The 72,089-nt window shown below is 41.5% G+C and overlaps 1 protein-coding gene across 4 annotated transcripts; it reads left to right on the top strand.

Moving 5' to 3' along the window:
* The first annotated feature begins 12,763 nt into the window (after positions 1 to 12,763).
* NUDT12 (nudix hydrolase 12) lies at positions 12,764 to 65,248 on the top strand. Of its 4 annotated transcripts, none has more exons than XM_053567090.1 (7): positions 12,764 to 12,825; positions 20,308 to 20,522; positions 24,123 to 24,706; positions 27,553 to 27,720; positions 29,173 to 29,286; positions 31,912 to 32,111; positions 53,575 to 53,649. In XM_053567090.1, exons 2-7 carry the CDS (start codon positions 20,317 to 20,319, stop codon positions 53,587 to 53,589), a joined length of 1,287 nt encoding a protein of 428 aa, XP_053423065.1. In that variant the 5' UTR covers positions 12,764 to 12,825; positions 20,308 to 20,316; the 3' UTR covers positions 53,590 to 53,649. The 4 variants fall into 4 exon arrangements, with proteins under 4 accessions (XP_053423065.1, XP_053423064.1, XP_053423063.1 ...); XM_053567089.1 differs by lacking the exon at positions 53,575 to 53,649 and adding an exon at positions 35,650 to 38,678; XM_053567088.1 differs by lacking the exon at positions 53,575 to 53,649 and adding an exon at positions 33,420 to 38,664 and having other exon boundaries at positions 12,767 to 12,825.
* The last annotated feature ends 6,841 nt before the right edge of the window (positions 65,249 to 72,089 follow it).

Genomic DNA, 72,089 nt, shown 5'->3' with positions numbered 1-72,089 from the left:
TTATTGTTGTAATGATAGCTTACGAGGCGACTGAAACCTCTCTGGGTTACTGGAATCAGACAAGTTGGGAACAGTGAGGAGGCACTGCTAGGGCCCTCTGCAAAAACGACAGGTCAGGTGGCCTCCAGCCACAGCGAAACCATCTCCATCTTTTATTCTAAATTTCCAGATTTTCTTCTGAACTAACCCTATTATCGGGCTCAAAAACAGAACATATTCATCTCCAACAGTAAATTAACCGACATGTGAGCACATAACACGTGGCTTTAAATAGACCCCTAAATTACCTGTCCTCTACAGAGGGAGAATGGACTGCTTTACAGAGCAGGTAACAAACCGGAGGCTCTCAATCACAGCTGAAGGAATTTACGTGCACTGCAGACATTCACTCTCCGGGGAAGGTCATTGCTTCACAGCCTGGGAAATAATCCTGCCAGCAGACTTGCAAAGTGCCCGAGGCATCGCTCCTGAGAGGCATAACTTGTCTTCTTTCAAGGCTAGAGGTCAGAACCATGATCACAGCTCAGTCAAATTTAAAGGAAAAAGTATCTGGGGTCAAAAATAACCTGAAGAAAAAAATAGAATACTAAAAACTCAAAAACTATATTACGTTCCTCTGGGCTTTGACATGGTGATGGGAAAACCTGTTGTGGAATATTAAATTTAGATTTTGTTTTTCAACTGGAAGCTTCAAAATAACTCAACTAAAACTGAATACAGAATCTGAGGGATGTCATGCTGTGATCAGTTTAGAGAACATTTTTAAATGCTACGAATCCATTTAAATGCTCATCAACCTAGACTTTAAAAAAAAAAGAATCAAGTTTAAGTGACTTACACATGAAATGTGAACAGAGGCTCGACGATTAAATTACTGCATCAATTAAGTTGAGTACACGGAAAGAACGCTGCTCTTTCAAGCAATGTTAATTCTGCCTCTGATCAGACAGACTCCTTACCTCACCATCACAGCAGTGCTTCAGAAAACATAACACATCCAGCAAAAGGAGAGAAACGATTTGTAAATAAGAATAAACTGCTGTGTGTGAATTTTTCATAAAATGAATAAACTAAATTGGTGTTTGTGCGAAAAATACAGTCATTTCCATCCACTTGCAAGAGTGAAAAACTCTGAAAATTGTTTTTGAAAATCATAAGATAGGTGACATTACCATTAAACTCAAGAAAAATGGCTTGATGCCCATGAAAATCATAAATGAGTGCATTAAAGATTAAAGGCGTTCCTGGACGTACACATGGCAAAGGGCAAAGTGTTTTATTTTGGTCATCTCTGCCAACTGCTATTACGTGCTGTCATTTTCAGGAAGGGGCAATGTATTTGCAAAAGCAGAGTGAGCATAACAGGCCTGAAATCAGACAAGCTGAGGACTGCCGAAGGAGCCCTGTCCCACGCAGCCTACCGGGGCCCTTGAATCTCAGGATGTTATGGTATATTTTTCTGACAGATCTGACACTCAGTAGACTCTGCTGCCTCCTGGCATCTGGAACATTAACCTCCCTGTGTCTCACAGTTTGCTCTTACTCTTTTAAGGGACCGGGTTCTACCCTGGCAAGGAGGAAAGGTAGAGCCTCTGACAAGCAGATTGTGTCCTGTTGTTGTTCCTGGACCTTCAAAACTCAGTCCAAAGGTCATCTTTTCACTCTGTCCTGCATGGCTCAGAATAGACTATGCCATGTGAGGTAGCAGCTTAACTCTGAAGCTCAAATCACCACAAAGGTTTATTCCTCATCAGTGTCCATTGTGGGTCTGGACGCTCTCTGCTGCAGTTCCATTCCAGGGTGAGCATCAGTCCTGTCTGCCTGTGACTTTGTCACCTTACTTCTGCCTGCAGACTGCCGTAACAGAGGAATAAAGATCTGAGGGCTAGATGCCGTCTCTCAACTTCTTTAGCCCAGAAGACCACCACTTGTGCTCACACTGAACTCTCTAGAACTCATCACAAGGCCATGTCTCACTGTAAGGAGCCTGGGCCATCTCCTCTACCCAGGAGATGGAGGAAAAAAGAATAAGACAGGGGTAAGCGCTGTGTCTCCACTCCACCATTCCTGACCCTGCCCAGCAAGCCTGGGACAGGGGCCCCGACGTGCCCTCCGCGCTGTCTGTACCATAGCACATGTCCTTGTTCACTGTCATCTATTTCACTTTAGTAGATAAAGAGCTCCTTGAGGTGAACAACCAGATATTATTTTCCTGCCTAAATACCATAAACACAGAAGTAAATACAACCACGCAAAAAGTCAGATGGATTCCTGCTAGGTGTTATTTGAGAAGTTCCAATTACCGAGCTATAGATAGCAAAAATATATCCAACTGAGTATGGAAAAAACACTCGTTCAACAAATACTCAATGAACATTTCCTACATGACAAATAAGTTCCAGGTCCTGGGAAAACAACACTAAGTGAGATAAATGAGGACCTTCTCATGTCCTAGTTTACATTCTTAGAAGGAGACACAATAAATAAACATCAGAAAAAAGAAAAATCCAAAATAAGAAGGCCAGAAATAAGAAAATAGAAATGAAAACTACTATACACTGAGCAACCAGGGAAGACCTTTAGAAAAATGATGTTTGACTGACACGTGGATACAAGAACAAGGCCATAATCAGAAAACTGGGGAAGAGGATTTCAAAAAGAGGAAAGAGCTTGTCCACAGGGCCTGTGTCCAGCCAGACTTGGTGTATTTTAAGATTCCAGACTATGCGTACAATGTATGTAAATTAGAAACTTCCCATCTGCAGGAACATAGATACCAGATACCTTATATCATGGACCTCAGGTGAGTTGAAGATATCCACATTCTTTCTGAATTCATTCTTTCTAAATCATATGGAGTTAAAGCATGTTTTTCAGAATATCTTATCATTATCATCCAACAACTTTTTATTAAGTGTCTCATCTGTGAAAGAAAGGCAGCTATTACTTTAGAGTATCTGTTAAATGTCAGGCTCAGAGCACATTGACTCATGCTTATAATCCCAGCACTTCGGGAGTCCAAGGCAGGAGGATTACTTCAGCCCCGGAGTTTGAGAGCTGCCTAGGCAACATAGTGAGACACTGGCTCTACAAAAAATAAAATTTTTTAAAACGTAGTCAGGCATGGTGGCATATGCCTGTAATCCCAGCAACTAGGGAGGCTGAGGTGACAGTATCACTTGAGTCCAGGAGTTCAAGGCTGCAGTGAGCTGTGATCCTGCCATCACACTCCAGATGGGTGACAGAGCAAGACACCTTCTGTCAACATTGAAAGAAAAAGAAAGTAGGATCTCTTTATTGAAAGAAATCACAACCTGTTAGAGAAAGAGAAAAACATAAATGAAGTATTAGTTAATATAAAAATAAAAAGCAATTATGTGACAAGAAGAAGACCTATCTCCAGCCAGTAAAAGGCTAATTATCGAGTAAAATTATCTACATAAATTTTAATTTGGAACTTGCCCATAAAATCAAGTTTCTATCTGTTTGAGAAAAAAAAAAATCACTGGACATATTTTCACTAAGTTTGCAAGATACGGTTGGCATATTTCTGTCTTAGTAAATAGTCTATGTGTCATACACGGTACTCATTTGAGGGGAACCTGTAAAAGGCAGCGAGTGGCCTTCCAGAGTAGCCAAAACTAAAGTAGAATGTGAGATGCTTGTGCCCTTAGAGGGCGGGTGATGGTGAGAGACAAGCCGTTTTGTAAAAGGATGCTGTGGCCAGAGGAAAAAACAGTGCTTAAAACTTGAGCTCCAAATTATTCATCTCAAGGGCAATCAATCCAAATTTCATGCATCGATCTGCAATAACACTGTTCTCATTAAGACACCAGAACATGTGCTCCAGAATGACGGATAATAGGGATTTACTTATTTAATGATGGTTAGTAACTCTCCCAAGCTATGCAGAGGAGGCTAAATACTACATAATAAGGTTTACGAATTAAAAGGAGGAAAAACCATTCTTGTCTTAGTGTAGGTTTTCTCAAAATCAGTTCCTGAGATAAGGATTCACAAGAAATTAGTCATCTTGGAGGAAACAGTGGGAGGGACGTAAAGAAGAGGAGGACTGAAAGGGGAAAGGGGGACAGGGAGGGAATGAAGAGTTGGTTATTAATCAGGTGCCCGTGTAGACAAAGAGAACCTAATCCCACTTGAAAAAATGTGTTCCTAGGCGGGGCCTGTGGCTCAAAGGAGTAGGGCGGCAGCCCCATATACCCGAGGTGATGGGTTCAAACCCAGCCGCGGAAAAAAACTGCAAAAAAAAAAAAAAGAAAGAAAGAAAAAAGAAAAGAAATGTGTTCCTCTGAATCAGAGTAGGAAAAGCTGGTATATGTCAGCATTTTGGAGAGGACCACTCCCACGAGCTACTAATTACCTGGCTTTGCTGATCTGCTAAGCAGGAGGGCAAAGTGTAATCTGGTGACAAGAAAAAGCCCTCAGGCAGAGATATGTAGGTTGTAACAGTTGGAAGAAAGGTCAGGATACATTGAAGTGGTAAGAGCAAGAAAATACTGGTGAGAAAATGATAATTTTAGGGTCAGGAATGACGAAAAGACCCAATTAAGAGGTATCTGGGCTGGACTTGAATGGTGGTTAGGGTTTGGATAAAGGAAAGCATCTAAGTTGGGAAATGTAGTATAAACATAAGCAGTGAGGTGGGACAGCACAAGAGGTAGCCCTGGTCAGCATATCGGCCCAATTTGGCTGATGAGAGAGACTGTTTCTATAGGAAATTCTTGGGAAAATATGGCTAAAATATATGTTGGAGCCATATTCAGAAGGGGATCTAAAGCTAATGAGAAAGAGTTTTAACTTTTTCTGATAGGCATGGAGAAGCCTAAAGTTTCTAAATGGTAAAGAAATAAAATGAAAACAATAGTACTTTATTCCATTAATATCTATGTCAGCACTATTATTGACCTTGGAATGTAAACTCTGATTAGAAAGAATCTGTAGGCGGCGCCTGTGGCTCAGTGAGTAGGGCGCCGGCCCCATATACTGAGGGTGATGGGTTCAAACCCAGCCCCGGCCAAACTGCAACAAAAAAATAGCCAGACGTTGTGGCGGGCGCCTGTAGTCCCAGCTGCTCGGGAGGCTGAGGCAGGAGAATCACGTAAGCCCAAGAGCTGGAGGTTGCTGTGAGCTGTGTGACACCACAGCACTCTACCGAGGGCAGTAAGGTGAGACTCTGTCTCTACAAAAAAAAAAAAAAAAGAAAGAATCTGTATTTGGTCAGTTTATCTAAGAGAGGGTTACATTCCAAGAAACATTCAGTAACCCACTAGCAACAAATACCACGAGAACAAAGGCTGTGGTATCTAAATATTATTGCTCAGTCAAAGAAATCAAGGCATCTTGGAGAAATGGCTGACTCCGAGTCTTGGCAGAATATTTATGAGTCTAAAACACTTTGCTGTACCAGAAAGGGAATAAGCTGTCAAACACTACAGGGTTCTGGACAAAAAACCCCCAAGAGCTGACTTAAGGGGGGTCCTACAAGTCAAATAAGAAAAAAAAAATAAGCATCAAAGTAATAAATATCATAAAAATATTTTTTAAATAATACTACTTTTGATGACCTGGACTACTTTCAAGAATGCTAATATTCATCATAAAATGTAGGCCTGTCTCGGCGATACTGTGGGTTCAGTTCCAAACTACTGCAATAAAGTCAATATCACAATCAAGTGAGTCATATAATTTTTTTGGTTTCCCAGAGCATGTAAATCTTATGTTTACATTACATGTAGACTATTAAGTGTGCAAGAGCATTAGGTCCAAAAAAATGCATATCCTTTAATTAAAAAACACTTTGTTGCTAGAAAATGCTAAAATGACCCTCCTGCTCAGTAGATCAACACTTCTGAGCCTTCATCAAGTCATAATCTTTTTGCTGGTAAAGTGTTTTGGCTTGAAGTGAGTAGCTGTTAACCAGTTAGGTGGTTGCTGAAGTCTGGGATTGTTACCGGAATTTCGCTCTTCAGTAGGTCCTTGGTCTCGGGGATTCGAGGAATGAACCCACAGACCACAGATCAGTGGCAAGACAGGATTTTACTTAGAAATTAGAAAGGAATACAAAAAAAGGCATCAGAGCTTCTGGAAGGTGGAAAGAACTAACTGAGGAGTCTCTATTAGGTCTTGAGAATTTACCTCTGGCCAGGATGTGGCATATAGAAACATGTTTTCATTGTTAATGAGAGTTATCATCAAAGGAATGAATACAGTCCCTCCAGCTCAGGGCAGAAGGTCAAGGTGTTCCCTTCATGAACTTGCCTAAGCCTAGAAAAACTGGGGTCCCCTGTCCAGCCTTGAATGGGGGGAACCCTATATCAGGATGGCTATGGCAATCTCCTAAAATAAGACACAGTGATGTTTGCTGCATCAATTGACTCTTCCTTTTATGAAATTTTCTCTGTAACATGTAATGCTGTTTGATAGCCCTTTACCCAGAGCAGAACTTCTTTCAAAATTGGAGTTAATCTTATCTAGCCTCGTTATTGCTTTATTAACTAAGCTTATGTAATATCCTAAATAGCTCGTTGTCATTTCATAGATTCCATCTCAAGAAACCATTCTTTGCTTATCCATAAAAAGCTACTCCTCATCCACTCGAGTTTTACTATGCGATTACAGCAATTCAGTCATACCGTCAAGCTCCACCTCTAATTCTAGTTCTCTTGCTATTTCCAACACATCTGCAGTTATTTCCTCCACCAAAGTCTTGAACTGCTCAAAGTCATCCATGATGATTGGAATCAGCTTCTCCCAAACATTTGTACATTTCAATAGTTTAATTGCATCCCATGAATCACAAATGTTCCTAATGGGATCTAGAAGGATGAATCTCTTCCAAAAGGTTTTCAATTTACTTCACTCAGGTCCATCAGAGGAATCACTATCCATGGCAGCTATAGTCTTACCAAACGGATTTCTTAAATAATAAGATGTGTATGTTGGAACTGCTCCTTGACCCCATGGGCTGCAGAATGAATATTGTGTTAGCAGGCTTTAACAATTATTTATTTTCTTATATATCTCCACCAGAGCTCTTGGGCAACCAAGTGCCTTGTCAATGAGAGGTGATATTTGGAAAGGACTCTTTCAGTCTGAGCAGTAGGTCTCCCAGGGGGCTTAAAGATTCAGTAAGCCATGGTGTAAACAGGTGTTCTGTCATCCCAGCTTTGTTCCATGTAGAGAGCACAGGCAAAGTAGATTTAGCATAATTCTTTTTTTTCTTTTTTTGAGACATAGTTTCACTATGTCGCCCTCGGTAGAGTGCCATGGTGTCACATCTCACAGCAATCTCAAACCCTTGGGCTTAAGGGATTCTCGTGTCTCAGCCTCCCAAGTAGCTGGGACTACAGGGGCCTGCCACAACGCCCGGCTATTTTTTTGGTTGTAGTTATCATTGTTGTTTGGCAGGCCTGGGCTTGTTTTGAACACGCCATCGTCGGTGTATGTGGCTGGTGTCGTAACCACTGTGCTACAGGCACCAAGCCGATTTAGCATAATTCTTTAGAGCCCTGGAACATTTGGTAAATAAGCCTTGGCTTTAACTTAAAGTCACCGGCTATGTTAGCCCCTGACAAGAGAGTCAGATGACTTGAAGCTTCTAAGTCAGGGTTTGACTTCTCCTCTCTAGTTACAAAAGTCCTGGATGGCATCTTCTCCCAATAGAACACGTTTCATCTGTATTAAAAGTGGTTTAATGTAGCCTTTTCTCTCAATTAGCAAAACTAGGCCTTCCAGGTAACTCCAGGTAACTTGCTGCACTTTTCCATCAGCGCTTGCTGCTTCATGCTGCGTTTATGTGTTATGAAGACATCTTCTTTCCCTAAACTTCATGAACCAACCTCTGGTGGCTTCGAACTTTCCTTCTGCAGCTTTCTCACCTGTCTCAATCTTGATAAAATTGAAGAGGGTTAGTGCCTGATTCTGGATTAGACTTTGGCTCAAGGGAAGGTTTTGGTTGGCTTCATCTTCTGTCCAGACCACTCAAACTTTCTCCCTTATCAGTAACAAGGCTGTTTCGTGTTCTTATCATTTGTGTCTTCATTGGAGTAGCACCTTTAATTTCCCTCTAGAAATTTTCCTTTGTATTACATCTTGGTTAACTGGCACAGGAGGCCTGGCTTTTGGCCTAACTTGTCTTTTGATATCCTTCCTCACTGAACATAATAATTTCTAGCTTTTGATTTAAACAGAGTGATCCAAAACCCTTTCACTTGAATAGCCTTTGGCCTAATTCCAACATTGCAGCATCTCAGGGAATAGGGAGGTCTGGGGAAAGAGACAGGGGAGCAGCAGCTGGGGGAGCAGTCAGAGCACGAGCTACCCAGTATCTACCAGTTCTGATTTTTGATTTATGTAATATATGGGCTCAGTTTCTGAACTAAAATAAGAACTTAAGGCTCTCCCCTCAGAGACTGACTGGACCCCCTCTTGGCCGAGAGGATCCTGAAACTGAGGTGCTGGCCCTGAGAGAGGGGATCAGGCATTCCTCATCATGCCCCCTTCCCTTCTAGAGACGTCCTCTGATCATGCTAACAGGCCTAAGGCTGTGCAACACCCCCTTGCAGGTCCTCAGTAAGTATACACAACAAACCACGAAAGTCTGTCAAGTACTTTGTCTCTAATCAACAGAGACTTTATCTTAAGACTTTATCTTCGTCAGCTAAAGAATCTTTAAACAGGGCGGCGCCTGTGGCTCAGTCGGTAGGGCGCAGGCCTCACATACCAAGGGTGACAGGCTCAAACCTGGCCCCGGCCAAACTGCAACCAAAAAATAGCCGGGCGTTGTGGCGGGTGCCTGTAGTCCCAGCTACTCGGGAGGCTGAGGCAGGAGAATCACTTGAGCCCAGGAGTTGGAGGTTGCTGTGAGCTGTGTGAGGCCACGGCACCCTACCCAGGGCCATAAAGTGAGACTCTGTCTCTACAAAAAAAAAGAATCTTTAAACACACCTATAACCTGTAAGCCTCCTCTTCCAGACGTCCCACCTTTGGGGGGAAGACCACTGTATGGTTTTTGCATATTGATTTATGACCTCACCTGTAATCCCTGTCTCCCTAAAATATATAAAACTGAACTGTAACCCCACCACCTGAGTTCACTTTCTCAAGGCTTCTTGGGTGTGGTTCCGGGTCAGGGTCCTCAAGTTTGGCTCAGAATAAACCTCTTGACGTCATTCTACAGAGTGTGGCTTCTTTTCTGTCAGCAAGTTTGAGGGGCCCCAAAACAGTTGCAATAGTAACATTAGAGATCACTGATCAGAGACCACCATAATAGACATACTAATAATGAAAAACAGTGAAATGCTGTTAGAATTGCCAACGTGACACAGTGACGTGAAGAGAACACGTGATTGGAGAAATGACACTGATGGACTTGCTCAACCCAGGGTTGCCACAGACCTTCAGTTTATAAAAAAATGCAGAATCTCTGCATTCTGTGTGCCTAACAGCTTGAAGGATCTTAGAAGACTAGTTACTCTGAAACCTAGTGACACAGGAATCCCCGATTCAGGGCTGCACAGGGGCCACCACCCCCACTCTCTAGGCCCAAGTGAGCTCAGAAATTAGACCCTCATCTCTAGGCACAAACCGGCGGCCCTCTCCAGGCCACACCGTCCAGGCTCTTATCTTGTTGGAGCAAAGCCGCCTGAAATTTTGTGGGTGGTTCCACCTTGAGTAGGGAGCACACACCCTAGTCCCTTCCCCGAGACAAAAACTGCAAGGCCTGATAACCTTGTCCCAGGGAGGGAATGCATTCATTCATTCATTCATTCACTCATTCGTTAATACACTCGTTAAGTTTGTAAAGGTGTTTTTCCACCTACCAAGTCCTAGCAAAACGTAATATAGACCCTCCAGACAAAGGGCTCATGTGGCAGACTTCTGACTTGGGTCTTCCCCTTTGCCAGAAGCTCTGGTGCTTTTTACTTCTTTTGTATTTCTTTCTGTCTAATACAATCCTATCTTACCACTGATCTGTGGTGGGTTCATTCTTTGAATCCCTGAGATCAAGGACCTACTGAAGAAAAAAATTCTGGTAACATTAGGGAATAAAAAAGAAAATCACCAAATTATCCCACCTTTCCTTATAAACTATACAGATACTTAATGAGTAAGTTTCTTTATTATAAAATAATATTAGTTAGTATATGCGAATTATAATGTCACTATTAGGTGACTCCTAATGAAACAGTGGATGTAGACAATAGTCATCAATGCCTGCTAACACGACGAGCTGAACAGCTGATGAAAAACTTATGTTTGTCATAACCTGTATCAGTTTGACAACACCTGAATCCAGTGGTAATTATAATATGACAAAAGAGAGGCAAGCCTCTTAGACAATGGAGAGTAAACTGTAACACCCATACCATCTTTTTTTTATTATTATTATTCTCTTTTTTTTTACTTCTTTTTTTGGATCAACATAACTTTATTGTTGTTGGGGATTCATTGAGGGTACAAGATGTGTCACACACTGAGACTCTGTAGAGAGAGGGAAGGAAGGAGGGGAGTGGGGGAAAGGAAGAGCAGAGATACCCAGGCCATCTTTTTGGAAAGAAAAATCAAACTGTAATCTGAAAAATTCTATAAATTGAACTACCAGTATACAAGAAATACTGAGAGAAAAGACATCACAAAAATAAAGTCTGGAAAATTCAGAAGGTGGGAAATTCTACAGAGTAAATTATCATTATTCTTCAATAAATAAACTACCAGGAAAAAAAGAGAGATAAATCCATAGATTTTTGTGAAACAAATATAATGGGAAGACTTTGCTTAGGTAAATCAATTAGAAAACATAAAATTTATAAGGGCAATTGAGTAAATTTGATATTGAATTTCTCTTTTATGACACAAGTACAGTTATTGTCAAAATTTTCATTGTACTAGTGATATTGTGGATGTATTCTTTTCTAAAGCCCTAATATTTTAGATATGTATTTATATTTCAAAAAAAAATTATTCTTAAATATGTCAATGGAAAAGAAACCATACTCAGGAAAATAATGTAAAGTGGTTTATTCTCAGCCAAAGTTGAGGACTATGACCCAGAGCCACACCCAAGAAACCCTGAACATGTGTACTCTGAGGTGATGGGGTTACACTTTGGATTTATACACTTTAGAGACAGAGATTACAGATAAGGTCATAAATCAATACGAAGAAAACATACAGTGGCTTGGGCCCCAAAAGTGGGATATCTGAGCATGGGAGCTTACAGGTTATAAGTGGTTTAAAGATTTTTGTTGTTGTTGTTGTTGTTGCAGTTTTTGGCCAAGGCTGGGTTTGAACCACCTCCGGTATATGGGGCTGGCACCCTACTCCATTGAGCCACAGGTGCCGCCTGGTTTAAAGATTCTTTAGCTAACAAGAGTTAGGCTGCTCCATCTGTAAGACCTGGAGTCAGTGAAAAGGAAAGCTTAAGATAAAAGGGTCTGATAATTAAAGAGGACGTACCTGGCAGACTCAAGTGGATGGTTGTGTACACTGAGGACCTATGGGTGGAGGCTGCCCAGCCTTAGGCTGTTAGAGAGTCACAGAGCACGTCTCTAAGGAGTAGGGGCATGATGAAGCAGGTCTGATCCCCTTTCTCACGGCCAGCAACTCAGTTTTAGGGATCATCTTGGCCAAGAAGGGGTCCAGTCTTTTAGCTGCTGGGCAAAGGAGCCTTAAGATTTTATTTTGTTCACAAATACTCCTCAGTTAAATACAATGGCATTGGGAATTTAAGAAAATACTAAGGGCTGGGAGGAGAACTATATATTAATTTGTTGACTTTAGATTGTAAAGATTGGGTATTTCAGGTGAAATAACTAAACATTAGTATTTCTGACCTCCTGTCTGATCTCGGAATTATTAACGACTGAAGACAACCACTCAGAGAAAGCAGTGAACGCTGTTAGAAGCCACAGTCTTGAAAAGTACAATGTCAAGGGTGCTCCAACTTCACTATGAGAAGGAGCTTCCAAAGAGTGAAGCTCGGATAGGAAGCAATGATCAATGTTAGGAGACTCTTGTAGCTGTTGTTAATTGCCAAGGAGACGGTGGAGGAAGCAAAAAAATCCCTGGCCTGGGAGTTAGAAGACACTCACACCCACTTTTGTGATCTCGAACTCACATAACTTCCATAGGTTTTGGAGCGTGCAAGCACAGGAAACGCAGCAGTAAGTAAATAACACTTCGACAACAACTGTGTCTGCAGAGTCCTGAGCTCTTTCTACGCATTAGCCAATTGAATCTTCCCCACCCAAGGTGCTGTGGGCGCTTAACGCGTGCTTTTCCATGGACCGTTTTTTGAAGGAGGGAGGCACCACTATCTGGTACCATTTTTCACATTAATGTCATTACCCGCGGACCTGTTCTAGCCCAGCCAACATCCCAGGATTATTTAACACGAAAGAATGTGTTCAGCACTCAATTGCATGTCACTGCATTGGAGAGAAGGCTGGGGAACCCGGTGCCAACGAGTGGAAAATTTAAAATCATTCCCAGAGAGCTGCAGTTTTCGTGTCGCGTTCTACATCTCGGCCCCACAAAGACAACGCGAGGCCTTCCCCGGCGCACTCGCAGGTCCGGGATCAGCAACCGCGGGACGCAGCGGCCGGCGCCGCCCCCCCCCAGCCGGCCCTGCCCGCCCCGCCCGGCCGCGCCCCGCGGTCCGGCTCCGGCTCCGACTCCCAGGAGGCCGCGCGAGCGCGCCGTGCCGCCGGAAGTGGGGCGGCCGCTGCGGCGCCGGAAACTGCGCGAGCGGGCTGCCCCGTCCTTCCGCGGCGTGCTGGCTTCCTCCGCTCTGGGCTCCTCTGGGTTAGTAGAAGCAGCGGCGAGGTGCCCGCCTGCGGTGTCGCTTCTGGGGGCGGTGACCCGGGGCCCGGGCTCCTCGGCCTCCGCGCCGCCCTGCCCGTCCCTGCTGGGCGCGGGGGCGCTGCGCGTCGGGCTGGCCGGGAGCCCCGGGCACCGGCGGCCGTGCGGCTGCTGGAGGCCACTGCGGACGTGGTTTCACCTTGACAGAAGGAATCTCCCCGTGGTGGCGAGGAAGTAGAATATCTCCAGGCATTAACTGTGGGCGAGGCCGTGCAGGGGTGGCGCTTACTCGGCCGGTGGTCCTGTCGAGTGTCCGGGGACCGGGATTCCTTTGGTCATGACAGTCACTCCACTGACAGCCCTAGTTGAGGTGCTGCCTGTCCCACTCATTCACGTGACCGCGGGCAAGTCATGTGTCCCGCTTCACACGTCAGTAGTAGTGAATGTTGGCTTGGTTGAAATCTAAGTCCCTTTAAACCTCGGGGTCTTTCTTTTTTTTTTTTTTTAATTGTTGGGGATTCATTGAGGGTACAATAAGCCAGGTTACACTGATTGCAATTGTTAGGTAAAGTCCCTCTTGCAATCATGTCTTGCCCCCGTAAAGTGTGACACACACCAAGGCCCCACCCCCCTCCCTCTGTCCCTCTTTCTGCTTCCCCCCCATAACCTTAATTGTCATTAATTGTCCTCATATCAAAACTGACTACATAGGATTCATGCTTCTCCATTCTTGTGATGCTTTTCTAAGAATAATGTCTTCCACGTCCATCTAGGTTAATACGAAGGATGTAAAGTCTCCATTTTTTTAATGGCTGAATAGTATTCCATGGTATACATATACCACAGCTTGTTAATCCATTCCTGGGTTGGTGGGCATTTAGGCTGTTTCCACATTTTGGCGATTGTAAATTGAGCTGCAATAAACAGTCTAGTACAAGTGTCCTTATGATAAAAGGATTTTTTTCCTTCTGGGTAGATGCCCAGTAATGAGATTGCAGGATCAAATGGGAGGTCTAGCTTGAACCTCGGAGTCTTTTAAATGACCTCTCAGAATACTCCAGTGCTTCTTAGAAGGCAAGGGCAGCACTTTTTCCTCCCTTCAAGTCCTCGGTTTCTACAGGACCTGCCAATGATAAATGAGAAAGGCAAGCTGCAGAGCGCCATCTCAGACTTGTGCGCTTTCTCTGGAAAGTCACTCGTAGTGACTTTGCTCTGAGAAACCTAAACGGCAAACATTTTCCACTTTCTCCGCCAAATACTGTATGCATAAGCATTGGACTAGAGGTAGTGAATGACACTGTGATTGTGGAAGACAATTTTTGCAGTCATCTGAGGTGGCCTGTGGAAGGGTGAGGGAGTGACCCTGACCTCAGAACGTGGGACAGTGAAATGTTTTTCAAAGTAAACCTAACTGGAAAATCCGTATAGTAATGAGTTTATGGAAAATAAATTTAAAAGAAAGGTAATTTGAAAGGGAAATGAATACATGAGTCTGTACAGTGTTTCAAAGTAAAGTCTCAAAAGTTATAACTATTGTTAGTCATATTTTTGCAGTTTCCTTTTTTAATTTTTTTATTGTGGGTACACATTCTTTATAGGGCACATGTGATGTTTTAATATAGGCATATAATGTGAGTAAATCGAATTAGGAGAATTGGGTATCCATTACCTCAGGCATTTAAGTGTTTTTTGTGTTAGAAACATTCCAGTTCCACTCTTTCAGTTATTGTAAGGTATACCCCAACTTACTGCTGATTGTAGTCATTTTGTGGGCTTATCAAACATTGTTTATTATGTCCAACTATGTTTTTACATCCATTAACCATCCCCACTTTATCCTCCTCTCCCCACAACCCTTCCCAGTCTTTGGTTGCCATCATTCTCCTCTTTGCCTCCATGAGGTAAATTGTTCTTAATATTTAGCTCCTACATATAAATGAGAACATGTGAGATTTGTCTTTCTGTGCTTGGCTTATTTCACTTAACACGATATTCTCCAGTTCCATTCATGTTGTTGGAAATGGCGGGATTTCATGCTTTTTTCTGGCTATATAATACTCCATTGTATATATGTATCAAAATTTCTTTATCCCTCTATCCACTAATGGTTGACTTCTATCTTGGTCTATTGCAAATAATGCTGCAGTAAAAATTAAATATTCTGAATTCTCCTTGTTCGTGTATCTCCCCAGCATTGGAATTACCGTGTCATATGATGGCTCTAATTTTAGGTTTTTGAGGAACTGTCAGATTCTCCGTAGTGGTTGCCTTAACTTAGGTTCCCACTAATAGTGTACAAGGGACCCCGCTTTCTCCACGTCCTCACCCACATTTGTCAATGCCTGTCTTTTTGATAAGCGCCATTTTAACGAGGGTGTGATGATCTCTTATGTAGTTTTATTTGCATTTCTCTGATGACTAATGGCACTGAGCATTTTTTAATATACCAATTGGTCATTTACATTCTTTTTTTTTTTTTTTTAAGACAGAGTCTCATATGTTACCCTAGGTTGAGTGCCTGGCAACAGCTCATAGCAACCTCCAACTCTTGAGCTTAAGCAATTCTCTTCCCTCAGCCTCCCAAGTAGCTGGGACTACAGGCGCCCGCCATAGTGCCCTGCTATTTTTTGGTTGCAGTTGTCGTCGTTGTTTATTTGGCCCAGACTGGATTCAAACCTGCCAGCCTTGGTGCATATGACTGGCACCATAACCCCTGTGCTGTGGGCGCTGAGCCAGGTCGTTTGTATTCTTTTGAAAAATGTCTTTTGAGGCTCTGCACCTGTAGCACAGTGGTTATGGTGCCAGCCATATGCACCAAGGCTGGCGAGTTTGAACCTGGCTCGGGCCAACTAAACAACAATGACAACTGCAACAAAAAAATAGTGGGACACTGTGGCAAGCGCCTGTAGTCCCAGCTACTTGGGAGGCTGAGGCAAGAGAATTGCTTAAGCCCAAGAGTTGGAGGTTGCTGTGAGCTGTGACACCATGGTACTCTACTGAGGGTGACATTGTGATACTGTCTCAAAAAAAACATCTACTGAGATCCTTTGTCCATTCCCATTTTTTAATTGGATGATTTTATTTTCTCTATTAAGTTGTAGGAGAATAAGTATAATAATATACTATACTTACTAATCCCTTGTCAGGTGGATAGTTGCAAATATTTTCTCCCATTCTGTGGGTTGTCTTTTCACTTTGTTGTTTCCTGTGCTGGGCAGAAGCATTTTAGCTTGGTGTAATCTCATTTCTCTAATTTTGCTTTGGTTGCCTGTGCTTTGGAGGTAGTTATTACTTAGGAAGTCCTTGCCCAGAATAATGTCCTAAAGCATTTCCCTGATACTTCCTTTTAGTAGTGTCATAGTTTTGAGTCTTGGATGCAATTCTTTAATCCATTTCTATTTGGTTTTCTTATGGGGAGAAAGATAAAGGTCTATTTCATCTTCTGTATATGGATAGTCAGTTTTCCCAACACTATTTATGGAAGAGACTGTCCTTACCCTGCTGTATGTTCTTGGCACCTTTGTTGAAGGTAAGTTCACTGTAGATGAATGGATTTATTTCTGGATTCTCTGTCTGTTCCCCTGGCCATGCGTGTGTTTTATGGTACCACGCTGTTTTGCTCACTATAGCTCCATGGCATAATTTGAACTCAGGTGATGTGATTCCTTCAGTTGTGTACTTTTTGCTCAGAATGATGTTGGCTGTTCTGGGTTGTTTGTGGTTTCATATGAATTTTAGAATTATTTGTTCTGCTTCTGTGAAGAATGTCATTAGTATTTTGATGAGATTGTATTGAATCTATAGATTGCTTTGGTGAGTATGGACATTTTAGCAATCTTGATTCTTCCTACATGTGGCCAATCTTTCCTTTTTGTGTGTGTCCTCTTCAATTTCTCTCATCTGTATTTTACAGTTTCATTTTTGTTTGTTTTTGTTTTTTAGAGACAGAGTCTCACTCTGTCGCCCTCCATAGAGTGCCATGGCTTCACAGCTCACAGCAACCTCCAACTCCTGGGTTTAGGCAATTCTCTTGCCTCAGCCTCCTGAGTAGCTGGGACTAGAGGCACCCGCCACAATACTCAGCTATTTTTTGTTGCAGTTTGGCCGGGGCCAGGTTCGAACCCGCCACCTTCAGTATATGGGGCCGGCACCCTACTCACTGAGCCACAGGCACTGCTCTGTATTTTACAGTTTTCATTACAGAGATCTTTTACTTCTTAGGTTAAGTTTTATTCCTAGGTATTTAATTTTATTTGTAGCTATTGTAAATGGAATTATTTCCTTGGTTTCCTTTTCATACTGTATATTGTTCAGAGTAAACCTAACTGGAATATAGGCTTATAGAAATGCTACCAATTTCTGTATATTGGTTTTGTATCCTTCAGCTTTTCTGAATCTGTTTTTCAGTTCTAGTAATTAGGGCTTTTTTTTTTTCTTGAGACAGAACCTCACTTTGTCACTCCTGGTAGACTGCTGTGGTATCACTGCTCACAGCAACCTCAAACTCTTGGGCTCAAATGATTCTGTTGCCTCAGCCTCCCCATGGAACTACAGGCACCTGCCATGATGCCCGGCTATTTTTAGAGACAAGGTCTCACTCTGGCTCAGGCTGGTCTTGAACTCCTGAGCCGAGGCAATCCACCTGCCTCGGACTCCCAGACTGCTGGAATTACAGTTGTGAGTCACTGTGCCCGGCCGTAATTTGGGTTGTTCTGTTTTATTTTGTGGAGTCTTTTGGTTTCTCTAGATGTAAGATCATATCATCAGCAAACAAGGATAATTTGACTTCTTTTCAATTGGGATGTCCTTCATTTCTTTCTTTTGTCTGATTGTTATAGCTAGATTTCCAGTACTATGTTGATTAACAGTAGTGAAAGTGGGAATTCTTGTCCCATTCCAGTTCTTCAAGGAAAGGCTTTCAGTTATTCCCCTTTCAGTATGATACTTTGGGTCTTTCTCATATGACTTTTATCTTGTTGAGGCAATTCCAGTTTTGGAATTGTTTTCTTATGAAGAGATGTTGAATTTTATCAAGTTTTATTGAATGTGTTTTCAGCATCAATTGAAATAATCATATGATTTTTTTCCTTCATTCAGTTGATATGATCTAGGATATTGATTGATTTTATGTATATTGAAACATCCTTGCATTCTTGGGAATCAATCCTGCTTTATCATGATGAATAATCTTTTTAATATGTTGTTGGATTCAGTTAGCTTATATTTTGTTGGAGTTTTTGCATCTGTATCCATCAGAAATACTGATGTATGGGTTTTTTTTGTTGTTTTGTTGTTGCTCTGTTTTGGCATCAGGGTTAGTACAGGCCTCATAGAATGAGTTTGGAGTATTATTTTTAAGTAAGATTGCTTAAGTAAGATTTTACCAACCATCAAAAAAGAGCAATACCAATCTTACTTGCAATGAACCCATCAGTTTCTGGGCTTTTTTTTTGGTGGGGAGGGAGACCTTTTATTAGTCCTTTTGTGTTGTTATTTGTTACTGGTTTATTCACATTGTGGATTTCTTCCAGGTTCAGTCTTGAGTAGGTAGGTGGTACATGTCTAGGAGTAGATCCATTGAGGTTTTCCAGTTTGCTGGCATATAGTTGCTCACAGTGGTCACCGATGATTTTTTTTTTCTTTTTTTTTGGATTTCTGCAATGTTAATTGTAATTCCTCCATTTTCATCTCTGTTTCTATTTATTTGGGTCTTCTCTCCTTTCTTCTTAGTGTGGCTAAAGGAGTGTTTATTCTGTTTTTCATTCTTTAAAACCAATATTTTATTCTGTTATTCATTTGTGTTTTTCATTTCACCTCTATTTCTACTCTGATCTTCTACTAATTTTGGTTTGGCTGGCTCTTGTTTTCTTGTTCTTTGAGATGCTTCCGTAGGTTATTGGAAGCTTTTCTACTTCACTGATGCAGGCGCAGGTCTCAGGGTGGAGAGTGTCTCCATCCCCTGGCTGGTCTCAGTGCGCCCTCCCTGGGCACCAGCAGGATTGTCCCCTGCCCTGTTTTCCCCTCTGCCAGGTACCCCAAGTTTCAGTGCATTGTCCCGCAGTCATTTTATTCCCCCTCCCCGACCGCTCAGATTCTCTCTCCGCCCTGGGCGCTGGCACAGCACTTCCAGGAGATGGGGGGCTGGCAATGCCAGACTGTTTTCTGCCCTCTTCAGTGCCTCTTTCCTTGTGAGTTTAAATCCAGGCAGTGTGATCACTTGCTGGACTTTCTGGCTCCTCTGGAGGTGTTTGCGTGCAGGGATAGTTGTTGAGTCCCATCCTGTGGAGCAGTGATTGCTGGAACTTTCTATATATGCATCTTGCCCTGCCCCCTCCATTGTATTTCAAAAGTATTTAGAAATTTTAATGTGAAAGAAATGGGGAGCCAAAGTCTAGAGTAAGTAAAATAATAATAATAATAATAAATTATTGTTTAATTGAAGATCACTCCTATCATAGAAAAAAATTCATATCTTAAAAAGAATACTTTAGGAAATTCATAGATAATTGAAACATGAGCCATTTTCAGAAAATAAAGAGCTCAATTTCTGCCTCACCACATGTAATCCACAATTAGGCAACATTTATTAACAAGTATGAGGCAATTTTTTATCTCACCAAAACAACAGAGTGGCAAAGCAGATAAAAGTCAATGGTTTAAAAAGCTTATGTGATTCAAGGACAAGACCAACAGAACTCTGGTCAATTATAGATCCAAAAATACATGGTCACTTGACTTGTGACAAGCATAATAACTACAATGCCATGAGACAAAGATGGTAATTTCAAGAATAGTGCTGAGTCATATGAATTATCTTTTGGGATAAAAAAAGTATTTGACCCCGTACCTCACTCCCTGAACAAAAATCAACCACAAATGGGTTGCAGAATTAATTGTGCACGGTAGAACAATAAATTGTGTTTATGTGAAACTTAGAAAGCTTTTGAATACTAATCTAATCATTCATAATTTCCCTGAGAGCAGGAACCTGTACCTGGTCCCATAGAATCAGAGAACACTAACTAATATCTGCTGCAGACCCGGGCCTCTACTTTCATCTGTTTTAACCCTGTCGTCCTCATGTCCCCACTCCATGCTCAAGGCCCTCTAGTCCACCTCAGATAGCTCCTCTTCTCTGTAACATGTTCCCTGATTCCCCCTCCCAAGATTATGGCCCCTTTATCTGTATTACCAATGCTCATAACACATTATTTTCTAGATCTCCCTGGGTTATATAATCATAAATTTTTTATAAATCAGCATGGTGTCCCAGGGTATGATTTATTATAAATCATAATTTTTAGTTGATAACAATTTTGAAATGTGTGCTGTAGCGATAGTTGACTGCTAATTGCCTTTTGAAGAGTGTATTTCCCTGGAAATCACTACTATTCTGATGACATCAACACTAAGATTATGTTCATTTATTGACACAAAAAGCAATTGCAAATGAGGTTTTTATTTTTCTATTTTCTTTCTTTTAAGGAAAAACAAATGTCTTCTGTAAAAAGAAGTCCAAAGCATGAACTAATTTCCCAGTTTCACTGTTCAGCTGCAGAAGGAGATATTGCCAAGTTGACGGGGATACTCCGTCACTCTCCGTCTCTTCTTAATGAGACTTCTGAGAATGGCTGGACTGCTCTTATGTATGCCGCCAGGAATGGACACTCTGAGGCCGTCCACCTGCTGCTTGAGAAAGGGTAAATGTTTGAGGCTTGACCACCTAAAAGGGTTTATGGTGTAATTTCTGTGTTACGTCCCATGTTGTACGTGTATGAAGCACACTTTCTTGCCCGTATTTTTGAGGCAAAAAATAAGGGTATGCATTATACATGTGTAGTACTAAATTCTGTATCTACATCAGTGTTCTTAATTCTTTTATTTATGCTTATGCATTGAAAGCATAACTCTAGAAACTAATAACACTATCCATATACAAAATAATATCCTGGAATACAGCTCTCGCGCCCCCTACCTGCTACTTCTGTCCCCATCTGCCATCTCATCGGCAGGCCCCACAGTTGCAGAAGCCTCTAGCCCACCCAGCTGATCATGCCAGACACTGCTGCTGCCACCACCTCAGAAGCAGGCACAGTGCCAGACAATGTGTGGTTAGCACCCGGACCTCAGCAAAAGGAGGGCAGAAGTGGCTGCATAGTAATGCCTTCTCCCAGAGAGCTGTGCGGCAAGAGCTGGTCACTGTGGGTGGCCCTGAGCAAACCCTGGCAGCAGGTGGGAGTGGTCCAGAAAACCTGAGTGCCTGAACTGGCCAAACCGTCCCCTCCCAGCCAACCCTTTTCCCCTCCTGGCCCACCCTTATCCCCATATCTTCACATTTTCTATTCCTACCCATGCCCATCACTGGGAACGTGGCCATGGCTACTGCGCTGAGAACTCCAGCAGACTTACTTCCCAGGAAGCCGTGTGAGGGTTAGAGCCTAACGGTACACCCTTGCCCTTCCAGGCTGCCTCCTTCCTTGAGCAGCTGGCTGCATTCTCACACCCTGGGACATCATGCTGAGGAGGAAAAGCTCTGAGCTGGGGTCTGGAAGACCTGGATTCTCAGACCCAGTTCTACTAGTGGCCTATTCCTGTGATCTTGGGCCTCAGTCCCCAAGAAGTTTCTGTCTGCAAGGGTACCTGGCAGAGAAGCATGAAAGCTTGAGGCACCTGAGCCTGTAAATTAGAGTTTTGAGTCTATGACTTGTCTGAACCCCAGAAGTAGTAAGTTGGTATGATTTCCCAAACTTGTCAGTAGGAAGAACTATCCAGGATGCTTGTTAATGAAACTGATATTCAGTGGGTCTGGGAGTGCCTCAAGAGTTTCATTTTAGCCAGTTTCCCAGGGCGTTTGTAAGATTTGCAAGTTTGGGAAAGGGTGGCATCATTCACTCTTGACATTACTGAGTTCCTAAGGTCTGGATGGCTCAGGGAGGTCACCAGCTCGTCACTGTAAACAGAAATATAAGTGCCTGTTACTTCACTGCAGTCTCATCAGGGAAGGCTCCTTCTCAGCACTGTGTCCCAGTGGCAGCCCAGAAAGGGCAGACCCTGGCCCCTCACACAAGCTTTCCAAGAAATAAGCCTGTCAAGGTTCTCAGCTGAGAGTGGCTGTGGCCATGTTACCACTGACAGACATGGGTGGGAATAGGAAGTGAGAGGATGTGGGGACAGGAGAGGCCAGGTGGGGACAGCTGGGGGAGGTGCAGTCCTCTGAGGTCATCTGGAGCACTCCCACCTGTAGCCTGGGCTTGTTCCCGGCTTCTGCACAGTGGCTGGCTCCACATCTTACACCTCGTGTGACAGAAGGATATGCCACCAGGTTGACACTTCTGTCCTCCTTTTTTTTTTTTTTTTTTTGAGACAGAATCTCACTTTGTTGCCCTGGGTGGAGTGCCATGGCATCATAGCTCACAGCAACCTCCAACTCTTGGGCTCAAGTGATTCTCTTTCCTTAGCCTCCCGAGTAGCTGGGACTACAGGTGCCTGCCACAACACCTGCTATTTTTAGGGATGAAGTCTCTCTCTGCCTCAGGCTAGTCTTGAACTCGTGAGCTGAGACAGTCCACCCACTTCAGCCTCCCAGAGTGCTGGGATTTCAAGCGTGAGCCACCACACCTGGCCTGGCCTCCTTTAAAAAATTAAAGTAAAAGATGTTTTTCCTGAACATTTGAGCTAAAGATGTGGGAGCCCATTATACATGGAAAAATGCGGTAATTTCTTTTAAATGTTTCCTTGTAGTCATATTTATATTGTTGAGCTAGTAAATAATTCTTTGACTCTGTTGTTATATAAAAATGTAACATAATTTCTAACTAAAATCTTTTAACCATTTTTATTGAAAAATTGATCCTTCATACTTTTTAACAAAGAAAAGTTTGAGTAGTCTAAATTTTGAGACAGAGTCTCACTTTGTCACTCTTGGTAACGTGCAGTGGCGTCATAGCTCACAGCAACCTCCAACTCTTGGGCTCAAGCAATTCTCTTACCTCAGCCTCCCAAGTAGCTGGGATTATAGGTGCCTGCCACAACACCCAGTTATTTATTTATTTTTTTCAGAGACAGGGGTCTCATTCTTGCTCAGGCTGGTCTCTTACCTGTGAGCTCAGGGCAAACCACTCTCCTCGGCCTCCCAGAATGCTAAGATTACAGGCATGAGCCACCACACCAAGCCATTCTAATCTTATTCTTCCAAATAGAAAATGCAAATGTCATTATGACTACTAAAGACTCCTTGTAGAATTTTCATCTCTCCTTGTAACCGTGGTCCCCAGTCCCCAGGCTATGGACTGGTTCATGGCCTATTAGGAACCAGGCCACACAACAGGAGGTGAGCAGCCAGAGAAGGAGCAAAGCTTCATCTGTGTTTACAGCCAGCCCTCCCCACTCGCATCACCACCCCAGCTCCCTCAGTCAGATCAGCAGCATTGGAGGCTCACAGGAGCACAAACCCTGCTATAACAGCACACACAAGGGACCCAGGCTGCACATTCCTTCTGAGAATTTAACGCCTGTGATCTGAGGTGGAGGCAAGGTGGTGATGCCAGTACTGGGACCATCTAGTTGCAGGAAAACAAGCTTAGGGCTCCCACTGACTCTGCGTTACAGTGAGTTGTGTGATTCCTTCAATATACATTACAAGATATTAATAATAGAAATAAAGTGCATAATAACATCATGCACTTGAGTCATCCCAGAACCATCCCCCTGCCACCCCAGTCCATGGAGAAAGTGTCTTCCGTGAAACTGGTGCCTGGTGCTGAAAAGGTTGGCGACTGCTGCCTTACACAGTAACCATAAGGCTTTTTTGTTTTATAAGGAATTATCCAGAAATTTTAAATATCTTATCTCTAACTTTTTATCATTTATGATTATTGTTCTTTTAACCTTCCCTATAGTAATCCATGTACTAAATGAAAAAAAAATCTATGTAATTATTGCAAAGAGCCATTATAATGTGTATCTGTAAATATTTTTTTTTTTTTTTTTTTGTAGAGACAGAGTCTCACTGTACCGCCCTCGGGTAGAGTGCCGTGGCGTCACACGGCTCACAGCAACCTCTAACTCTTGGGCTTACGCGATTCTCTTGCCTCAGCCTCCCGAGCAGCTGGGACTACAGGCGCCCGCCACAACGCCCGGCTATTTTTTTGTTGCAGTTTGGCCGGGGCTGGGTTTGAACCCGCCACCCTCGGCATATGGGGCCGGCGCCCTATCCGTAAATATTTTATTAAAATAAATACAGGATAAAATGTTAACCTCCTGTTTTACTTTTTCTTACCAATTTTTTCTTCCTTCCGTAGGTGTGACAGATCACTTGTCAATAAATCAAGGCAGACTGCACTGGATATTGCTATATTTTGGGGTTATAAGAATATAGCTAATTTACTGGCTAATGCTAAAGGTGGGAATAAGCCTTGGTTCCTAAGCAGTGAAGTAGAAGAATGTGAAAATTATTTTAGCAAAACACTACTGGACCGGAAAAGTGAAAAGAGAAATCATTCTGACTGGCTACTGGCTAAAGAAAGCCATCCAGACACAGTTTATATCCTTTTCTCAGATTTAAATCCCTTGGTCACTCTAGGTGGCAATAAAGAAAGTTTTCAACAGCCAGAAGTCAGGCTTTGTCTGCTGAACTACACAGATGTAAAAGATTACTTGGCTCAGCCCGAGAAGATCACCTTGATTTACCTTGGGGTAGAACTTGAAATGAAAGAAAAGTCACTTGGTGCTGAAGGCGTCCCAAGGGAAGAAGACGGGCTGGTTGCCTGGTTTGCTCTAGGTATAGATCTCATTGCTGCCGAAGAATTTAAACAACGACATGAAAGTTGTTATTTTCTTCATCCTCCAATGCCAGCTCTTCTTCAGCTGAAAGAAAAAGAAGCTGGTAAGAAATGGACACTGCTTGTTTGCACTGGTACTAATCAGTGAGTTGGAGTTACAGGTATCTGCAGTTTCCAGGAGGCATGTGTTTTCCAGTGAGCAGTGAAATTAGATCGTCTCTGTTAGAAACTGCCTAAAGTTCTCCCCCTGGGGGTCTACTCTCCTGGGCAGGGACAGTGGTTTTAATCAACCAAGACTGATTGCCTCAGAACTAACCCTGTTGCGGGATGGTTTCAGTTGATTCTTCAGTGAGTAATTCTTGTATACCAGCTATACACTGAATCTAATGGCAAAAACCTGGATTATTTCATTTTGTTTTCTTTTATTGGGGCTTTGTATCTTATGGTAAGAAATTAGGGTTTTATTTTAAATACCATTTCAATGTTGTAACCTGACGTATATTTAAAAACAAAAATCTCACACTTGCTGCTTTGTAGAGCATTAATTATAGGTATGTTGGTAATTAAGTGTGAAAGTTGGGAGCCTTGTTAAGAAGGAACTGGGTATTGCAATAGCCCAGCTAAGAGATTGAGCAGCGTGAGTTAGAATGGTAGCAGTGGAGATAGAAGGGGAGAGTTTGAGATACTCCAGAGGTAGAACTGATAGGGCTTGATGCGTAGACTGTTCTAAGCAAGAGAGAGAGAGTTGGTAACATGGACTGAGACATAAATTAAAGTGCTAATAGCAGGAATGGAGAAAAGTAGATGCATTCAGGATATTTTTGGAGAGAAAATCAATAGTCTCTTCTTATGGATCAGGCATGGAATATGTAATAATGAAGGAAGACATCAAGAGTGACAGCTAGGGTTGAGAGTTCAGTGATTTGGTAGGTGGTGGTACCATTTCTTGGTAATGTGGTGATTGGATGGAGTAAGGAAAGCAGAACTAATAAAGTAAATGAATCAACAGCATACTTTTGGGCTTATTAAGTTTAGAAAAGATATTAGAATCTAACACTCAGAGGAGAGGTCTGAACTAGAGATATGCCTATAGGAGTCATCAACACCAGGTCTCATAAACCCCAAGAAACTATTGGTTGAAAACAAACAAGAAAAGGAACCTCAGTGTCAGGTGTGAATCCTTCTAAATTTTGAGGTGAGGTACAAGCAAAAGAAAAGCCATCAAAGAGGATGGACACAGTGTGACTGCGAGGCAGGAGGAGGCCAGGAGAACTTGCTCGTGGCAACCAAGAGAAAGTCTTTCAAGGAGGGAGCGGTCAAAGGTGTTGAATCCTGATGTGAATCTGAGTGAGATGAAAACAAAGATTGTTGTAAAAGCATCTTTGGCGTTGGTGATAGGAAGCCGTTGATGAGGATGACAAGAGGAAGTCAGTTGAGTGGCAAGAAGCCGGATCCGGTGACGGAGGAGCTTCTGGGAGGTTAAGATGTCACTCGTCAGTGTCCAGCTTCCCTGCAGTGACACCAGCGGCCCTTCTGCAGCTGCTCTGATGGGGGGTGTTTTATTCTCCGCACCTGGGGGGAAATCATCAGCTCTCTGAAAGGAAACATCTTCTTTTTGAAACCATACATATGTATAATTTGAAGATTAACAGGATAGGATCGAAAGTATAAATGAGCTAGTCGTTTTCTTTTCTAGTAAGGAAACTGGGGCCTTTTAACTTAATTACTTTATAACCTTACACAGTTACTTACCTTCACTGTGCCTCAGTTTCCACCTCCAGAAAATAAAGATAACAGTACCTGTCCTTGTAAGTTGCTTGACCTTAAATAGTATAGTCCGTATAAAGTTCTTTGCCTGATGCTTGGTACATAGTAAGTACTTAATAAATGTTACCTTTTCCTACTGTGATGATCTTGAAGTAATTTAAACACCCTAGTGTAAATTACATATAAGGTAATAAGCAAATATTTAATGATGCCTGTGGTCATTGAATAGTATTATAATTGTTTTTATATATGTTTTATTTATTCATTTTTCTTAGTTTAAACATTGTTATAAATGTCTGTTATTATTTTATTTACTTCAAAAATTCATAAGCCAAATACTGTATTTTAGGGAGTGCAAGTGTCTCAAGCATTTAAAATGTAACATTTTGAGCTTATTGCCTCAATTGCAATATTTCTGGTCAGGCCGTACATGTATTAATTCTTTTTTTAGTACCAGGGTTAAAGATATAACTAAAGTGTATATATTCTACAGAATTTATTCTAATAGGCATAATTTTGGTAAACATAGTCATGAGTGTTGTAAATGCAGTATGTTTTATACCACCTTCAGTCTCCAGTTGAAAACTGGGTATGTGTCACAGTGGCCTGGACCCCCTGTAGTTTCATCCCCAAGGAATAGAGATAGCTTCCTACAGTTTTCTTGTAGTAGTTCCTTTAGAGTACAAGTCTGAGTTAGGAAATGCCCTTGTAGTATATTTTTATAAAATAACTATTATAAAGTTGCAGTCTGAGTTAGGAAATGCCCTTGTAGCATATTTTTATAAAATAACTATTATAAAGTTGCTATTTGTAAATTCACCATACATTAGAATCATGTATACTCAAAGGTTAAAAATCACCCATAGTAAAAGCCTGGTTTAATGACGGTGTTTAAGATAAATGTTTGTACATCTATCACATAAGAAAGTTACATTTTATTCAAATTAAGTTTTAATCTAATTTTTATTTTTCATCTAGAAAATTAAATCTTTCACTTTAAAACAAAAATACACAACATAAAAATAGAAATACTAAAACCCCTAATCACATGACTATTCAGGAAACAGTGTATGTCTTTATTATAGTTTGAGAACAGCTTACCTAAATATATGTTTGTATGTGTATATATGTAATTTTTTAAGAATTTGTGACAAAATTAAAACTTTCTGTGCTACTTTTAAAGGAGTTGTAGCTCAAGCAAGATCAGTTCTTGCCTGGCACAGTCGATACAAGTTTTGTCCAACCTGTGGAAGTGCAACTAAAATTGAGGAAGGTGGTTATAAAAGAGTGTGCTTGAAGGAGACCTGTCCTAGTCTCCACGGAGTTCATAATACATCGTACCCAAGAGTTGGTAAGTCTCTTCTCTACCGTGAAATCTCAGCCACCAGAATCTTAGGAAATAAGACCTTGTGGAAAGACAAGTTTTTAAGGAGTTAAACATGTTACATCAGGGCAGAAGGAAGTAATCTCTTACAACCAGACACGAGTCTTGTCTCTGCAGGAGATAGACTAAGCTTCTATTATCAAACCACACAGTGACTGCACAGTCTAAATTATTTTGTCTGTTATCATATATCTGATTTTTTAAAACAGATCCAGTAGTAAAAAAGTAAGAAAGGTATGTTTAAGTATTAAGATTATAAATGTTGGGTGGTGCCTGTGGCTCGGTGAGTAGGGCGCCAGCCCCATATGCTGAGGATGGCGAGTTCAAACCCAGCCCCGGCCAAACTGCAACAACAAAAAAAAAATAGCCGGGCGTTGTGGCGGGCGCCTGTAGTCCCAGCTGCTCAGGAGGCTGAGGCAGGAGAATCGCGTAAGCCCAAGAGTTAGAGGTTGCTGTGAGCCCCGTGACGCCACGGCACTCTACCCGAGGACGGTACAGTGAGACTCTGTCTCTACAAAAAAAAAAAAAAAAAAAGATTGTAAACGTTAAAGTGTTACATATTTTCATAATTTTTAAGTAAAAGACACTGTATAGCATTAGCCATTTCTTAACTTTGGATATTAATCAACATGAATTTGACATGTTGAGATACATGATTTCACAAAGCCACCAATTTGCTGCACTTGGTGGAGAGGTTAAAAGAAGCCCAATGATTTAGTACCTGCGGAGGCGTCACCACACTGCTTGGCCCAGGCTGCGCCCCTCCCTGGGCTCTGGCCGCAGAGGCGGCTGCTGGAGGTCTGTCTGGGACTCTGATAACCACACTCTCAAACTGTGTGGAAGAAGACCAGACAGACGGGGCAGCATCCGAGGAGGCTCTGCACAGTCACATGCATGGCTTGCTGACATCTGTTTTGTTGCTCAAGAGCCTTTTTATTTAATTCCTACTCCTGTCATGAGCTAGTGAGAAGAATTTGCTGGATTAGTTACTTCTAGGGAGATGAACTGTTATTGAACTTATTCTTTAATGATTTAAACCTAATCATAGAGCTGTATTAGCTTTAAAACCATTTTGTTCAGGATTGGGATGAGAGGAAGAGGGAAAGTCACTATACTTAGGATAAAATTCTAATTTTCCTCATATCCATACATTACCAACTCAGAATATTTTTCTCATTGAAGCATCAGAATCTGCCTTACATACCATAAGGGGAGAATACATGTTGCTGTTAAGATTGGGAGAAGAGGGACAGAACTGGTCTCTGACCGTCTGACACTGTTCTCACAGCACCAAGGCAGGAGGAAGCAGCCTCTCGTAACCAGACAGAGGCTTGTCTCCACACGAGATGCCCCCTACGTTGTCTAACCAGGCAGCCACTCTGCACAGTCTGTTTATATCTGATTTTTTTTTTTTAACAGATCCAGTAGTAATCATGCAAGTTATTCATCCAGATGGGACCAAGTGTCTTTTAGGCAGACAGAAAAGATTTCCCCCAGGCATGTTTACCTGCCTTGCTGGATTTATTGAACCTGGTAAGCCTTTTCTTAATAATTTTTATAATAATTTTAATTTACCTTATAATTTAAAAATAATTTTAGATAGCATTTGTAAATCATTTGATAAGTTATGTTATAAAACTGGGTTATTTTTAAATATTTTAAACATGATATAATTTTAACAAAATAATTTAAACATGATATAATGCATGTTTTTACTAGTGATTTTGTCTGTTGTATTAAAAATTCAGGATTTTCTCTTTCCTACATCGCTCTTGACCAAGGTATCTGGATATTTTATGCCTCACTTCCTGCTGCACTAGACTCCTTTGTCACCTTTTCCAAGGAGCCTCACCCGATGGCCCCAGTGCAGTGGCTGGCCCCTCCCTGCATTCACAGTCCCAGTCATTGGCCCCTCCTTCACCACCTATGAGCTTCATAAGGGCAGGGACTTTATTTTATTCACTGCTGTATCCGGAACACTTACAGCAGATGGCCTCACACGTAACAGGAGTTCAAAAAATATTTGTAGAATAAATGAATGAATATATCTAATTAATAAATATTTAATTTCAACTTCCAATTTTAATCTACAGTGCTAGATAATAATAATGGTAAACACACTAGATCTGACAAGTAAGTTGGAAAACTCATCCTAGAAAATGTGCTACATACCTCGTTGCTGAATATCACTGTAGTCACCTTGGAAGTCTCCCCTTGGTCATCTGGTGACCATAGTGATATTTAGCAGTGGGGTATGCAGCACTTTTCCTACGAAGAGTTTGCCAGCTTGTCAGACCTGTACGATGGATGTCAGCTCTGATGGCTATTCCAGGAAGAGAGTTCCAAAATTGCTTTGAAGTGTGGACTAGGTGCTGGCGTTGGTGCATAGCTTCCCAAGGGGAATTCTTTGAAGGTGACCATAGTGACATTCAGCAGTGAGGTGTGTGTAGCACTGTCTCTGGGATGAATTCACGAACATAATTATCAGACCACTAAGTAGTGTCAGGCCCTGCTCTGGAGGCTTTGTGTATATTCAGCCATGTGATTCTCATGCAGCCTTATAGAGTAAGTGCTCTCACGGTGATTTTACTGATAGGCACACCAGGGCACAGGGACTGAATGACTTGCCTGATAGGGGACAGCTAGTAGGTTAGAGGGGAGAGTGAGACGTGGGTGGTTTGGCTTCTGAGTCTTTGCTCCTGATCACTGTGCTGTCTCTCATAGTTCTTGGTCATTTTTTAGTGTTATATTTACGAATATTCCACTATTTATTTATCCTTCATGCTGATGGACATTTAGTTTATCTTAAGGTGCTTACTGTTATAAACAATACTGCAGTTACTATTTTTAAACCATTACTTGTGCACATTTGCAAGACTTACATAGGATCTTTGCATAGAGCAGAACTGACAGCTGGTACGATATGAGCGTCTTAACCTTTTCTAAATATTCCCAAGTTGTTTTTTGCAGTGTTTCTGCCAATTTAAACTTTCTTCAGGAGTACAAATTCCACAGCTTCATCAAATTAGAATTTTCAGACTTTAATTTGTCATCCTGAAGGTGAATGAAGTCGTCTGTCACTGTGGTCCCTGCTGACAGAACATCTTTTTTTCAGATAGTTACTAAGAATTCAGTTTTCCTTTCTGAATTTTAGATGTTCATATCATCTACCTACTTTTGTTTTATTTATGTTTTTGTTAACTGATTTTAAGAGATTTTAAATATGTATTACATATTAATGACTTGTTAGTCATGGTCTTGCAAACATCTTATGCTCATCTTTGACTATCTTTGTACTATATAGTTTCTTTTGATGGATATAAGTTCTTAATTTTCACATAGGAAATTTATCAATCTGTTGGAAGTAGAAAGCTATATTTTAAAATATATTTTGCTAACTACTTCTATATATAGCAGAAGGCTTCTAAACTTCCAGATAAATTTTAAAAACTGTTTCCCTTATTCTAGATCTCAATTCCAACAAATTAGAAATATAAAGTACATTTATAGATATTATTTAATTTTATTGTAGCTGAGCAACAGTCATCTTGAGGAAAACAGTTACTTAGAGAAAATATTGAGTTTTCATCCTACCTGGCTTTTTGTCTTTTAGCAACCTAAAAAGAGTTACCTGCAACTCTCATAATAGTTTTAAGATTTTAATGAGAAAGAGCTAGCTGTTTATAAAAATTATTTAATGATAATTTATAACTGTTTAGTGATAGTATATAAATGAGATAATATATAAAATATGTGCATAGTATTTAGCCAACAGGAAGTACTGGATAGTTAAAGATGTTATGATTATTGTAGTTAAAATGTAAGTGACAAATTTGGACCTTTAAGAATCAGAAATTTTTCTGTTGCCCTTTTGATATTCTGTATGAAATCATATACTTAAAAAATAATGTTTTCTGTTGCCCTTTTGATATTCTGTATGAAATCATACACTTAAAAAATAATGTTTTCTTTAGTTACAGTCTCATTTTAGGCTTCTGCTTTCTGATCCTTTGACTTGGGTTTCTGTCCAAAGTGATTTCTGTGTTTGTACGGGTCAGACTGCAGAATGCCCAGGGCGTGTTCATCCTGAACCTTTCAGACTGCAGAATGCCCAGGGCGTGTTCAGCAGCAGCTTGTTCTTTTGCCTCATTTGATCAGGGGAGACAATCGAAGATGCTGTTCGGAGAGAAGTAGAGGAGGAGAGTGGCGTCAGGGTCGGCCACGTTCAGTACGTCTCCTGTCAGCCCTGGCCCATGCCTTCCTCCTTAATGATTGGCTGCTTGGCCATGGCAGTGTCTACAGAAATTAAAGTTGACAAAAACGAAATAGAGGACGCCCGCTGGTTCACCAGAGAACAGGTAGAGTTCAATTTAATTTCCTTCCTTTATTGATTGTTCCTGATTGTATTGGTTTGGCCACACAGCAGAGACGCATGTTGTCAGCAGGTTGAATGAATGGCTCTGGCCTTCTCATTATACATGGATTACAATATAACTGGGGATTCCGTGCAGGAAGACTGTGTTTTCAGTAATGTGTCCTATAAAAACTCCCTCTTCTGGTAATGGTGATTCTGTGCCATTTTGAATTTCAGATACCACTCCTTCAGGTCAGTGATAATACTTATTGATGTGTATAAAGTGTTGGACTAATGTGTGTAAACAGTAGTTTAAGAATGGAGACAGGAATATATTACTTTTAAACAGTTTATATTTTAATTTATGACATTAAGACAAATAGTTCTGTAATCAGTAAAAATGCTTAAAATTTTTGAAAAGTTTTTATTCATTTTAAAATGTACTTTATAAAGTGTACATTTATTTATAAATGTATTTTATAAATAAAATGTACTTTATTAAATGTATGATAAAGATAATAGAAATTTTTTAATTTTTTTTTTTTTTTTAGAGACAGAGTCTCACTTTATTGCCCTCAGCAGAGGGCCGTAGCATCACAGCTCACAGCAACCTCCAACTCCTGGGCTTAGGCGATTCTCTTGCCTCAGCCTCCCAAGTAGCTGGGACTACAGGCTCCCCCCAGAATATCCGGCTATTTTTTTGTTGCAGTTTGGCCGGGGCAGGGCTTGAACCCGCCACCCTCGGTATATGGGGCCGGCGCCTTACTGACTGAGCCATAGGCGCTGCCTGAATTTTTTTAATTTTTTTTACAAGAAACTTTAAATGCCATCCCTAAATAATAAGGGAAAGATAAATCATTAATCAGTGTTCTGGGTGACCTAAAGCTTTTTGTATGGAAAGCAGATGGATATACTACAGTAGCAAAGACCTCAAATCCTTTCTGACTTTGCCTACAAAAATTTTATTTTATTTTATGCTAAACCCCAAAAGGTAGAAACTAGATTATTGTTTTAGGATTTTATAAAAGAGAACTTGTCCCAAAAGTTGGCTTTACTTTGAAATTAGATGTACAGCATATATTTTGCTTTTCATAGCCTCAGTTTCATGAGAGAATATGCATTTCTGGAAGATCTTAAAAAACTGTATCACTAAGTGAAGCAATTAAAATGCCGTCCTGAATTTTGCATTTTGAATCTGCATATTGTCACCTTCCGCTGTTGTTATTCACTGTAGCAGTCACCACATTTAGCCGAGCTGTGAAGCACAGGACGCATGGCTTTGGAACCTAATGTTTTTGCTGGTGTGTTTTAGGTGGTGGATGTTCTGAGCAAAGGGAAGCAGCAGGCATTCTTTGTGCCACCGAGCCGAGCTATCGCACATCAGTTAATCAAACACTGGATCAGGATCAACCCCAATCTCTAAGTCAAAGAATCTAGGCTGTGTTTGCTTATTATTTGGTTTCTGATACCACCTCCTGATCGCTCCTCACGTGGGATCAGGAGTATCCAGTGCTCTTCAGAATGTTGCACATAAAATGCCATGTTGGACTTTCAGGATATTTTCAAAGTGAACTTTCCATCTTAATTACAGAATTTATGTTTTTATAAATTATAATATTGCCTTAGATTAAAATCTGTGTCAAGCTTCTCTGAACAGATGTGGTTTGCACTTCAAAATTTTATTTCTAAAAACCACTTTCCTGATAAGAAACATTATTTTGTAAAGAATTATGTTCTAGAAACATGAATCAGCTTAAATTCCAGTGCCTCTTACAAGCATTAAACTGATTGTTAATGTTCCTTATTTGAGAAGTGAAACAAATTAATTTTGACGAATTTTGAGCTTGCGTTGATTCTTTGTCCTTTCATTACCATAAAGGTCCTTTAAGTTCTTACTATCTGAATTTCGCTTACCTCCCAGTTCAGTGCCACTTACTTTTCTTCCTGGTTCTCTTGTTCTAGAAGTGGTGGGGTTACAATGTTGCTACTAGTCTAATTTGATCGGTGTTTTCTGTCTTAACAATTAACTCTACAAGGAGTGATCTCCATGCCACACCCTCATGGAAGGATAGCTTAAGTGAGAGCACACGTAGAGTCTAGGACCTCCTTTTTAAACCTCAAATTAAGTAATATGTCTACTTACGTGTATTATACTTATACCCAAAGCTTTTGTTAAGACAAATCAAGATTTCTGTTTTTTCACTGAAATTAAATATATTTGAAAATAATTATTCCCAATGATCAGATATAATCCCATGTAGATTTACATATTTAATTAAAAACACTTTGTTTTACTTTGTGATGAGAGGCGTATCTTTGTCAGCAAAAGAGTGAATCATCACCACCAACGATATTTAGTAGACCGTATGTCCTGGATCTAGCCTTATTTCTCCATATTCTAAGAAGCCCTCATAAAACAAGTACATTTTACAACTGAATCAGTAAGATTATAGAAAAAGTAAATTTTAGTTGTTCACAATTTTCCAATATAGAAACTCATATTTTACAAGGCTATTTTAAAATTGCTTTAAAGGGTAGTTTATAAAAGAAAAATGCAAAAACATTGTGTAATTTGACTCTTTGCTATTCTGTGCTAAAACTGGAAGAGACTTTAAAGATAACATAGGGAATTAACTGTCTTTACACATAATAAAGAGGGAATCCTGAGAGTGACAGGTGAAAGTTATACAACTCACGAATTACAGCAGTCTGTACTGGCCAGGACGCTCCTTGTCTAAGAAATAGAGGCTATTGGGCGGCGCCTGTGGCTCAGTGAGCAGGGCGCCGGCCCCATATGCTGAGGGTGGCGGGTTCAAACCCAGCCCGGGCAAACTGCAACAAAAAAAAAAAAAAAAAAAAAAAATAGCCGGGCGTTGTGGCGGGCGCCTGTAGTCCCAGCTACTCGGGAGACTGAGGCAGGAGAATCGCCTAAGCCCAGGACTTGGAGGTTGCTGTGAGCCGTGTGAGGCCACGGCACTCTACCGAGGGCAATAAAGTGAGACTCTGTCTCTACAAAAAAAAAAAAAGAAATAGAGGCTATTACTAAAAATATATGTAGAATAAGTTAGAGGAAAGGGTCATAGAATAAATTTATCTTGCCAAATATTGTTAATTAAATTTTAGATACTTAAAATATATTTAGCTTAAATCAGATAACTTTCTCAGTTAAAACTTAATTTTACTAATGAACAATGATTTTCTTAGTAATTAATGAAGGCTTTTTGATATCAGGACTTTAAGACTTACACAGGACACTTAGATACATAATAAAATTTGAATTACATAAGTATACGGAAAATGTTGTGCGTTGGTTATTATGTGATGTGACAACATGAGGTTCCATTTACCTCCGGTGTACTTTTAGTATTTATAGATTGTAAGAGTACAAAGTAACATTCCAAGTTTTCCTAATACTAAGATAGGAAAAGTAAAATATGAAGTGTCAGCAAATATAAATTTAATTTCAGATATTTAATCCCTTACTTGGGGAAATTCAGCATCTAAGTAAATTGTTGTTTTAATAATTATTCTTAAATTTCTAGCCTCCAAGCGGTGAATGACTACCTGTAATAGAAGGAGTAGCCTGTTCAAAACACAGGAGGGCTGTGCCGTGAATGTATTCTACTGTAAATTAAAGTAATATGTTAAAATTCATATCTGTTTTGTTTTGTGGGTTGTGTTTTTTTTTAATGTTTTAATGAATTTCTTCTGAAAAATGGAAAAAGCCAGATTTCAGTCATTATCTCCTGTTTAGAATTGATGATGTATCTTCTTAAAGTACAAAAGTCTTTTTAAAAGTTTCCATATTTGAAAAACTTTAAGTTTATTATTTAAATCTTAATTATTATAGTTTAAGGTCAAATGCATGGTATACACACACACACACAGACTTACACACTTATACACACATGTAGAGGGTCCACTTTTTATGTTCAGGTATAAAGTTATATCTAGTATTGTGTGTGTGGTTTTACTTGTCTAATATTACTTATCTTTGCATTTTGAAATGTTCACTTGTTTACTGTTCATGAAGAATTAGAAATCTACATATTTCATTTAGTTGGAAAGATGAGTAAGTCTTTTAAAGATGCAGTTAGGAGGATTCAGGTGAGGACAGAGGGGAGACCAAGGGGTGCAGAGAGAAAGTGTAAGTGTGTTAAAAAGCCAAACAAACTGGATTGAATCGCATGTAGCAGATGACAGTAGGTACCTGGCCCTGAAACTGTCTTGTTAATGTGAAAACAGCAAAATATTGAGTTCTATAAAACAAATCCATTAATTATTTAGAATGAAATGTCCACAATGCAAATCTTATTAGAGACAAGTACCAGTTATTACGTCTTAATATGGACGTGTGTGTGCTTGCCCAAAATAGGGTGGGTGTTGGTGGGTGTTGAATGAAATTTGTTTTCTGAAAAAAAAAAAAGAAAAGAAAAGAAATTTGTTTTCTGAGCTTAAAAGGAGCAGTTTTCTCTACCAGAAAAAAAAAAAAAATGTGTAGGATGAAGTAAATTCCATGTGCAAAATTGACAATTTCTGTCTTCAAGGGGAAAAAATCAAGGTTTTGAGGTGAATCGTGTGCCTGCAGGTGGGAACGGGGGGCCAGGGAGTTGACGTTTTGTGCAGATGAGGTGGGTGCCCCATATGGGGCCAGGTGCACAGGAGCCCTGACACCCTGGAGCAGACGAGAAGCTGTGTTTGAGGACGCAGGAATAATCATATTGCCAAGTGCCTGCATAGTCAAAGTGTCACTGATGAGGAATTAGAGGAGTTACTTAAGAAAATAACCTAAATACTGAAAGTGATGTATTTTTTCCTACACTGCCCTTTGTTCACATTCTTCTCAGGACACTCATGGTGGAAATCAAACAGCTTGTGTCATAGCCAGTAGATTTTCAAATTAAGTTTATTTGCCCAACATATAATAGAAATGGCTAAAAAGAAGGTCATTCAGGTAATAAAGATTATATAGGGGAAATGGATAATAAGCAGCCTGAATTCTTTTCCTTCTTTGGGAGAAATTGTTCTAGTATCATGTGAACATTTGGACACAATCGGGTAACCAGCAAATTCCTCATCCTGCTTTTACTGAACAATATCCACATACAATTGTTCTCATTGGTGGAAGGAACACTTTATTCCTTCAAGAATATTTTATTTTTCCTTTATTGCTAAACAGACAAAGTCATACACCAAACAGTAAGTATTTCTCCTTTTCACAGCTCCCATTGTAAAGATGCTTTCCAAAATAGTGGAGTTGCTGAGAAATCTTACAACATATTTCAAGTTAGGAAAAAAAGCCTTTCTGCTAATGAAAATACTGTATTTTTCTTTCTAATGAGAAGTCTGATAAGAGACAGACAAACTGCGGCATAAAGAATGAAAAGTATGTCCTGAGTGTCCATTGCTGGGGTCATCAGACCTATTCCGAGCCAGCTTCTTTTCTCGTCTGTGAAGGATTAAGAGCATTCTTCAAACCGCTGCACTTGGGAAGTTGTTTCATTTTTAGTAATGTAGAAGTTCCACCAGGAGTAGAAATTGAAAACAAAACTCTTACCTGTTTCAGAACAGAGCAAGTGGGCAAGGGATCCAGGCTGAGGTTTATTTTTCTTTACCTTTTATCCTGTCCATTGCACACCAGCCTGAAATTGTAGTCCGCTGGGCCATGTGATGTTCTAGAACGCCTCAGTGGAGCACCTGATAAATATTTATCCCTGCCCACAGGTGGCAGTGAGCTGAAGTCCTCTCCATCAAAAGGGGTGAAAACTAAAATGACATTTAGCCAACAGCTTTGCAGCTAAGAGCTACTGGGCTTTTTTCCTAGGTTTACTTGGTGTTATGGAACATAATTTGGAACTGCAAAGAAAAGTTCCCCCACAATGTGTGCACAGTCAACTTCAGGCACTTTGTTGGTCCTGAGCCCCGTCATTCCCTCTGTCCGCATTGTAACCGGGCTTCTCGGGGAGTGTATCCGTGGGGGGAAGCCAGTGGGGACTCCATGTGTTCTGGGATGACAGGAGAAAGATACGTATCTGTGTGGACCACAAAGCTTTCCTGGCTGTAGAAATATCTATCATTATTATTTCGGAAAAATGCCCTTAATTCATTTTGTACAAATGACTACCTTTTATCATACCAGTCTTTGCCTTTAGTTCCCTACCACGTCATACATCCTCATGAATAATAAGCACATTTTTATTGTTATGATGATAAATTGTTTACATAAATTGGTTTGTTTTACACAGTAAGTCTGTACACTTTCCTTGATCACTGTATCTAGCATCAGTACTATCAATTCAATTCTTCAGACTTCTGGACTTCAAATAATAAAATATTTTTTTATTCTGTCCAATATATTTCAGAGAATAACTTCTGAATTCCTATTTACAACTACCCTGTTTCCCCGAAAATAAGACAGTGTCTTATTTTAAGGTGTGCTCCCAAAGATGCGCTAGGTCTTATTTTCAGGGGACGTCTTAGCTTTCCTGTAAGTAGGTCTTATTTTCGGAGGATGTCTTATTTTGGGGGAAACGGGTTAGATTCTAAGGAAGCGTAATTCTCTAGTCAGCTTATTCTCATAATGCTTACAAATACACAGGACTTCATATAGAGAATTTTGGCAATTATCATTTTATTAAACAAATATGAAATGCATATTGATATGTCATTATCCTATTTTACATTTGGCTAAGGGGGTAACTTTTCAAAGTGACATTGTTAATAAACAGGTAAACTGATGCTTGAACCAAATATTTGACTCCAGATCCTTTCATCCTGTCACCAGACGTATCTTTTTTTTTTTTTTTTTTGAGACAGAGTCTCACTGTGTCACCCTTGGTAGAGTGAGGGTGTCACAGCTCACAGCAGCCTCAAACTCCTGGGCTTAAGTGATTGTCTGGCCTCAGCCTCCCAAGTAGCTGGGACTATAGGCGCCCACCACAGTGCCCAGCTATTTTTTTTCTTGTTGTTGTTGTCATTATTTACCAGGCCTGGGCTGGGTTCGAACCCTCCAGCCCCAGTTTATGTGGCCGGCACTCTAACCACTGAGCTACTGGTGCCGAGCCTTAACAGAGGTATTTGAAAGAATTTTCTGAAAAATGCTGCATTGTCAGCATTATTTGGGTTCTAAAATTTGGGTCATTTTTCATGTTGGGCCTTTAGCTCTTGTTACTGGACACATTTCTGCACTAATGATTTGGTTCCCAAACTTCTATCTCCGACTGTCTATCACACTTACCTACTTAGATCCCAGAGCCTCCCCAGACGACGTGGTTAAATCAAAACAGCTTTCTTCCTGAGCACGTTCCTGCCTCTATCTCCGTGGGGCCATCGCCTTGCCCAACATGGAGGTTTGGGCGTTGTCCTTAATTTGTCTACTTTATCCTTTACCCCACTCCATCCTACGGTGACAAAGTCTTGGAACCCTGTCCCCCTTAATACCGCTTGCGTCCAATGTCGCCCCTTCCTTCTCCTCGTCCTCCCCCTCCTTTCAGTGTTCCCCCTACTTCAAACCACTTACCTGCTCTCTACATCAGCTTCCTAGGTTGGTCTCCCCACTTCTAGTTTTACTCCCAATCCTTCAGCGAAGCTTACTGAGGAACAATCCTCTCTCCTCTTTACCTTTCTTAAACTCGTCATGACCCCAACCCCAACCCCCACCTGCCACTTTGGACGAAGGAAAAGTCCAATTTCTTTAGCCTAGTCCTTTACCTCTCCAGTTTCACCTCCCATCGCATTTCTTTACCCCTGTTCATAGAGTACTTGATGTTCTTGTGAAGAGCCATAGACCGTCTTCCTTAACTGTCAGTAATGAATTAATAGCATTCATTAAGTACCATATAAATAATTATGACCAATATCATATGCTAAGAGTATAAGTAGAAATGTTGCATTTATTCAACTATTCTAAACTTTGTCCAAAACATTATTTTCGTTCATATATTTCATGAGATTTAAAAAATTCTAAATAAGACCTGTAATACTTATCCCAGTTTTAAAATGAGTTCATTGAATCTAAGAGAAGTCAAATAACTTCCCCAAGGTCAACATAGGATATTGAAATAGGACTGAAATTTAAATCTTACCAAAGTTCATAACCTCCACGTCCCATGTGGCATACTGTTCCTGCCCTCTGCATTACCTACTAACCACCCTAACCCATGTGAATAGCCAAGCCAGACCACAGGTTTCCATTTTTGTGTTGGTTTCTGGCACGTCAGGTGCACCAGGCGAGCATCACACCTGTGTTTCATATATATCCCGAGAGTCCCTCAGCCACAGAAGCATACAGCGGAGCATTGCCGCTTACTGGGGGATATTTGAACACAACAGACTGTCAGGAGTGGTTAAGACAGATAATAATAGACTGCATAGTAGATCATTCCTGACTCTGCATAAGATTAAATATGCTAATCAGATTTTGGATTTAGAGAACCCAGATAAACCCAGAGTAGAAAAAATAAGGTACTCAAACCTTTACTTCATTTTCCTGCCTTTCAAAATACACACTGCATTTTATCCATGTCCCCTTTGGAGCTGTGCAGTTCATGAAGGCTTCACCCAGGTGAGGAGATTGTATGTTTTATTTTTTTTTTCCTTTTTGAATGAAGTATTTTCTATTTTAATCCTTGCTATCCTAAATTAGTTTGCTGGGCAAAGGATAATAGCAAATGGGAAATTATTTGAATGTTATATATGAAGGCAATTGAACAACCTATCTCTTCCCAGTCACAAAATATTTAACATCTGTAACTTAACTCTGTTACAACAGAGAGAATGGATATAGCCAAAAAAAATTCTAAGTAATCAATGTGTTTAGGCCTTTTTTGTTTATGCTAAGAAAAACATCATGTGCACATTTGAATAGGCACCATCCATATCCTAACGTGGTTATTTCAAATAAATTGTGCATTTGGAAAACAAGGGAAATGCAGTTGAGCAGCTAGGCTTCTACGCATAATTGAAACTCACTCTGAATGAGAGGAGAGCCGGTCCCTTTCACAGCAGCAGAATCGTTTTGAATTCCTACATTCTGCTTGGTTTTAACTGCAGCATTAGATTGACCAATCACCAGAATGATTTTCTCATCTGGTTAAGTGAGTAGAATTTTTCTTCATTAATTTTACCTTAATTTTACTTAAATAAATGTTTAAATTGACCTTTTTGAAATACATAATTACACCAAACATGGTTACTTGATGTGAAGAAAGGAGACTTTAAGGATATCAAAGTATTTTCTACCATAACAATTGCCATTATTCTGTGTTTTAGACCAACTTCATAAGCAAAATGTTTTGACCATACCTTTTGTGTAAATAATTCTACATCAAACTTTGCAAAATAACCTATTTACAATCTTTCTGCCATTAGATCCTTAAATAGTTTTCCCAAGATTTCCATAGCAACTTATACTTACTATCGAAGATTCCTTACACCATGAAGGATCCAGCCTTCTTACCTTCCTCATGATCACTCAGAATTTAAATATTAGGTAGTTTTTAATCTGCTTTTACTCTCTCAGAATTAAAACTTTAACTGATTTATTCTAGTGTCAGATTGCAATAATGTTGAATAATTATCCTGAAATCCTTTATTTGGAAAGTAAACTGAAAAGGAAATCTGTTATCTACGTTTGTTTTAAGATAGTCCCTTAATTGCTAGCAATTGAGCAATTGACCTTTTTTTTTGGAGACAGAGTCTGGCTTTGTAACACTCAGTAGAGTGCTGTGGCTTCATAGCTCACAGCAATTTCAAATTCTTGGGCTCAGGTGATCCTCTTGCCTCAGCCTTTTGAGTAGCTGGGACTACAGGCACCAGCCACAACACCCAGCTATTTTTAGAGACGAGGTCTCCCTCTGGCTCAGGCTGGTCTGGAACTCCTGAGCTCAGGAAATCCACCCGCCTGAGCCTCCCAGAGTGCTGAGATTGCAGGCCCAACCAAGCCCGGCCTATTGACCTTCTCTTTTAATTAAATGTGAAGTCACTTGACATCTTAAAGTTGTAGTAATCCTGTGGTGAAATCATAATTAGGATGCACATAGGATCATATGGACTGGTGTCTTCTCTGCAGGGGAAACCATACATTGATCAATTTTCAAATCTTTAAAATAACACAGCAAGAATTTAACCAGAATGAATCAGATTCTGGACTTTTTCATCAGATGTGATGCCTCTTCCATAGATTGGTTTAAACCATTCACATTAATTGAAAATATTGATAAGCCTTTCAAGAGTCCGGTGGACATTTTTAATCCTTTTGTGACTGTGGAAGTTGGAATTTGATCAAAATTTTCTGGATGAGTTTACTTTTGTGGTGGAGGATTACGCTGGTCTTTATGGAGGATAGGTTTGAGAATATCCTGGAGAGCTGGTTTAGTTATGGCAAATTTCTTCAACATGTGAATGTCATTGAAGTATTTAATTTCTCCATCGTAAATGAAGCTCAGTTTAGCTGGGTACAGGATCCTGGGTTGAAAGTTATTTTGTTTTAGGAGATTAAAAGTCGATATCCATCCTCTTCTAGGTTGAAAGATTTCAGCAGAGACATCTGCAGTTATTCTAATATTCTTCCCCTTGTTGGTGATGGTTTTCTTTCATCTGGCTGCTTTCAGAATTTTCTCCTTCATATTAACTTTAGTGAAATTGATTATGATGTGTCTGGGGGATGTCTTATTTGGGTTGAATCGTGCTAGAGTTCCGAAACAGTCTGCTATCTGAATTTCAGAATCTCTTGGCATGTCTGGAAAGTTCTCCTTCATAATCTCATGGAGAAGAGACTCTGTGCTTTGTGAAGCCACTTCGTCACTTTCGGGGATCCCTATAAGATGAATATTGGTTTTCTTTGAATTATCCCAGAGCTCTCTGAGAGAGTGATCTGTTTTTGCCCTCCATTTCTCTTCCACTTTGAGAGTTTGGGAGCGTTCGAAAGCTTTGTCTTCAATGTTAGAAATCCTTTCTTCTGCTTGCTCCATTCTGTTACTGAGGGATTCTACTGTATTTCTCAGATCTTTGAGGGCTGCAACTTCTTGTTTCAGTGTGTCAAAATCTTTGGTCATTTGCTCTTTGAATTCATTGAATTCTTGAGATATCTTTGGGTTACTGCTTGGAATTCTAATTTGATCTTATTTGCTATCCAGATTCTTAATTCGATTTCTGACATCTCAGCTATTTGTTTGTGCATGGAATCTTGTGCTGTGTCTGCCCCATTGATCCTTGGGGGAGTTGATCTACTCTGATTATTCATATTGCCAGAGTTTTTCTGTTGATTTTGCCTGATGATTGTTTTTCACTGTTTCCTCTGGCCATCCACAAAGTTGGGGAGGTGTCTCTCCAAGATTAGACCCCAACGGGATTACTCTACTGTTGCTGGGTCTTTGTGGGGAGTGACCCTATGTAGTTCCTCTGGGGCTGCCCCAGCCAGGGGAGTTCCGGTTGTGGAAGCAGCTCCGGAGTGTGACACACCCGGATCCAACAACAGGGAGGGAGGTGGTGTGCACAATTCTGGGAGTGCCTGGCACCCAGTGACTTTGGCACAGAGAGCCCAAGGCTCCAGCCATCCCTGGCCAGGAGAAGGGCTCTGTGCAGAGGCAGGGAGGCCTCCGGAGGGCACGTGGCTACCAGAGTCCCTGGCCAGACGAGCAGGCCGGTGTGGAGTCAGGGAGAGTACAGGAGGGAGGAGGCGGGGTTGCACAGCTTCCACCATTCCTGGTCAGGGCATACAGAGGCCCGGTGGGCATGGGTTGCGGGTTGGGGATGGTGGTGCCGCTCTTATGGAGGTCTTGGTGGCACCAAGCCCAGGAGTTTGAGGTTGCTATGAGTTGTGATGCCACAGCACTCTACCCAGGGCAACAGCCCGAGGCTCCAGTGTGCCAAAACCAGTCTCACTCTGCCCCTGAGGATTAAGGCTGTAAGGCAGCTCAGTCCCCGACTTTAGGCTGCTCAGTCACTAAGTTACTAGCTCCTGTCCGATCCTTGCTCTGCGACCCTGAGGGTGGAGCTTGCCAGGGCAGTTCTCTCACAATGGCTCCCTGCGGCCCATAGCTGAACACGATTAGCTCCATCCGGCTCAGTGGTTCAGTCTGGGGCCCGAGACAATGCCCAAAGTTCTCCACACTCCTGCATAAGCTCTCCCCAAGGGCAGTTCAACTGAATGCCAAGTCCAAAAACACCAAAACAGTTCACAGGTAAGGCCTTTCCGGTTTGCAGTCTCACTGCTGCTTGTTCTTATGGCTGCTGGCGGGATTAGGTTGATCGGACACAAGCAACCACTTGCCAGTTTTCTACTGTTTTTGTCCTCCACTTGGGGTCCAGAAGTCCCTTGCTGATTCCCTGTATCCTCAAAGAGATGATTATAGGCAGATCCCACCAGCCAGAGATGCCTGGAGTCTTATCTCCCCAGACTCACCGTGCCCTGTTGCAGGGAGGCTGTTACTCGGCCACCATCTTGGATTGTCTCCTCTATGCATAATTTCTTATTCCTTCATCATTAGCCAGACTGCAGTTTACACACTTACAACAATGGACAAATAAACAGCACAATCAGAAGTTTAAGTTATATAAAAATGGAGTCAGTGGAAAATATCAAGCCTAAGATATTTAAAAATAAATGCCTTTTTATTTCTGTCAAAAGCGTGTACTGGTTTGGATTCAGCCACAGAAATTTATTAAGTTTCATGAATTAGTAGTGACTTTAGTGACTTAGTGAATAGAAAGTGTAGGGCAGCGCTTATGGCTCAATGGAGTAGGGCGCTGGCCCCATATGCTGAAGGTAGCAGGTTCAAACCCAGCCCTGGCCAAAAAATAAAAAATAAAAATAAATAAATAAATATATATATGTAGTGATTTTAAAATTATTCAAGAATTCTCCTGCAATCTTTTGATTGAAGCCTCTTTGAAGCCCTTATGTTTTGTTTACATTAATATTCTTATCAAATTATTTTTAAAAGCTAACGCAAATAATTTCAAGGTAACCCATGTTACCTTGAATTATGAATTCTAAATAAGTAATGAGGTTTAATCTTGCCCAAATTACCGTAAATATTGCAAAAAATAATTGGCTGTTAATAATAATAAATATATAATCATGATAACATTGCCAATGAAACATTTCAAAGGACATGTTTATTATTTTCTTCTGAATGACTTGAAGAGGAGAATTGACTTAAAGCTATTTCTTAGGCCATGCTGAGCAAGGCAGATGGTAGCAGGCAAGAAGTAGTTTAAATACTTGAATCTTTCTTACCCTTTAGAGTACAGAAGTGTGGTTCTACTTCGGTTTTCCTTGCTTCTTGTCTGAAAGGAGTGATGGTGTTGGCAGGGTTTTGCTTTGAGCAGTCCACACTCATTGGTGTCAGCAAAATTGATGAGATCTGCCCCTGGGGAATGATACAACTTCGCTGAAAGGCTCACAGGAATTTTATGTTTTGGAGAAACTACATACAGAGATTTTTGTATGAAGATAGAGACACAGTTTATTCAAATGCTAGTTCAAACTGAGGTTTAAGGTTGACTATTTCAACATTAAGAGGATGTCATTTAAATCCAGAACGAGCTGATAATTCAGCAATTATTAAGTCTTCGGAGAAGCGTAGCTCTTTTGTAACATGGGTATTGGAGTAATGTGGCTCCCCTTCAATAAGCAAAAAAAGAGGCAGCGTTCTTTTCTTTTTTATAAAACTCAAAGGTATTATTCATTTTAATTAATAGGTAGGGAAAGTCTTGAGCAGGAAAGACGTCCTCCCTGACATGTATTCAATTAGCCTTTGGTACCTATTCTTCTCATAACTTTTACAAGGTATCTAATGATACGTTTAAGTGCATGTGCGTGCCTCATTTTTCCTCCTTCATCTTAAAGGTAACATACCTTTTCAGTAAACTTTTTATTATTTGCGATACTTACATGTGTTGAAATGAGGTTTATCACCTTTTAACTTATTGCACACAGTAAAATTAGTCAAAAAGAATAAAGTAAAACATCACACGTGACTCAATGAATTTTGGAAATGTATTTCTCAAGAGAGATGCTGGAATTCCCTGTGCTAGTCAAGGTCAGTCAGAGGGAAACTCTAACTATGGGTTGCTCACATGGAGCAAGTAAAAAAAAAAAAAGATTTAGAAGACCCGGAGTTCTAACTGCAGTGGAATAGGCTACTCCTCTTCCTGCAGTGATACTTAACACATGCATCGTTCTGTCCATGGGATTAGCTAAAATTTCACTCCTAATATTCTAAAGCCAGAGAGGAAATAAAGCAAAGCAAAATAAATACTATCACAAAAACAGCACACAGAATCTGCTGAGTCTTCCAAAGCAAGGGACACATGCCACTGATTGAAATCAACGTGGTTTGCGGTGCTACAAAATAGAGGTGTTTCCTTTCTGTTATTCAGTTATTTTTGTTTCAATATGTATTCAAGGTAACCCAAGATTTCACCTACAATATTGCTTAACATGAAGCTAATGCAAAAAAATGAATAGAAACAGCACAGATATTCCACGGATATAATAAAAATCATGAAGGTTGTATACAAATGACTGTGGTCGGTCAGCAGAAGAGCAAGCTGTATTCCCTCGTTCATGCAACGAACATTTACTCTCTTCCTTCCACATGGAACAGGAACGCATCACAGCATAAGACACCCATAAATCTGTAGCCTTAATATATACCAACAATAACCAAGCCAAAAAAACAGTCAAGGACTCTATTCCTTTCACAGTAGTGCCAAAAAAAGATGAAATATTTAGGAGTATACCTAACAAAGGACATGAAAGATCTCTACAAAGAGAACTATGACACTTTAAGAAAAGAAATAGCTGAAGATGTTAACAAATGGAAAAACACACCATTCTCATGGCTGGGAAGAATCAACATTGTTAAAATGTCTATACTACCCAAAGCAATATGTAATTTTAATGCAATTCCTATTGAAGCTCCATTGTCATACCTTAAAGATCTTGAAAAAATAATACATTGTTTTATATGGAATCAGAAAAAACCTCGAATAGCCAAAACATTACTCAGCAATAAAAACACAGCAGGAGGAATCACACTACCAGACCTGAGACTGTACTATAAATCCATAGTGATCAAAACAGCATGGTACTGGCACAAAAACAGAGAAGTAGATCTCTGGAGCAGAATAGAGAACTAAGAGATGAATCCAGCTACTTACCGTTATTTGATCTTTGACAAGCCAATTAAAAACATTCAGTGTGGAAAAGATTCCCTATTTAACAAATGGTGCTGGGTGAACTGGCTGGCAACCTGTAGAAGACTGAAACTGGACCCACACCTTTCACCATTAACTTAAGATAGACTCTTACTGGATAAAAGATTTGAACTTAAGATATGAAACTATACAAATACTTGAAGAAAGTGCAGGGAAAATTCTTGAAGGAATCAGCCTGGGTGAATATTTTATGAGGATGACTCCCCAGGCAATTGAAGCAGTATCAAAAATAAACTACTGGGACCTGATCAAACTAAAAAGCTTCTGCACAGCCAAGGACACAGTAAGTAAAGCAAGCAGAGAGCCCTCAGAATGGGAGAAAATATTTGCAGGATATATCTCCAATAAAGGTTTAATAACCAGAATCCACAGAGAACTCAAACGTATTAGCAAGAAAAGAACACGTCATCCCATCTCAGGGTGGGCAAGGGACTTGAAGAGAAACTTCTCTAAAGAAGACAGACGCACGATCTACAAACACATGGAAAAAAGCTCATCATCCTTAATCATCAGAGAAATGCAAATCAAAACTACTTTGAGATATCACCTAACCCCAGTAAGAGTAGCCCACATAACAAAATCCCAAAACCAGAGATGTTGGCATGGATTTGGAGAAAAGGGCACACTTCTACACTGCTGGTGGGAATGCACACTAATACGTTCCTTCTGGAAGGACTTTTGGAGAATACTTAGAGGCCTAAAAATAGACCTGCCATTTGATCCTATAATTCCTTTACTAGGTTTATATCCAAAAGACCAAAAATCACAATATAATAAAGACATCTGTACCAGAATGTTTATTGCAGCCCAATTCATATTTGCTAAGTCATGGATGAAGCCGAAGTGCCCATCGACCCACAAATGGACTAGCAAATTGTGGTACATGTATACCATGGAATATTATGCAGCCTTAAAGAAAGATGGAGACTTTACCTCTTTCATGTTTACATGGATGGAGCTGGAACATATTCTTCTTAGCCAAGTATCTCAGGAATGGAAGAAAAAGTATCCAATGTACTCAGCCCTACTATGAAGCTAATTTATAGCTTTCACATGAAGGCTATAACCCAACTATAGCACAAAAATATGGGGAAAGGGCCAAGGAAGGGGAAGGGAGTGGGGAGGTTAAGGTGGAGAGAGGGTAATGGGTGGGGCCACACCTACCGTGCATCTTAGAATGGGTACAGACGAAACTTACTAAATGCAGAATACAAATGTCTACATACAATAACTAAGAAAATGCCATGAAGGCTACGTTGAACAGTTTGATGAGAATATTTCAGATTCTATTGTACCCCTTGATTTCACTAATGTACACAGCTATGATTTAACAACAACAAAAAAAAAAAGAGCTAGAGGAGGAAAGAGCAAGAGCTCAGGTGGGGCTGGTAAGTGAGGTTCCAGTTAGACCTCCGAGCGGGTATGTCAATTTGGTGGTTGGGTGTTTAACCCAGGACCTCTAGGCTTAGGAAATTATGAGTTCCAGGAGGGAAATTATGATGTTTAGAATCATCTGCGTTGGTGATTTTATGGCCATGGAAACAAGATTTCCTAGGGAGGGAGTTGATGAAGCAGCAAAAGGAACCTGAAGGTGTCAAAGATTAGAAGACTCAGCACAAACGTCTAAGGGGGATGCCAGGGAAACAAGAAAGAGGCAGGACAGTGCGGCCCCATGGAAGGGAAAGGGAGGAACTGAAACCAGAGGGACAGGGCAGCAACTGGCGTCCACTTCTGCGGAGAGTGTGCGTAAGATGACGACAGGGTCAATGCAGATGGGGAAGAGGTGAGAATGAAGTGTTGGTGCTGCAGAATAGCCCTGGGGAAAGATCTGCGGAGAGAAAGTGGAGTCGACTGTGTGGCAGTTAGTAACAGGTGCTACCAGTGTTAGGAGGACAGAAGCAGGTGGGGGTAGGCAGAGTGTTAACATCAGAAAGCAAAGGAGTCTCAGCCAACTTCTATTCCTGTGAGTGCATATCAGGCCCATCATCACGAGTGTGGGAGGAGGAGGGAGCTGGGAGATTGGAGAAGCAACTGTAAAACACCTGTGTTCATGAGGCGACTTACACGTACACGGTATGAAATCATCCTAGGAACGCTTTGAAATGATTATGGTGTCTCCATGTGAAATTAGAGCTTCCAAAGCACCTGTGAGGAAGTGCAACGATATTCTTTTTCCAAGGGTCACTATTTTCACAGCTTTTGGAAAATCAAATATAAAACTTTTTAATGCTGTAAAACTCCCTTCAATGCATCTGCTCTACTGGTGTTCTAAGCACTTTGTGAAAAATTGTTAGGCCCTAAAAGCAGGAGGAGAGGCTGCAGAGAGCATGAAATGATATGGAGGGTCCCTCAGGACACAAAGGGTCACAGAGGCAGGAGCCTGGGGTGCTAAGGACACCTCCCCTCTCCACATATTGCTTAGGACCGGTTCAGACAGCACGGCTGTAGCTGCGCCTTGTTAACAGGCAAATGGCAGAGATGTTTCTGTCCCCAAGTCAAGGCAGAATGGACAGCAGCTGTGCACACTGCCCACAGGACTTGGGCTGGTGACTCCAAGAACTGCCATCAGCTGATTTGGGTGCCACTTATGAAAATACAGAGCAAGGAAGATAACTACTAGGAAAAAATGTGAATACGTTTTATGTTAAGTTCTGTATTTTGCCATCACCAAATTAAATACACAGTAAAGGAAAGGATACGTTTAGAAACACGAGAGACTATTGAAAACATGATTAGGTAGGGAGGGTGCTGCCAATCTGGGCATCTATTCACGCACATTTATTAGGTGCCTGTGGTGTGGCAAGGGCTGTGTCCCACAGTGGGCACATACACAGCATTCCAATTTCTGGGACAAAGACACTTGGTCCATCAGGGCTAATGGGCAGCCTGATGGTGAAATTCACTGGGTGAGATGGGAGGCAATGCCAGGGCACCGCACTGTTGTGTCTGCTCAGAGAGGGCTCACTGGCTTCATTCTACACAGCCCGGGTTCTGTTTGCCAATGTGAGGGAGATACGGGAAACCAGGAGGGTCTGCAGCCCAGTTTTTCACCTACAAAATGAGAGCCTTGGCTAAAATGATTTTGAAAAATCCTAGCTCAAAAGGAATGTGTGGCTTGGCCAGCCTTATCTAAGCACTCGCCCACAGCTCTGATGGGACGCTGTCTCCGCCAGGCCGGCGCTGCCCAGCTGTAATCACCAGTGTGTTCTGACAGTTCCGTTATCTTCACGCTAACAGGAGGGGGAGGATAATAGGTGGCATTTGACTGGAACCGTTTATAACACATTTTGAGCTGTATTTCTTGGAGATTAATCTGTGAGGTAGAATTTATCATTTCTACATGGGAGCGAAGGAAACTCAGCCTGGCAGAAGTTACACAACCTGGGGAGTAAACAGCCATGCCACACGGCAGGCCCAGACCTTTCAAGATGAAGTCCAGAGAGGTCTCTGCTCAGCACAGGGCAGCAGGCTACATTTCGTTGTTAAAACTATGTGAAACTGCAACCAAAAAATAGCCGGGTGTTGTGGCGGGCACCTGTAGTCCCAGCTACTCGGGAGGCTGAGGCAAGAGAATCGCTTAAGCCCAGGAGTTGGAGGTTGCTGTGAGCTGTGTGAGGCCATGGCACTCTACCGAGGGCCATAATGTGAGACTCTGTCTCTACAAAAAAAAAAAAAAAAAAACTATGTGAAACACAGAGAAATAATCAATAACTTGGTCGAGTGCTTTATTTACCTATCTAATTGACATGTTTTAATTCTATATATTTACAGGGCACTTTTTTTTTTTCTGAGGCGGGGTTCACTCTCTTGCCCAGGCTAGAGTACAGTGGCATCATCATAGCTCACTGCAACCTCAAACTCCTGGGCTCAAGGGAGCCTCAGCCTTTAGAGCAGCTGGGACTACAAAGGTTTACCACCACACCTGGCGAATTTTTCTGTTTCAGTAGAGACAAGGTCTTCTCATGTGGCTCAGGCTGGTCTCACATTCCTGGCTCCAAATGACCGTCCTGTCTCAGCCTTCCACAGTCCTAGGATTATAGGCATGAGCCACTGCTCCTGGCCCTGGGGTACAGTTGGATACCTGTCCATGTTGTCTGTGATCCAATCAGGGCAGATGGTCCAATGATCCAATGATCCAATCAGGGCAGATGGCGTAGACATCGCCTCATACATTTATCATTTCCTTATGGTGAAAACATTCAAAAGCCTCTCTTCTAGCTAATTTGCAACATACCATATTTTATTATTAACCATGGTTAATAGAACACTCGAATTCATTCCTCCTGTCCAATTTAACTTTGTACCTGTTGCCCGACCTCTCCGCATCCCCCTTCTGCCCCTCCCAGTCTCTGGGCCCCAGTCTTCCGTCCTCTGCTCCTTATAATACCAACTTTTCTTCCTTTTCTTCCACATACGTGAGGCCACGGGGTATTTCCCTGTATCTGGCTTAATTCCTTTAACATAACATCCTCCAGGTGCACCCAAGTCATCACAGATGTCAAGGTTTTATTCATTTTTATTGCTGAGTAGCATTTTTGGTGCACATCCATATTTTCTGTGTCGATTCGTCCGTTCTTGGACGGTTCATACCTTGACGTGTAAGTGGTGCTGCAGGGATCTCCCCCGCAGGCTGGTCTCATTTCTCTTGGCTGCATACTCAGTGGTGGTATTGCTGGACCCTATGCCAGTTCTATTTTTTGAGGAATGTCTATACCGTTTTTCATAATGGCTGTATGTAATCAAGTGCTTTGGAAGCATTTTTTTTAAATTAGGAAAACCCAATGTGTGTGTAAGACAAGGACAAAGATACTAAAGTATGTGTTTGTAACCCTCTACCAGCCACGCCCCTCCTTGGCCTTCTAAGAAGAAGGAATTGTTGCTCACCTTGTGGGCCGCGGGCGCTGGGCTGTGCTAACTGGGAGACAGAAGGGGTAACTAGAAGACACCAAAAGTGTCGATTGCTCTGTCTGGCCTGAGGAAAAAGAACTTGCAGAAAATTATGAGACTTCGAGAGTCTATGGAATAGACTCAATAGATATAATCTGGGTGATCTGGGGGGAGAGCTGAGTTAAGGAGAATTTAAGTAAATTTTTGACAAGACTGGCCGTAAAACAGCCCCACTTTACACATAACACAAATAAAAGTCAATCTCCTCAGCAGAGATGTCCAAAGGTAAAACCTCCCCAAATATGCTCAAAACAAACTGCTTCTGTGGGAAGCTCCCCTCCATGCATTTTTGCAGACAGCTCCACTCTTTTGAAGTAAAGAATAAGGCTTGATGCCGAGCACAGCTGGCATCAGCTTGAGCCATCGCCGGGGAACTCAGGAGGCTGCTGTCCCACAAATGCCTCCTGCAACACTGTGCAGGCAGCCTCAAAGGGACTATCACCCTTTATTTCACAATTAAGGTAAAGAATTGAGCCTTTTACAAAGAATTGCAGACTCCACCCGGGTGCGTATTCAATCTTGTAATATTTAAGTATTCAATACACTATATATATATATATATATATATATAAAATGATAGTATAAGGAAGGCAAATCATTGGCCTACCCCACTTCATTTAGCAGGACAACAAACTTAGTAATATTAAATTTAGGCCAACTTCACAAAAACTGGGCATTTCCATTAAGATAGGAAAAATGAGGGCGGCGCCTGTGGCTCAGTCGATAGGGCGCCGGCCCCATATACCGAGGGTGGCGGGTTCAAACCCGGCCCGGCCCGGCCAAACTGCAACCAAAAAATAGCTGGGCGTTGTGGCGGGTGTGGCGGGTGCCTCCCGAGTCCCAGCTACTCGGGAGGCTGAGGCAAGAGAATCGCTTAAGCCCAAGAGTTGGAGGTTGCTGTGAGCTGTGTGAGGCCACGGCACTCTACCGAGGGCCATAAAGTGAGACTCTGTCTCTACAAAAAAAAAAAAAAAAAAAAAAGCAAAAAAAAAAGATAGGAAAAATGAAATATAAAATAATCAATTAAATAATATGGTTTTACAACTTACCTCCTAAATGTCTACAAATATGGTCTTGTGTGTGTGCACATGGCACACTGCAATGCATCAAAGAGCTGAAATGAAACTGAACAGAAAAAAATATATAATTATGATAATAAGATGAATTTAAAGGAAAATAATAGGGGGGTATCAGAGAAAGACACTACGCTATCAAGTTGGCAAATGAGTCAAGTTACTAATTTTTTCAAACCTAACCTGAGGGTAAAATAATTTCAAATTTGATATTTTCAAAAGGGCAGTGAAAACTGAAGATCCACAGCTCCCCAAAATGAAAAGGAAAAGAAGAAAATCCTATAGAAAATGGAGCCTCTTGAAGACCAGAGTGTGTAAGTGCAACTCTAAGATTTTCCATGTACTTATGACATGAACCACCCGGCTTGTGCACTGTGTTCTTTATAACTGGAGTGTTTATAAGACAAGGAAGAAAAATACCTATAAATATTATAAAATGATTTTGACGTCTCACCTATTATTATTTATACACGTCTGCATTATTGATATGCATTTTATTTTTTTGACAATGGTTACACATAGACATTTTATTATGGGAAAAGGATACAACACAGCATCTGCATTAAGACAAGGACATGCATCTCAGGAGAAAGTCGTCTCCCAGCAAGGGGTCAGGAGAGACTGGGTTAAAGCTCAGTTGTCCTCCCTCTGCAAGGCCATGGCAGGATGTTCCTGCTGCCTCAGGTCAGGAGAATGGATGGCTGTAGAATGGATGGTGGGCCTGGTCGTGGTCTGTGAGCCACTGTTTGCTGACTTTTAAGAGACCTGAGCCTGGTCACCAGAGACAGATGTGGGGGCCTGGAATCACCTCGCCAGCAGCCTGTGGAGGAGGACTCTCGGGGAGGAGTGGTTGTAAGTGAGCAGTAAGCCCGTGGGATCCTGAGATCTGTCCAATTCCCAGGGCTGCTTGTATCCCAGGAGACAGATACTGGTGTCACCTGAGGGAGCAGCAGGCATGGGGAAGAGAAAAGATGAGAGGGTGGCTGGGCAGCAGGGTCTGGGAGAGGCCTGTGCACTAGTGATGTGCATTTTAAAAATAACAATTTAAATTAAAAATGTACTTGTTTAGACTCGAGCTATGAAGATCCCTTCTTTGAATCTGTTATGATTGATATCACTGTTTCTGAGTATTGTCTCAAAACTGATATAACAGTTATATCACTGTTTGAAGGACCTATTTAAAATGTCTATGTGTAACCATTGTCAACCATTGTCTGATATAACTTTGATTGATTATATAACTATCTAAATTCTGTCTTCCTTCTTGCAGAAATTGAAGTGTAGTGGAACTAAAAAATGTGAAATTCTGAAATTGAAAGGGGGTATATACTGGTATGAGGGTGTTATTTTAAGAATAAATTTTAATCTCCAGTTAGGAAAGGCAGTCAACCCGTCTATGTCCGTGATCTATTTGGCACCTGGTAACAGTGTCCCCCAATGTTTCTCCAAGTCCTGGGTCCCATGACTTCTGCATTACAGTTCTCAGATTGTCACCAGGCCTACGGGAAACTGTTTCAGAACTTTCCAAGAGAGAAGACCTATGAGAGGGGCAAATGGGAATGGTTAGCCTAAGTAACTAAAGTATTCTTTATATTTTTTGTATTCCTATTGAAGAGAACTTATTTATTTACTCTGTATTTAAGTAGTGATTTAAGAATTTTTAAATTGTAAAAAAAATCAGTATATATAAAAATTGTGTTTAGATTAAGAACTTCGAAAATACAATTATAAATACTCTTGCCCAGTTTTCAGCTTAATGAACTTAGTAAACAATGTCCTTGTGACACCCGGTTCATCAATTTTCAAGTACCATCACTTACTTGTTGCCCATGCTTCTTTTGCTTAACAAATAATTTCTTTCCGATGTAGTTTACAACAGAATTTGAGATGTTTGTGTTTCAGCCACTGTTTTGTTCACAAGCTCTGGTGCCTCGTGTTCATGTTCACAAATCTCTCGTGGTGAAATATTTTAAGATATAAAGTGGAGGAATGCAGGCAGTTCTCAGCCCAAAGCTGGTCCTTAAGTGCACTGGCCTCCATCTATAGAAGGTTTTGTTTGTTTGTTTGTTTGTTTTTTAAGTGTTGAGACAATACTCAGAAATTAGAAGATTTCACAGTGTAGTAAGTCTGCACTGAAGCTCTCTTCTGGAAAACAGGAACACCGGCTGGAGCAGGCGGCCACGGGCTGGAGCAGAGTGGAGAGAATGTGCTTCCAGCCTGCCACACTTGTTTGTATTTCTTGCCACAGGCATTGAGTTTTGAAGCTATTCTCTAAATGCCACAAGGCAAAGGATACTTGAAGGACCTGTTTAAAACTCTGTTTGCAAACCACACCGAGGGCCCTGCACCCAAATCTTCGCCTCTGTCACCATCTCGGAGTTTTATTGAGCTTGACTTAGCCTGTGGTGCAATGCTATGTTCAAATGCCTGTTGTGGCAACTGTTTATCAAAAGTTTTATTTAATATTTAATTGCAAACACTTCTGAAATTTTTTCTTTTCTTTTTTTTTTTTTGATTCAGAGCCTCAAGCTATCACCCTGGGTAGAGTGCTGTGATGTCACAGCTCACAGCATCTTCTAATTCCTGGACTTAAGTGATTCTCCTGCCTCAGCCCCCAAGTAGGTGGGACTACAGGCGCCCGCCACAATGCCTGGCTATTTTCTTTCTTTCTTCTTCTTCTTTTTTTTTTTTTTTTTTTTTTTTTGTTTGTAGTTGTCAGTGTTTGGCAGGCCCTGGCCATATTCAAACCTGCCAGCTCTGGTCCATGTGGCTGGCGCCTTAGCTGCTTGAGCTACAGGCACCAAGCCTGAAATTTTCATTTCACCCACTTCTAGAACTTGTTGTTTTATAGACAGGACAGCTTAACTAAATTCTTACTTCCTAAGACTATTATGAGATATTCTTCACTGTAAGAGAATTGATTGATTTTAATCAATAAGATACTTAATAGCAGGGCAGCGCCTGTGGCTCAAGGAGTAGGGCGCCGGTCCCATATGCCGGAGGTGGCGGGTTCAAACCCAGTCCCAGCCAAAAAAAAAAAAAAAAAGACTGATTTTGGGCGGCGCCTGTGGCTGAAGGAGTAGGGCGCCGGTCCCATATGCCGGAGGTGGCAGGTTCAAACCTAGCCCCGGCTGAAAAAAAAAAAAAAAAAAATGGGCGGCGCCTGTGGCTCAGCGGATAGGGCGCCGGTCCCATATGCCGGAGGTGGCGGGTTCAAACCCAGCCCCGGCCAAATTTAAAAAAAAAAAAAAAGATATTAATAGCGATGAATTTTTTTGGAAACTATCTTCATGTAGTTAAACTGAATGAAAACTGATACCCAATATACTTACAAAAAATGTGCACTGCAATTTTATCCTAGAATTTGAAACATCTGCTCCCTACATGGACACAGAAACCTTTTTATTTTATTATTTACTTTTTTTTTCTTCCTCTTTAGGTATATCTCAGCCTCCTGGTCAAGCCTGCGGAGGAAATACAAAAGATCTTGGAAAAGAAGTTGAAAGAGACACCGCGGGGACTGCGTTTCATCAGACTGGGACATCAGGGAAATCTAAGGAAAACGGAGATGAGCAGACGTCTGCTTCTAGGAACGGGAAACAGAGTTCCTCTTTTCTCCCCACAGATAAGAAAGGGCGTCCACCTGACAGGACAGTATGTTGGGGGGAGGAGAACGATGGGCCCCCCTCAGCCATCTCCCCCCAGCTGAAGGAAGCCTCACCAGCGCCCATGTTTAATGACAGAGCAGAGTCGTTAGCAGGAAAAGTTACACTGCAGGATTCCCCAAGCACAGCAGAAGCCTTCAGACCAGCAAAAGGCAAATACATCACAGAAGTAAACTGGGGGGCTTTCAATGTGAAAATAGAAATCAAGAAAAGCTTTTTCTATAAAGCGGGAATATGGTTCCCAACAAAGAAGAGGTGTGCAAGATGTCACCAGGGTGTCACTGTCAGACACAGGGGGAGAAGCCGCCCTTCCAGGGACCCGCTCCCCAAACCCAAGCGCGTCCTGGGAGAAGCCGCAAAGCCCCTGGAGCCTGAGCGCCTGCCCGAATGCGAAGAAGAAATGGCTAGAACTGAGATCCCCCTGCTGAAAGTGAGCCTTGTAGGAAAAGAAGTTAAAGTTAAATGCGTGAGTAAGGAGCATAAAGTATTAATTAATATAACTCATCCTAAAAGAAAAGAAAAAATAACTAAATGCAGAAACATTCCCTCCATATCTCACTCGCAGTCTGGAATTAAACCCCCTGAACAGAGGCTGCTTGGAAACCAGTCTAAGAGCCCAGACCAGCAGCAGGTCTCCCCTCCAACTGGGTGCACCGTCCAGCAGAATTTTGATGCAATTTCTCTAACTTCCACTCCAGAGAGGGAGAGAGAGAAGCCTGACTCGTCACCGTCGGTCTCCGCTGACCGCCAGGTCGCCTCTGCCAGGTCTCAGCCGAAGGCCTTGAGAATAAGTCAGGACACCTGCCAAAAGGACCACTTCTCTGAGGCCGAGACTTTGCTCAAAAGCATCCTTTCTACTTCCCATAGCACCCTGCAGACCACAAGTTTCAGTAATACCGATTTAAGTAAAACGCCTTTTGAGAATCCTAAGGATGTACATAAAGAGAGAAAAATCAACTTCGATATCTTGGAAAATAACACATCAGCCCAGCACGTACAGCAGATCACAGAAGAAGCGAATCCTTTGCCAAGAGCTGTTGCCGACGTCTCTCCGTTTCAAAACAGCGGAGCCTCCCCTGGGCCCTCTGGGCCTTCACCGGACCCCCAGCCCCCAGGAGAACAGGCGGCCAGCGCGGGCCCTGGGGGCGGCCGGCCAGCACCTGCACCTGCTGCTCGGTCCTCCCAAGCATGCGCTCTGTGGCTGGACGCCCTGTCCAGCCAATCTCCCTGGGCCCACGGATATCCAGAACCCCAAGAAAGCCCCAGGGACCCATTTTCCTCTAATCACTGTACGGAATGTGTGATGGTTTATGAGAAGGAGCTTGCTGCTGGGACTGACAGAGACCTCAGCAAAGACTCTGCCCACAGTGACTCTCACGCAGAAGCCCCGCAGCTCCCGGAGCCGGAGCGAGCGCGGTTGGCTGCCCGGCCAGACCCCAGCGCGCTCGGCGGGGTCAGCTACCGCTGGGCCGAAGGGGACCAAACGGGGGTCCCGGTAAGTCAGTGCCCAGAGGCGGCAGCCCCCGGACAGATGGAGGCACCAGTCACGACCGTCGTAACTGACGACCTAGAGCAAAGATTAATTACTCACAATGATGCAGCGGTCGCAGCCAATTCTAACTGTCCTGTGGAAAAGAAGACCGCCAGTGAGTTACCCTGCTCCCCAGCAAATGCTGAAAATGACAAACGTCAGATAATGCCATTGGTAAGGACCGCAGGCCACAGAGATTCTGAGGACCTCTCCCATGGGACTCAGGATGAAGTCTTCACGCAAGAGGATTTTCCTCTGAGAGCTGCTGAGGCCAACTGGGGAGCGAGTGTTTCTGATAATCTGCCCCTTCCCGAGAAAACGGCGGCCAGGGATGCAGACCAAGATGGGAACCCAGACGAAAACAGCTTCAGACGAACCAGTTTTAAACAGGAGACAGCCGAGTACCAAAGGGTTTCATCCAAGAGGCTGAATTCTGAAGGCGATGAGAACAAAGATTGCTCTCACCAAATAGACATGTTGCTATCACCACAGAAGCAAAAAGCTCTGAAAGGTACAGCGGTCTATATAGAATCTTTCACTTTCATTAGTTTTACATGTTTGAACTTTGCAAAGTCTTAAAGTGACCACTCTTTTATTGCTTGGAATTTTTCTTCATTGCTAAAGATATATTGTGTAGTTTAGAGTTAGGTGAAAATGGGCAAGCACATATCCGTCTTCTCTACATTACACCCACTCCACCCATAAATAGGGCTGCAGTTTAATACAAAGTAAAAAAAAAAAAAAATCAATTTCTCTTTAAAAGGTTGATGTATCACCAAATCAATTTGTAGGAAATGTTAGCCTTTTGCCACTCCTAAATAATTCACCATTTCTTTCCTTCTTGCAAGTTAAGCATGTTTAGAAGAATAGGAAGAATATATTTGTAATAAATGTATATTTAAAGCTGCAGGAGCCTGGGCTGTGTGTCTCAGGAGGCTATATGGAATAGTAATTAAAACAAAGGACAAAAACCAGAAACCACTATGGCTAACCCTGTCTGAGCCATCCCCTGGGCCTGTGACCTCCCGCAGACCTCTGACCTCCCTTGTGCATTGCTTGGCCCTGCTCAAAGTGTTGATAAAACCCAGAGGCCATCCAGACCTCAAGAAGGGGCTCAGGTAGAGTCATTCCCTAAGTACATAATACTGCCTATCTGCTTTCAATCTTGGATCAGCACCATATCATTTTGGTCACTGCATAGAAGGCCATTGTTTTTGTCAATGAGTCCAAATTATTTTACATTTAATGTTAGCATGACTCCATATCATGAACTAAAATACATCTTGAATGAGTAAAAACTGCCTTCCAAACTGCCAGTAACATTCCTAACAGCCTCGGAAATAAGATTTGGAAGGATGAAACTTTAAGGAGAAGTTATCCTCTCTTTGTTGCCAGCTCCCTAAATTTTTAAACGAAGTTAATAAAATTTAGAAGTAGAAATAAAATGCAAAGCACATAATCAATTACACAAATGTTAGCTTAAAACATGAAATTTGCTCTATGGAGAATAAATGCCCTAAAACAGCACAAAAACTGTGTGGTCGCCTGCAGATAGTAGCACCTTAAGGCCAGGGACATCAGCCCCAGGAGCTGCCCCCAAGGGCCAACACTCCCCATAGGTCAGGATCTGGGACGCTAATCTCAAATTTGTTTCAGCCCACAACTACTTGGAAGCTCAAGGGAGCCTGCAATGAGAGCCCTCGGCCTCCGGCCTCCCAGAGCAGACACATGTCCCCTGCACTGACAATCGTCCCAGGCCAGCCCCTACACCAGAGGGCTCCCAAGGCTGCCTCTCCCAACAAGGCACGTCCTTAGCAAAGTCAGTAATTCAACTCAGAAGCCTCCCAAAGCCTATATTACACTTTAGCAGACCTTAAAAGTGTCCCACTTGGTAAACCATCCCAGCTACCTGTTCCCTGGGTTACAATGTTTTATCAGAAATCTGTTCCTACAACTCTCTCTCTCTGGGCCTTTTACTCCTCTTTCCTTTGATCACTGTGTTCCGGCCACAGTGAGTTACTTGAATTCCTAGAACCTTCCAGCCAAGCTCTCACATCAGGCCCTTTGCATGACCTGGAGCCGCGTCGCCCCATGCATCCCCCTGGTGCGTCTCACCTCCTGATCTTCAGACTTCTGCCCAGGTGGATGGCTCCTGGGGAGCCTTCCTCAGTTTGTAGCTGCAGTCTGAGCCATCCCTATTCCCACCCAGTGTGACTTTTATGCATATTCTTTTCATCTTCTAATCTGCTGCATATTTTCCTGGTTTATTTGGCTTGTGGTCTTCTTCTTTCCTTTAGTTAACTGTCCATACTTAAGTACAGGTCTTTCCTGTTTAGTTCACTGCTACACCCACAGAATTGGTGCCTGTGCCATGCTGTGAGCGTTGAGTGAGTATTTGTTGAATGAAAGAACGAAAGCAGGGAAGCGACCTCAGGTTTCTTTGGAGAATATTCTGGTCATGTACCAAAACAGCAATTAAAACATTTGTATTAAAAAGCCATTTGGATCTATAGAGGTTTGTTGGATTTGACTGTCCTGGAGGTGTGAGTGTTTTATCCTTTCCTTATTGTCAGCATGCTAGTGATACCTCCGGCCAGGACTGGGTTTTCTTTTCAGAGCGTAGGCTGCTTTGAGGAACTGGATTTGGGACTATTTCACAGGAGAATTTACCCTTGATACAGACACAAACTTATGCCTCTGTTTTCAAAGTCTGACTGCTCAAAATCTATCTCTGTACCTCAGATTGAGTTCCCAATTGGCTGGTGACTGGGATATTTATGCAGTTGCTTCCCCCAGGCCCATGTGTTTAGGAATTAACTAGAGTGGAGGTCACAGTCTGGGCCACCTACGGGAGCAAGGCAGGCAGCTCGGGAAGTCTGGAGGTTCGTCACAGCAGTGAGAATGTGTCTAGAGGCCATGAGAGCACAGCCAGCACATCAGCACCCTGGGATTCTCAGAATAGTTGGAGATCTGGATTTTCTTTATACAAGTCTTCAGATTATATAAGATTGAAGAGACACTGTAGAGATGAACCATCATTGACCTAGATTAACAAGAGGAAGTAGGGTGGGCTGGGGTATAGTGGGAGGAAGCTGAGCTAGGTGGTAAAGAGAGAAGGGTACCAGTGGGAACCTCTCATCACCAAGCGCTGGGTCTGCCCTCTTCTGGGTTTAGTCTGTTCATACCTGGGTAAAAGTGTGCTTGCTCAAGGCTTCAGTTTTTTCAGACATAAATGGAGTGAAATATCTTTATGAGCTCTGCCAAACAACCAGAAATACTGTATCATAAAAAATTTTAATAAGGAAATCAAAACTAGGCCACCCTGAGAAAATGATAGATAATGAAAAGGATTGGATGATATTTTACATGGCATAGAAATACTGATAATTAAATAGCACTTTGTATGAAATAGGCACAAAACCTACAAGCAATGTGTAAAATATTTTAGTTCCTTGTGCCCCTAAAGTAGGACTTATTCCAAGAGCTCACGCCAAGGCAGAAAGGCATAGAGAATTGCAGATCTGAGAAAGTCTGGGGTCCCAAGCTCTGTGCCAAGCACTAGAGATACACAGATGAATAAAAGTTACTCCTTTTCTTGTAGCGGAATACAAGTGTTGGGATAATTTCCAGCAAGATGACTTCTGATGAAGTTGGGTTATTTGCATACCTGTATCCATTTCAACATTCCTCAGTGCACGCGCAGCCCAGGTCCCTCTGCAGGGAGCGTAACACCTGCAGCCAGGATCTGTCCAGGTCTGCTGGGCTCCCTGGCCTCCCTCCCACTTCTCAGGCCTGCCTCATCTTTCAAGGTGGGAGGTTTCCACCATCACACTCACGATTGAGATGGCAGCCCGTTTGTGCTGCTGTAGCAACTTCCCAGAGGCTAGGCAACTTATAAAGACTATAAACTTATTTATTACAGTAGTGGAGGCTGAGAAGCCCAAGATCAAAGAGCCAGTGTTAAGTGCCTGCTGCAGGCCCGCTCACGGCTACCAAGATGGTTCCTTGTTGTTCCATCTTTACCAGGCGGAAGACAAAAGGGCAGAGGGCCTCGTAGCTAACTCCAGCCCCTTGAAAGGGTATAAATCCCATTCGTGAGGATAGAACCTTAATGACCTCCTAAAGGGTCCAGCTCTTAATAATATCATATTGGGTCTTAGATTCCAACATATGAATTTTAAGGGGACGCATACATTCAAACTATAGCCCTTAGTAAAGCATTTGTGATTTTTAATGGATTAACATATTATCTCCATAAAGTGACAATGTGCATTTTAACAGAGTCCCTCAAGAGACTTGGGTATCTTCACTCCAACACAAGCAAATTCTCCGATAGCCTGAAAGGCTCAATAAACATCTGCTGGGTTTTCATGGAAGGAGGGAGCAACTCACATGTAATGAGGATTACTGAGGTACAGATTCAGCAATTCAGCTACCACAGAAAAGCTTTCTACCCAGGTGTAGTGTACAAGGTTAGGCTGACTCAACAGGTAGTAAATTTGAGCTGGGAAGTGTTTGAGCTTACATTGAATTTCTGCTTGGTAAAAATCCTGTAGAAGTAGTACAAGTGTTTTGAGCACGTAGAGGGTGGCTGGACCAATTTACTGTCTATGTTTTTTTTTGCAAACCTGAGACTGTACAAATACAGAGCAGGACAGCGGGAGTGATGCTTTGTACTTGGTGGGGGTTTCAGTGGTTCTCAAATCACACTTCGAAACATGCTATAGGGCACACTCTTCTAATTTTGCTACATGAAGAGAACCTAGAGGAAACTGTTCCCTCCATATTGCTGAGCCATATTTCCATCCACACTATGTCCTGGGCTCGGAGGATTTCCTTCCCCCACTCCCACCCCCAGCAATTTAAAAAAGGAATTCCACTGGCATATAAAATATTTGACATTAGAATACTCTTTTCCTTGAGAATGCTTTACAGTCAACCTGGACTCTCAATCTCAACAAATGGTGAAACCAGAACAAGCATTGGAGAAAATGACCAGAGGTCTGTGGTATTTTCCAAAGTTCTACCACTTATACACTTCCAGAGAGCAATACTTACCCTGCTCATTTTTGCAGCCCCAATAAAAACACAGTGGAAATTAGTCTGTAGAAAGTCAGCACTGAATACTGTAGAGCAAAGATTGTTTGCTGTCACCTTCTGATCTCCCAGGGAGGAGGTAGGAGTCCACAGCAGAGTGCTAGAAAATTGGACAAATTAGGTAATTTGTCTCTCCCACCTGTTTGACCCTGAGAGGTAAATTTTAAATTGTTATGCAAATGGTCATTAACAATTATAGAGTATCTATTATTATTATTATATACTCTATAAATTATAAAGTATATTATTTATTCATAGATATATGAATAAATATATATTATTTAAATAGTTTTGAGAACAAATTTTGAAATTGATAAATTAGATTTTAGTTTGCAAAGACCAGATTGTAAAAACTCATGAAACAGAATAAAAATAAATGTCAAGACTCGGCCTCTTTTTAAATTTCTGTTGCTTGTCTTTCACATAGTATCGAATAAAGTATTATCAAGTAAAATCTTAATCAACAGTAGTTCATCACATTACTTTCTAGGTATATTTTATGTTCTGTTTTTTTTTTTTTTATTTTGCTTTTCTCAGTTATTCCCTGAAAGTTTGGTTGTGTCGTGGTTGTACATTTGTAACTTTTTCTTCTAATTAACACAATGTCATGGTGTTATGGTTTGTGATGACAGAAGGCAGCAGTTTGGAACTACATGGAGTATTTGAAGTTATTATTTATTCACATCTAAAATTAACAAAGCTTCATGCATTTCAATACTGTTTTCCTTTTCCTCATTTTGAAACAACATATGCAACAAAAATACTATGAAATTTGTATGTTTGTGATTAATAGTAGTCAAACTATAAGCACTTGAGTTTAAGAGTAAACTCATTATCATGTATTATAATTGAATTTGATATTCAGGTAAAAATACTGTGTCTTCTTATTCGAGATTGCGGAGACATCTTTGACCCTTACCTGGCCATTTGCCCCTGCAGGGTAGCCAACACAGAGTCAGGCCTACCGCTGACACCCCAGGGTAGTTAAATCCAGAACTAAAATAATTTCATTCAACTTGGCGATGGCCCTCCACGCCTTTTCCTATATATATCCATTTTTTAAGATACATAGCTTTTTCTTTTAAGTGATACAGTTTTACAAGGTGAACCACAAAGAATTTGAATGACATTATTGTAGTTCTAGTCGACTGTGATTCTATGTTCTAAAGACTGGATTATTTGATATTCTATCTTGAAATCTTGTCTCATGTTCATATGTCATGTGATTTATTGCAGATTGGCATTTGGAAATAAATAATCTCCGAAAATTGTCGCAGGAACTGGCTCCCAGAAGCGCCAGGGCCAGCGACGGTTCCCAGGAGGAGGCGGTGGCCCAGTGGGCGCGGCGGCGGCGGCAGCTCCGGGAGGGCTCGGCCGGCGGGAGCTCCTTTGCCAGCAGCGTCACCGAGGGCTCGGGTGGGTGGCGCGGCAGGTGCCTCTGCTACCCCGCGTCCCGAAACTTAACCAGGCCCCTCCCTTCATCTCCAGAACGCGAACTCTGTTGTCTGAACCTGGCAATGTGGTAATTATAAGCTTTTAAGGAAAGACACTTTTGGAATCATCGATTACCTATCAAGGAATTCCCATTTGGTAAATTACCTTCCGCACACAAAAGACACCCCTGACCGCTGAGGCTGCTTTTCTCTTTAGATGCCAAAATATAGGGTCTTTTCCTTCACGTGTCTCCTATTTCAAAGAATTCTAGTTGGTTTACAAAAATAGGTATCCTGTAAAAGGGTCAGATGAACATGTTAGATTATAAGGAACAGTTTTTTTTCTAACTTTACAATTTCTGAAACGAGAGAGTATAATTGGACGTGTACTTTGGTGAGAGTCTGCTGGTAAATCGGATTTATACTTAAGTCACACACTCAACAGCGACTGAGGATGGAAGAGAGTCAGCATGAGGGGAAAACACAGGCCGAAATTAGGGTAGTATTTACCTACCACCACTAATCTGGCTCTAACACAGGCCAAAATTAGGGTAGTATTTACCTACCACCACTAATCTGGCTCTAACCTTCTAACAGCTGCAGTCATTGAAAGATCCCTGCCCTACTAATGGCGTTGGCTCTTTCAGCACTGTTCATAAAATAGCCCCCTCATTCAGGAGCACAGGGATACTGAGGAAACTGCATTTAAAAAGAAGAGAGGGCCGTGTTGTGATGCAGAGAATGACTGTGTTTGTGACAGAGGATGGGGAGTGTCCTGCAGACAAGCTGAGGGCGGGAGTTCAGGTATTGAAGGCAGGGTTGTAACTGGCCGAGTGAGAGAGAAAGCCGGACAGGTTAGGGATAGGGTGTGGCTGCAAATCTGTGGACAAAGATTATAAGTATTTTAAATAATGAGAAGTGTACTGTCTCATGGCTACCACAGCGTTCTTACATTCAAACCAACACTGAAGAATCCAATTAAATGCTTCAGATGTCCTGATAATTTTCATTCTCATCTCTTGATTAATGCCCAATTCTTCCAATTACTTCTTACTATTTGGCCATAAGGACCCAAAATCTGGAATCCTAAAACTTTATTTTCACCTATGCTACTAGGAGGGTTGTTTCATTACCCCGTCACTGTTCATATCCCTTGAAATACCTCCCTGAAGAACACACTTCTTACACAAACCTTCCAGTCATCCCGCTGCTAACCATTTTGTTCCCATATTCACTTCCTTCCAGTCCTATTCCTTGCCCCTTCTCCTTATCAGTTGCTGTATTTATATATTCTAGAATATAGAATTTGGTAGGTATTTTTAAAAAATATTTTAAAAATACTTAAGATATTTCATTAATATTTCTCATTATTGCCTTTTGTACCACTTTTAACAGGATTTACTGCATTTTTCTTATTACCATAGTAATCCTCTAATCACTTTTTTAGCCAGATTCTGTGAGAGATAATCTGAGACTTTGTATGTCTGAATATGTATTCGCGTCACTCTTATTTCTGAGTTTGATGTAATTGGGTGTAGAATTCTCAGTTTGAATTACTAAAGAAACCGATTCATTGTCGTTCCTTCACCAGCTGTGCAAATGAGAAGTCTGAATCCAGTCTGGTTCCAGAAATTTTGTTCTTAACCCAGTTTTGCTTCTGGTAGTTTTTATGGTTTCCTCTTTAATCCTTGATTTTCTGAGACTTTTCTGCTATGGATCTCAGTATGGGAACTTTAAATATTTTCTCCTGCTTGGCATCCTGTGGGTGATCATTCATTTTTTCATCAGCTATATGTTCTTAGGTATCTTTTTTTTTTTTTTTTTCAAATATTGGTTTTCTTCCTTCTTTCTTTCATCTCCTGCTGGCTGCCTTCTAGGTAGACGTCATACGTGAACCTGCCCCTCGGGAGCCTTGGCTCCCCTTTTGCTCCTGGCCCTGCTCCCTCTCTCTCTGAGGATTCCTTAGCCCTACTTTTTAGCTCAGAAATTCTCCCCTCATCTAAGTCCTTCCTACTCTTTAGCTTGTTTTTTACTTTTTTATTCCAGCAATCTCTAAGTGGATCCTTTTTATCAGATTGTTCTAAATTACGTTTTCTACCCCTGAAAACAATAAGCGTATTATGAAGTTTAGTCTAATTGCTCTGTCAGCAGCTTCCTCGAGTACACATTTCACATGTGCTGAGTTTGTTGCCTGTCATTCGTGGTACTGGCTTTCCCCAGATTGGTGATTTTCTGCTGGGTGCTGTTCTTGGGTTCCTTCCCTGCTCACCTGGGGCTGCCTCTGGCGGAGCAGCCTGCGGGGGAGGCAGGGATGCGCTCAGCCAGCACCAGGATGGCCTCTGCCCTGCTCCGTGTGAGGAGGACGCTTGGGGCTGCAGCAGCTGGGCTCTGGCACAGAGCAGTCTGCGCCTCTTCTGTCCCCAACCTCTAACTTTTCCACACACTCATCTCTTCTGGACTAGAATAATTACTGCTGCTGCTTGACCTACAGTAGATCCCGAAGTGGGGGCTGTGCAAGAGTCAGGCTGCCAGGTTGTTCCCGCCCTAATGAAACCCCCTCCTGTTTGTGCAGCCTCCCCAGCTCCCGGCTTCTTGCTCTGTAGGGATGGAGCGTTCCTGGTGATAGCCTCACTTCTCTGCATCAAAACGCTCTCACAAATACTCTCCGCTGTGACTCCATCGCACAGTTCACAGGTCACGGGTGTCAGGTACTCCCCAGTTTCTGACATGATGAGAATTCGCTTCTTTTTAGACACATCTACAAATCTTAAAACACATGCCACGTCACACCACACACAACACCCCTATCTCCTTACTGATGCTCTGGACTTTGGAATGCTTCTTCCTCTTATTATGGACAAAAATTCAGCTCTAACTCCTGTTTCTAAATGTGTGTAATTGGATTTATTACAGTATTCAGAAAATAAAAGACCCCACAGAAGTTAGCACACATGCAATCTATGTTTTCCAGCATTTCCGTCAGAATGAGGAAGCGCAGCTTGTGCCCAGTCCGCTGTCTCTGAGAACAGGACGATTTGTGCCCCTGCAGATTCTTTCCTGCCCTCTGTGCCTTTCCCTCCGCCCCCCCCAGAGTCATCTCTCCCGACGTACCCAGGGGCTAATTTGCTCTGTGTTCTGCTCCCTCCACTTTTGTTGTGTGACGGGAGACGCGAATGGACTAGCCTCAATTCCTCTCTGTTATACCCGAACTTTTAAAATCTTATCCACAATGTGTCAATAGTGTTTTTATTACATTCTCCTTAAATTACTTAATTGAGGGAGCATCTATTTTGTGGCCCCCACCCTATGATGCTCCCATCTCACATCACAGCAGTGACGCTGCGGAGCCCCAGCTCCTCAGACGTCACCAACACAGCCTCCAGATGACACACAACCACTTCTTGCTCACTAAGAGAGGGGAGGATGTCTGTGCAATACACCTTTGACACTTGTAGGCATCCCAAAAGGCTCTGTGATAGCACTGCTTCCCTTATATAATAATGACATTTGTTGGTTTTTATTTTCTTCTGAGTGTTTTTCTTGGATCCTTGAATTTCCTCCTTTTTATACTGCAGATAAAGTCAACCAAAGTTCCTATCTCTAAACCGGTGTAATCAAACTCATTGAGGTATTCAGGAAGCAGCCAATACCACAGTAATTGGCATCTACCCATCTTAAACACTCAGAATATGTGGACAGGTCTGATGATTAAGTTCAAGAACTTACGTTGGCAGCACCGTACAAACAACTCTGTCAGGTTTCATATTGTGATATATCGGGGTCTCACAGTTGTGTCTGTGCTGACGTGGTGGTGTCTTGATGAGTGGCATTCTTTGTTGTTGTGTGTTTTTGTGTGCTGAGGCGAGAATGTCACACCTCAATGTATTAGAGCAATGTCACACCTCAATGAATTAGAGCAATGAACAAACATTCATAAATTTCTTGTTAAACTTGACAAGAGTGGGAGTAAAATCAGGAACATGTTAGTCCAAGTTTATGGGGATAACGCCATGAAGAAAATGGCAGAGTCCAACAGATTAAACATTTTTCTAAGGGGACAGAAAGCATCACTGATAAAGGAGGGAGGCCAGAAACAAGCAGAAATGATGAAAACTTTGCAAAAATTCGTCAAGTAGCAGACCAAATAAACACTGACAAAGAAACAACACAATCATAACCGAAAATCCTGGCCAACAACTCATGGCTCTTGCATCATGACAATGCACCAGCTTACACAGCACTATCTGTGGGGGAGTTTTCAGCCAGTCAACTAATAACTATATTGGAACACCCACACTACTCACCTGATCTGGCCTCTCAATGCCTTTTTTCTTTACCTGAAGATAAAGGAAATATTGAAAGGAAGACATTTTAATGACTATTGTTGTATTACATTAGGGTAATACAACAAAAGCTCTTGAATATCAAGGGCAATACAACAAAAGCTCTGATGACCATTCTATAAAAAAGAGTTCCAAAATTGTTTTGAAGGGTGAACTGGGTGCGGGCATCAGTGCATAGCTTCCCAATGGGAGTACATTGAAGGTGATGGTAGTGAAATTTAATGATGAAATGTGTAGCACTATAATGCGTTTGCCTACTTAATTACCAGACCTCATAAAGAACCTAAGGGGTGAACAATTAGGTTCATAAATAGAAAAACAGAAACAAAACTTTATGCGTAGTAACAAAAATTTATTACAAATTGTACTATCTTCCTCTATTACCTACAATGATTTATGATTGATATAAACTAAGAAATTAGATTTAATTAGATTTAATTTAATTTAATTAGATTTTCTTTGGTTTGCCTAACCATGAACTATCTGCTCATGTCACAGAAAATGAGACTGGTTCCTCCCGTGTTCAGTTTCTTCCAGTTCATTCCAATATAGAAGGGCTGGTTCCTTCCAGTTCACTGTATCCTTCAGCTCCCCAGATTCTTTCACTCCAAGTTTGTTCCACTCATTATTTCACTGAAAATCCTTCATGCTAGTGCTCTCAGGCACTCATGTCTGCTTTGCATTTCTTGAGAAAAAGAACCAACCTGGGATGTGCTGGAGCAGTTCTCAGTGGCACACAGAAGCCAACTGTGCTCATTTTTCCACCACTGCAGTTCAGTGTCAGCAGGTGGGTAGCTTGGAATTGGCCATGGTGGGAGTATTTATACAATGGAAACTGGCAAACACTGCAATTCAGGGATATTTTTTTCTTTCTTTTTGGAAAGTCCCTTAAAACCTCAACCAGTACTTCACTTGACATAACACAGGCATCAGCTGTATAACTTATACAAATTCTAATTTCATGCCAAAATAACACGATCATGTTAATTTAAACAATCATTGTGTTTTTTGTTTTTGTTTTTTTTTTTGAGAGAGAGAGAACTCATTTTGAGTGAAAACGTATACGTACTAACAGTTTATTTCACATTACACACAAGAGAATTAAACTGGCGGCCGTTTCTGTTCTTCAGTGTATCCAGGCCTCAACACACAGAGGGCGCGCTGTATTTCTTCAGACGCTTCCCAGTAGAGACTGCGATGCACTAAGAGCTGCTGGGCTAGCACTGTTTAATGTGTGGTTTAAATTTTATCTCACTTACAGAGTCAGGGTATGTGACTAACCCATGACTTAAAACCTGACAGCTTTATCGAGCATCATTACAGCTGGTGTTTTTCACTCTGTTAATCTCACTCATCTCCAACTTCCTACATAATAACTGGAAAAGACATTAGGAATGACATGTTTATGCGGGTGGACACAGTTGATCAATCCATCCAGCCTGTGGGGAATGCTGACTAAGGCACACCAGGTAAATAACTTGCAGGCTGTAAACCAAAGTCAGGAGGACTGCAGGATGGAGCTCTGATTTTGATCATCTCAAATGATCATGAATCATGAACAGATGTGGCAAGAATTTGGATCCAATTGTGTGAGGTTACTTGATAGCATTTTCCTTACTTCTTCCAGCTATTAAAATCATTATGGAAATGTATTTTCCAGATATTACTTTGCATGGAAATAGGAAGGAAGGATGGAATGGAGGGAGGGAAGGAGGGAGAAGGGGAAGAAGAGAAGGCCAGAGGAAAGGAAAGAAAGACAAAAGAATTCTAATTTCTGATAGTAAGAGCTAACAATTACAATGCTTGGCCAAGTGCCGAGTATTGGTCTAAGTGCTCGGCAGTGTGTTGGCTTATTTAATTCTCCAACAACGCTATGAACTAAAGTACTATATTTGTAGTCCTGATTTTACTGAATGAGGAGTCTGAGTCATGGACATGACCTTGTCCAAGGTCACTCAGCTATAATTAGTGGGGAGCTGGGTTTCAAACCCAGACAGCATGGCCAGAGTGTGTGCTTTTCAACACTACAAGCCACTGTCTCCGGCTGGATCATTTAAATCTAATCCTTGTTTCTCCTGGGAAAGTTCAAATAGGGTCTCACTTCATCAGATACCCCCTTTTTTGTTATCTTCAAATAATACAATAAAACGAAAACGAGATGGAATGTCTAAAGACACTTGGAACTGGGCCAAATATTTTCTCTTTTTTATTCCCAAGTAAAAAAAAAATAATATAAAGGAAGTCTAGTATTTAAATTTTTCAAGGACAAAAGAAATCAGCCACAGTTTCAGTAACAGCAAGCATATGGTGGCTTAAAGTTTCATTTATTAAAATGTTCACCAAAGAAAATAAATAGAATGTTCATCTAGCAAACAAAATTTTGGTGGCAGAGATTTTGTGACAATCACATATTTGGATTTGTTTTTCATTTGGCTCCAAGTTCCATAGGGGCAGCCGCTAAGGAATCCAGCCACTCCCATCCTGCAGCAGGTGTGCCATTTGCTGCTTCACTGGATTCTTTTTCTTTTTTTTTTTATTGTTGGAGATTCATTGAAGGTACACTGATTGAATTTGTTAGGTAAAGTCCCTCTTGCAATTGTGTCTTGCCCCAAAAGGTGTGGCACACACCAAGGCCCCACCCCTCCTCCCTCCTTCCCTCTCTCTGCTC

Source organism: Nycticebus coucang, chromosome 17 (genome assembly GCF_027406575.1).
Source record: "Nycticebus coucang isolate mNycCou1 chromosome 17, mNycCou1.pri, whole genome shotgun sequence".
Taxonomy (NCBI): Eukaryota; Metazoa; Chordata; class Mammalia; order Primates; family Lorisidae; genus Nycticebus; species Nycticebus coucang.
This window is presented reverse-complemented; position numbering and strand designations above follow the sequence as displayed.

What these genes read in the sequence shown, in the direction of transcription:
- NUDT12 (XM_053567087.1), top strand. Translation starts at nt 53,609, where the DNA reads ATGAAAAGGAAAAGAAGAAAATCCTATAGAAAATGGAGCCTCTTGAAG. An exon ending in CCTCTTGAAGACCAGAGTGT is followed by an intron (nt 53,667 to 56,791) that starts GTAAGTGCAACT and finishes CTTCCTCTTTAG; the next exon opens with GTATATCTCAGCCTCCTGGT. An exon ending in GAAGCAAAAAGCTCTGAAAG is followed by an intron (nt 59,060 to 64,881) that starts GTACAGCGGTCT and finishes GATTTATTGCAG; the next exon opens with ATTGGCATTTGGAAATAAAT.